The 72,089-nt window shown below is 35.6% G+C and overlaps 1 protein-coding gene across 1 annotated transcript; it reads right to left on the bottom strand.

The window, feature by feature from the left end:
- Positions 1–48,431: 48,431 nt before the first annotated feature.
- LOC108985672 (glutamic acid-rich protein-like) lies at positions 48,432–66,625 on the bottom strand. Its single transcript, XM_018958049.2, has 4 exons — positions 66,123–66,625; positions 65,087–65,988; positions 49,839–50,811; positions 48,432–49,555 (listed from the first exon to the last, which is right to left on the bottom strand). Exons 2-4 carry the CDS (start codon positions 65,162–65,164, stop codon positions 49,074–49,076), a joined length of 1,533 nt encoding a protein of 510 aa, XP_018813594.2. The 5' UTR covers positions 65,165–65,988; positions 66,123–66,625; the 3' UTR covers positions 48,432–49,073.
- Positions 66,626–72,089: the final 5,464 nt, after the last annotated feature.

Raw genomic sequence — 72,089 nt, 5'->3', positions numbered from 1 at the left:
GAGTCTCTTTCCCCTTTTTCACGGGGCTTGGCCTGGTTCCTTTCTTTCCGCGCACTTTATTTCCTTCCTTCACGGTTTGGTTAATGCTTGGAGAGTGTCTACCACGTTAATGAAGCTGTTGGCCTGGTCCTAGGAGTGCTGCCAAGGTGATCTTCTAGTCTTGGTCGTCGGCAGTCATGCGTTCGTTATTGAACCAGGACAGGTAGGATTTCAGGCTCTCGTCCTCTGTTTGTTTGATAGTCAGGAGGTATATAGCCGGTCCTCCAACTAGACATGAATTGGGTTAGGAATAGCTTGGCTAGTTCGCCGAAACTATCCACTGACTTGGGTGCTATTGACCCAAACCATGCACGTGTGGGCTCCTTTAGGGTTAGCATGAACGCCCTACAAGCAATTTTCCCAAGGAAGCCATGCAGTATCATGTGAGCCCTGAAGGTTTCTAGGTGCTCGTAAGGGTCCCTGTTCCCATCATACATCTCCATGACGGGGATTCTGAACTTCAGTGGCAAAGGGAATGCCATTACCTCTTCACTATAGGGTAGACCTATGCTTGTGAGTAGTTGGTCCACCGTTGATGATGTACCCACCTTCTGCGCTATCTCCTCGTACTTCCCCTTGAGGCTGCAGAGCTCGTCCTGCATGTGTTTTTGCTCCTCTTCTTTCTTGGGCCTCGCTTGTGTATTTCAGGACCCCATTTGCTCAATGTCATTGTTCTCCCCGCCTTCTTGGTCCTTTCGGGGATTCTTAAGTTCTGCATTCTCCTTGCGGAGTGTTTCCACCTCGCCAGTCAGTTTGTCACCCACTTTTCCATGGCTTTTAGCCTTGCTTCCATGACATCTCCCACGTTTCTTCTAAGTTGTTCAGAACGGGTTGTCGCAAGCATGACAAGGACACGCAAGATCTATTACAATATCACAGAAAACGCCACTGTTGATATCATGTTCCACACACCCTTGGGCCAGGCTCCAACAACTCAGGTCTTCACAATGGGCCCTATAAAGAGATGAATGTACGCAGCTTTGAGAGGGCGACCTAGGGGTCGAGGGAGCCTTCGATGCCAAAGTCAGTAAATGTTATTGGAGTGTAGTAAATAAGTAAGAAAGCTTAAAAGCCAAAGATAGTATCCTCGTACCGGGGATTAGCTATTTTTAATAGAAGCTCGGTGAGCAAATCAAACCTATCACTATGAAATCTGGAGTCCTTGTACTGTTCATTTTGTCAGAATTTTAAAATGTGGCATGATCCTGTGATGATTCCATTAATGTGGCGTGTCACCCGGGCGGCAGAGCCATTAAATGTGGCATGGTTCTCCAGCCTTCTTCCTTTGGTATGCTTTTCCCCTAGTCCGCTCATGCTTTCTCTGTCACCAGATCGACGATCCTCCACACGTTGCGGCTTCTATGAGGATGGGCACTCGATGACTGGACATTATCAGACGAACCTTAGACCAACGAGTCCCATCTTCTGCTACACCGTCCCTCCCACAGGTCGTGTACATGGGATCCTCTTAGTGGGCCAGATCTGTGTCCTTTCGTCTTGGGTCGGGCTTGACTGGGCCTCAGGTAGGGGGAGAATCCCCCACACACTGTTTTCGATACTTATTTTGATACTTTAAGCATCAAAATATAGGACATGTTTGGGTAACACCAAACATTTCTATAATTTCTTGTAACTTATTCTCAAACATTATTCAAACACAAAATATTTCTCTATTTAAAATTCTAAAATTTTCATCTAATCATTACTCTAATGCAAAAATCAATACAATATTTACAATATTTACAATATCAATACAACTTTTATTAATCTTAAAATAAAAATAATATTAAAAAAATATATTCAAATAACTTTTTAATTTTATTTGTTCATTTTTACAAACTTTAATACAATACTTATTTTAAAAAGTAAGTTTTTTCAATTTTTTCTTTCTCGTTTTTCTAAAACGAATAAAGCATATTTACTCAAACCACTCTAATACTATTTACAAAATGTTGGAAAGACTTTAATATGCAAAGATGTCTATAGTTTCCCCCAACACACTTTTACATTAGAGACAAAGCAGATGGCAGATTACGTACTACGTAGCAGCTATCCCAATCCTAATATCATAGACATTTACATTAATCTTTATTAATATTCGATATAACAAGTTTTGATACTTGCATCATATCAATAATTTCATGCGATTATTACTTTTAAATTCTCAGGAGTAGCATTATATATAATTATTCTAATAATTATAAGAATTTCACTAAAGGATTGATACCAAAAAACCTACAAATATAGCTGATCACCATATCTATTTTGGTGCTCTTTTTTACTTACTTGATCAATAAAATTAATCTAAACTAAACCTATTATTGATTTTTTTTAACTTTGCCCCGTATATAATATATATATATATATATATATATATCCCCCTTATACTTAAAAGTTGTTATAACGTGAACAGTAATAAACAGTAACATGAATAGTGATGAAGACTATCTTCCTCCTTACGTCCCTCTTTGCATCCGCGTCCTTCTCTATCCTCACAAGAAACCCACGGCAAAATCACCACAAAATCTCACAGCAAATCACCACACAAATACCACAAAATCAAAAAATCACCACACAAATTACCAAATCAACACACAAGTTTCCACACAAATCACAAATCATAAATCAACATACGGGGAGAAACCAAATCACCACAAAATCAAAAAATCACCAAATCAACACACAAGTTTCCACACAAATCACAAATCAACACACGGGGAGAAACTCGTGTGTGTAGAGGAAGAGAGAGGGCTACGGGCTTCGGCCTGTTGAGGCGGGAGAGAGAGAGGTCTGTGGGGACGAGTTCAGCGGGCTGCTGGTAGTGGGTGCGTGTAGAGGAAGAGAGAGGGCTACAGGCTTCAGCCTGTTGCGAAGGGAGAGAGAGAGGTCTGTGGGGACGAGCTCGGTGGGCTGGTAGTGGTGGTGCGGTGCTATAGGGGTGGCTAATAGCGGCACTATGGGGAGAAACCCATGCGTGTAGAGGAAGATAGAGGGCTACGAGCTTTGGCTTGTTGCGGAGGGAGAGAGAGAGAGGTCTGTGGGCACAAGATCGGCGTGGGGAAGGTCGCTGATAATTGGGTTTGGTGGTGTCGCGATAGCGACGGCCAGTTGCGCTGGGCGGAGCCGAGGAGAAGAGATCGAGAGGGAGAGGTGCGTGCAGCTGGAGGGAGGGAGGGAGGGAGGAGAGAGAGGGAAGAGGGAAAAATGAAAGAAAAAGTTAGGGTTTGAGATTTTACCCTTCATCTTGAATATCCAGAATTGATCCAACAGTGGGTGGAGATTAAAACATTAAAAATAAACTAACTTAAAATAGATAATTAAAATATAAATTCAACTTTAATTTATAAAATACTAATATTTCATCATTAAATAAATGATAGAGTTTTGTTAAATATTTTTAAAAGAGTAAAATCATATAAATAATTCAAATTTTTAATATAATTTAAATCTCATAATATTCTTAATTAACTAAAATCATTTAAATAAAATGATTTTCTACCATTATAATATTTTTGGAGTTTCCAAAATAGAAGAGACTTACTTTAATGATGAAAAAAATATGAGAACAATATAGAAATAAAAGACTATGTATTTTTTTAGTGCTCCCTAGGTCATTGAGTAGTATGGTTGAATTCTACAATTCATATATTTTGCTAAGAAAACTAATACTAGAATATCTAAAATCTTTAAATTTTCATATTACTCATATTACTGTAATATTTATTTTTGCAATTTCCGCAGGAGTTTTTGTGGCTTTACATATAGACTGCTACTTTGGAGGAATTGACTCAGAATTTTACGATTGGGTTCTTTTTCATTTCCTAACTGTAATGTGTTTTTCTCTATTGATACATATTCTTTTGCACTCCAATAAAATTGATTCACAATTTTCTATTCTGCGACCAAGACCATGCTTTGGTTTCGCTAATTTTAAATTTCATTTCACCACTTCTCATTTTTTATTTTCTTCGGTTGGATTACTTCGATTTATGCCGTGAAGTACTGTCATCATCACATAGATTCTCCACATCTATTTTCACTTGTTAGGTGCAAAAACTGAGTTCATAAATGATTCTCCATATACCACTTATTTTGTTTATGATTACATTTTTATTTTTTAAACACAAAGCAATCGGGATGAGGATCAGGCGGTCCGGATCGGAAAAACCGGCCAGACCGGCCAATTCGGTCTGGACCAGGAGTGGTTCCGGTCCAGTCCGGTCCGAAATTCAAAGGATCAAATGAATTCGGTTCGGTCCACGGTCCGGTGGTTTTTCGGACCTGACCGGACCGAATTAAATATATATATAATTTAATAATTTATATATATTAAGTATATAATTTTCATTTGACTAATTAACCTAATCCTATTACTAACTCATCATTAAGTAATTATTAACTAATACTAATATTTATAATTTTATTCTAATCGTAATATTTATAATTTTATAGTAATACTAAATTACTAATATTTATACTAATACAAGTATTATATTAATAGTCTATACTCTACTTCTAGACTCTAATATGGTATTAAAAAAAATATATACAAATAGTATATTAGTAATAGTCTAATATAGACTAAGACTATAGTTAATAGTTATAGTTATAGTAATATAGTTATAACTTATACTAAATCACTAAAACTAATATTAGTATGTTACTAACATATATCTATACTATATTACTAATAGTCTAGTACTAATACTATTAATCTATTATATAGTTATAACTTATATTAATCATTATTGATTATAACTAATCACTATAAGTCTATAGTATTAATGTATTATTATATAATATATAGTATTAGTATACTAATAGACTCTAATATGGAATTAAAAAAAATATACTAATAGTCTAATACTAATACTATAAATCTATTATATAGTTATAACTTATATTAATCATGATTGATAATAACTAATCACTATAAGTTTATAGTATTAATGTATTATTATATAATATATAGTATTAGTATCACTATATCATTATAATATATATATATATATATTATATACACACACTATAAGTCTATATAGTATTAGTATAGTAATAGACTCTAATATGATATTAAAACAAAATATACTAATCACTTATATTAATCATGATTGATAATAACTAATCACAATAAGTTTATAGTATTAAATTATTAATGTATTATTAAAATTAATGTATAAGTCTATAGTATTAAATTATTAATGTATTATTAAAATTATTGTATAACTCATCTGCCAACTGCCAACTGCCAAGAAGCCAAAACGGCACTGTTTAGTATAAAATAGGACCTAAACGGCGCCATTTAAGTCTAGGAGGGGCAAGATTTTAAAACGAAGTTGCGTGAAACGGCGTCATTTCACGCAACTCTGTTTTTTTTTTTAATAAACCGTCTATTGAAACGGCGTTGTTTGGATCCAATTTCAATCCAAACAGCGTCGTTTCAACATTAGTTTCCCCACCCCCCTCGGCCCTCACTTCCCCAATTCGCCCCCCGTCTCCCCCGAAAGGCTATTTTGCGATTGGGCGAAACGATAAACCCTAGCCGTCGCCTCCCCCTCTCCTCCAGCCCCTTGGTCGCCTCCCTCCGTCAAGTATTTTGGTACTCTCTCTCTCAATCTCTCTCTCTGGTATTTAATCTTCGCGTATTTTGATGGTGTTGACTCTCGTTGGGTGTTGATTTTGGTTTTTATAGCTGGACGCCGATTGTCAATTTGTCATGACCCAGTATAATTCGATGACTCTTGACTCTTATTGTGAACTTGTGTCATGTGTGGCAAAAAAGGGATTTATAGAAAACTTACGGGTCAAGGTCCAGGGACTCCGACATTTTTTATTTTTTTTTAGTTGAAGCACAATTTTTTTTTGTTGGTCGAACCACAATGGTAGTATTGGGAGATTTTTGGCACTCTTGCATTTTAGGCTTTCTTGGAATGAATATGAGCATATATATGTATGTATATATATATATATATATATAAATATATATATACATATATATATGAGTTGAGAATCTGAGATGCATATAATTTGTAGAAAAATATAACTCATATATATATATTATATATAGTTGAGAATCTGAGATGTATATAATTTGTAGAAAAATATAACTCATATATATGTATACATACATATATATGCTCATATATATTATATAACATATATATATATATATATATTATATTATATATATATATAGTTGAGAATCTGAGATGCATTACTTTGTAGAAAAATATAACTCATATATATATATATATACACATACATATATATGCTCATATATATATAGTTGAGAATCTGAGATGTATTACTTTGTAGAAAAATATAACTCATATATATATACATACTAGGGGTGTAAATTTAAACCGGAAAATCGGACCGGACTGGTTGGTCCAGTTTTGAACCAGTCCGGTTCGAAACAGAACCAGTTCCTATATTATGAAAATAGGCCGGAACCGGTCCGGTTTTGGTTCCGTAGTTTCCGGAACCGGACCGGACAGGTTGGAAAAAATATATATATAAATTAATTTTATATATTATACAAAATATTTATATATATAAGTTTTATATATAATATATAATAATATATTAAATTTTTATATATAATATATAATTATATATCATATATGAAATAATTTCATATTATAATTTATAAATTATAACATAAAATATTAATCTTAAATATGAACATTTGTAACTTGTTTGAGTATATGTTATTAATATAATTAAATATAAGATAATGTTATTATAATTTATAAAATAAAATTTTAATCTTAAAAATGAATTTAATTGATCATATGCTTTAAACATAATATATATATATATATATATTAAATTATTAATAATACTTTATCATAAGAAGTAAAATTTTATTATATGTTTTTTACATTTTAAAAAGCTCGGAAAACCGGACTAGACTTGAAACCAGTAAAACCGGATGTACCGGTTTAGGAAGGTAACTGATGCGTAATCGGTTTTGAAAAATGAAAAACTGGTACATACCGGTTCGGTCCTAAATTTTGTCCAAAACAGGACCGGACCGGACCGGACCGGTTACACCCGTAATACATACATATATATATATATATGCTCATATATATATTATATAACATATATATATTATATATAGTTGAGAATCTAAGATGCATTACTTTGTAGAAAAATATAACTCATATATATCTATACATAAATATATATGCTCATATATATTATATAGTTGAGATGCATGAATTTACAAGGCTTTAACACTCTATATTAATGCTTGTTTTCTAATTCTTTTGTTCTTTTGTCTTTTTGTCTTGTTTGTCATGACTCCATTTTATAGATAGAGTCTTCTACAAATGATGTGCAAGATTCAAGACCAAACATGCCTCCACCCCCACCCCCACCCAATGTAAGTGATCAATCAGTTGGTGGGTCACAAAGAGGTAGAGTTAGGTCTTTTGTTTGGGATCACTTTACAAAAATTTCAAAAGGTGATCTAAGTAAACCTAAGGCTACATGTAATTATTGTGGTGCTTCGTATGCATGTGATACGAAGACCAATGGTATGAAAAACATGAAGTATCACATTGAGCACCAATGTAAGAAATGTCTGTTTAAGAAGACGGATAAATCTCGGACGACTCTAGGTTGGAAGGTGAAGGAAGAAAGTGGTAGTGGTAGTGGGGGACTTGTCCCTATTGCATTTAGTGTTGAGGCTTGCCGACAAGCCTTAGCAGAGATGATTATTCTTGATGAGTTGCCCTTTAGGCATGCTAAAGGGGAGGGTTTTAGGAAGTTTATGCTTGTGGTTTGTCCTAAGTGGGTAAGGATTCTATCCCGTATGACGGTTGCCAAAGATTGTTTTAATTTGTTTTTAAAAGAAAAATAAAAGTTGAGAAATGCTCTTCTGGGTAGCGAGTTTCTAACACATGGACATTTGTGCAAAACCTAAACTATATGTGTCTCATAGCACACGTTATTGATGATGGTTGGAAGTTACACAAGAGGATTCTTTCCTTTTGTTTGGTTGAAAATCACAAGGGCGATACCCTTGGTAAGGGCATAGAGATGTGTTTGCATGATTGAGGGCGACCAAAAATACTTGCACTCACAGTTGATAATGCAAGTTCTAATAATGGAGTTGTTTCTTATTTGAAAAAAAAAATATATAGGAAAAGACACGATCTTGGAACATGAATTCTTACATGTCCGATGTTGTGCTCACATTTTGAACTTAATTGTTCGTGAGAGGTTAAAAGAATATGATGAGTCTATTGTGAAGGTGAGGGGTGTTGTGAAGTATGTTAAATCCTACCCTCAAAGGTATAGTACATATCAGAAATGTGTGGGGTTGGAAGATATTCAATCTAAAAGCCAAGTTTGCCTAGATGGAACTCCACCTATCTTATGTTGGAGAGGGCTTCAAAATTTAAAAGGGCTTTTGATCGGTTGGAGGAAGAAGATCCGTACTTCCTTAGTAGTATTAGAGATGATGATGACGATGGTATCAATGATGAAAATATAGACCATGTGGTGAATACGAGAAAGTCAAAGAAGTTAGGGCCTCCCAAAGCATCCGATTGAGCGAATGTACAGTTGTTTGTGAGGTTCCTTGCATTATTTCATGATGCAACTTTAAAATTCTCGGGGGGTGAATATGTAACTTGTAATGTTTTTTTTCCGAAGTTGGTTATTATTGAAGATGCCATTAATATGGAGTGTGAAGAACGAAACCCCGCGGTGGGATTAATGGCCACAAATATGAAGAGAAAGTTTGACAAGTATTGAGAGAACTTGGAAAATCAAAATATGTTGCTCTATGTTGGTGTTCTTCTTGATCCTCGCTACAAGATGCGATATCTTGATTTTGGGTTGGGAAAATGTATGCACATGATCATGCAAAAAAACTTGATTTTAGTTGGAAGGTGAAAAATGCATTTATCCGTATATATGATGCATACATGGAAAATGAAGAAGGGCATTATCCTCAGCGCACAAGTTCCCAACATGAAGATGTAGCTCCTTTAGCTGACAATGTGGCTAGTAGAAAGGTAAAAATGACGGTTGAATTTAAGCAACAGTTGTAGTCAGAAGATAATTTGGAAAGTAAGTCAGAGGTTGATAGATATTTAGCTGAAAGATGTGAGGATGAAGATGATAGTTTTGACCTTCTAATTTGGTGGAAGGTGAATTCAGTTAGATATCGCGTACTTTCAGAGGTTGCACGTGATGTTCTTGCAATACCGGTATCTACTGTGGCTTCTGAATCTACATTTAGCACTGCGGGTCGTGTACTTGACCCTTTCCGGAGTAGTTTAAATCCAATGAGTGTTGAGGGTCTCATATGTGCACAAAGCTGGCTTCGTTCTTCTTCTACTCCAATAAACCTTAGGACTTTAATGGATGAAGTTGAGGAATTTGAGAAGCAGCTGGATATAGGTATGTAATAAAATTACCTTTGATATCTTTTGTGGTTTATTTTGTTTTATCTTCTATGTTATGTAACTTTATTTAACTTGTTTTGTTTTAAATTTTTATGGATAGAACTTGTTGGGGACCCGAACTTTGCTGATTCTGTGGAGGGGTCAAATTCAATGCCTACTGGCCCTATACCCAATGTTGATTAAAGACTAAAGAGGTGAGAAGATTATAATCTTTAAATTCTACCGACGTTATTGATTATGCTAGTTTGAATGTAGCAGCTAGAATTTTGGTCCCTACTTAATACTTTTTTTTTTCTTTTTTTGTCGCAGCCCTACTTGATATACTGCAGTGTCTTAATTTCAGATAGAAATATAGGCCAGTCCTGACTCCTGAGTAACTGAGTTGGAGATTAGTAAGCTGGATGTAGCAGCTAGAATTTTGGTCTCGTTATATGTCAAGTGCTTAAGTTGTTAAGTTTTGGATTATAATTTGTAATTTATAATTTGTAACAACTTTTGTATTATTATTATTTTTTTGGTTTTTTTTTTGTTTTTTATATAGATTATTTTTTTTTATCATTGTATTTTTCAAAATCAAGTTTTTTTAATAGTTTTAGTTAAAAAAATGTACAAAATTTAAAATGGGCCAAAAATAATTGAAATTGGGTAAAAAAAAAAAAAAAAAAAAGATTTAGATGGGCTGAATGGCCCATCTTAGGCATGTCCAGACCGATTGGACTGACCCTGGACCGGACCGGACAGGACAGGACCTATATGTGACTCTGTCCGGTCCAGGGTGGATAAATCTTGGACCGAATAGGTCCGATCCGGTCTACAAAATAGCCCAAGACCGGACTGGACCGGACCGAGATCACTCCTACAAAGCATGTTTATATTTTACAAAACAACTTGTTTTTCATTCAACTAGGCAAATGTGCCACGAACATTGCCCCACTGCTAATATATATATATATATATATATAAAGTCCGCCGAAGAGGATATTTGAAAAAAAGAGGTTCTAGGGTAAACTTTTTCTCTCTCTCTAGTAAAAAGATCTGGTAGCCTCTAGATCTGACTTTTGCCAGAAGAGGAGGAGGCATCGGCTTCCTCCTCCTTCTCCATCTCGTTCCCTCATTTCTCCATCTACCCTCTTTATCTATCAAAGTAATTCTCTTTTCTTAATTTATTTTGTTTCCTTCAAGGTTGAAACAGACAGATCTACAGTTTTTTGGCAAATCTTGAGAGACACACGCATCACAAGAAGACTCACAGGCTGGCAAATCGTTTGGAGGATATTGGCAGTTTTGCAAAAATCACCGCGCGTGGTCCTCATGCATTGCTTACAACTGTGCATGGTCCTCACGTGCCACCCCTTCAGAAAGCTTTTCTCGCCACATGCTCTAGATCATCGGAATCTCCACCATTAGATCTTTTAGATTTGATTTTTGTAATTGAAAAGAGATTAGCGTGTTGCCTTCACATGCAGTAACAGAGTCTAAAATTTACAAGAAGTGGTCTAAACTGTAATACATCATTTTTTGCATCTATATTACTGTTTCCCTTATTGTTTAGTAAAAATAAAAAATGGAGTTCGTTTCTTGGACGTTTATCTATAAAGAGCATCAACAACAATAAAGGCTAGACTAGTCACAAAAAGAAATAGTGTATTGATAGAAATCCAAATGCATCAACTGGTTTATGGGGTAATGGTTGATATGAGGATATTCCTATATGTATTTGGTTATAGATGTAAGCTTGTCTGATTAATAAATGATGATACCATCTCTTAATATATATATATATATATATAAATAAATAAAGATCGGCCTTGATTTATCTTTTGATATAATTATTCATATATGATTTGCATATATTAAAAGACTTTGGCCCGCGGGTCTCTATTTACGGGTTTTGATAGACCAATGGTCCAACCGACAATCATAAATAGTGGCACTGTTTTCAAGCAATTAGACATCAATACATGTCAATACAATAAGTAAAGGTAGTGATAGGCTAACAAACTCAATAATTTAAATACATTAAATTAAAAATCAAAATCAAAATTAAATTTAAAATAATATTATTTTATTACATAAGTTTATATTGTTAATTTAATTGTTGTTTAATTTTGAATACTTTATGATTGATTATTATTATACTCATAATACTGGTTTTCGTGATTTGTATAAGTTAAAATGTACAGAATATAATTTAAGACTTAAATTAGAGATCTTAATAGATAACATAAAAGATCTTAAAAGACAACAACAATTGATGAGACAAGATTATACATTTATGATGACTATATATCAAAGTAGACAATCAACAATAGAATACCTAGAAGCTGACTGCACTTTTTTAAGAAACGAAATTAAAAGTGTAAGAAATCATTTAACTATTCTTGCTCTATAAAAAAAAAAAAAAAAATGGAGTAAGAAATCACTGATACAGATTTTTACAAAGGTAACCTATAACTAAAGAAGAAGAAGTATATTGAGAAGCTTGTGTTGGTAAGCCATGAAAAACCGATAGTCAGCCCATTTATTCAGAAGGCTTTAAGGGTGGTCCCGGTGGTGTTTCCTCAAGTTCTTAATCTACTTATTCCCCTTTGGATATAGGAAATCTTTGCTTAAAAACCTGTTTCAATGAAATCTGTATTCAAATCTAAGGAACCCACTAATATTATTCCCACAGAACCTAATAACATCAATCAAGAAGATTACAATATAATAAATATAGAAAGAAACTTATAAGACTGGACAATTCCTAATGTTCCAAATCATCAAATATACAAATAGTCTACTTTTTCTAAAATATCATTTCTTACAAATTACACAATTAAAACAGTAGAAAAGACTATTAGTTTAAATAATGATTATGAATCGTTACACCTATTAACAAAGGAAACAATTAATCGTCACAAAGAACAGAAATACTCTTTCATACATATTGGATTAGTACAAGTGGCTATAAAGTCACTTACTAGAAGTGGATTAAACACCTCAGTATTACTCTGTTTAAGAGATGGAAGATACTATAATTTTCATGATTCTTTATTTGGAATGGTAGAATCAAGTCTGTTTGAAGGATCAGTTTATTTTAATTATTATCCCAATTATTTCCTTTCATTATTTGATACCAATATCTTACATTCTTTAATATTAAATATTAAAACAAATGGTTATCATATGATGAAAGGATCACATCCTTTAACAGTAGTTTATAGGATCCACTATAAATTAATGAAAACAACATTAGAGCCACAAGCTCTTATTACCAGTCCAAAAGGATATACATTACTATTACAATTTAGTACACAAAACTCTAATATACAAATTCCTAAACAAATCAATTGGAATCAAATTACACTTCCAAATGAATGGCAATTAGAGAATATTATCCCATTACCTAAGATAGAAAATAATTCTAAAGATGATCTTGAATATATAGAATAAAAAACAGACGAAACGGTTCAAATAGCTTTTCAACCTTTTAGAAGATCATTTTCACATTATTCTTCTCCAGCACTCTCTAGTTATCAGACACCCAGATCTGCATTTACATCAATCTCTCAGAATAAATCTTAAAATTTTGATGCTAGATCCCAGAATCTTAACACACAGATTCGGAGAATTATTACTGGAAATATTATTGATACGCCAGTATATACTGTTAGTCATCCTGATAAAGTATCCACCTCTCATAATCCTGAAAAAGAACCTGAACTTTCTTCCCTAACGTACTCACAAGTAGTTAGAGATGATGCCCAAATATATACCCTGAATAAAGAAGACTTTAAAATCAACTAGGAATACCTTAAACAAGATTATATGAAAGAGGAAAATAGTTACAAAAGAATAATATTTTTCTCAACTTTTACAAAATTAGAAAGATATTATATTCAAGAAAAATATTATGAGGATTTAGAAAAAATACAGACTAATATACATTTCTTTACATGGTTTGAGATATATAAATCCAATCGATTATCTACTATAAACTGAACTACTAACCAATGGATTAAATGAGAAAATAACCAAACTATTTATAAGGAATACCCTCGTTTTGAAGTTATCAAGTTCAATCAAAGAAACACTCAAATTTTAGCCTCACCAATAAAAAAACATAATATTACAAATACTGATAAAAATCTTGATAATACAATTCAACAAAAAAATTATACCAATTTATATTTAAAAACTATGGGCAAACAATTAGAAAGAATTGAAACCCAAATATCTCCTATAAAACCCACTATTAAAGAAGGAAAAGAAACCCCTTTGTTTGTTCCCCACGAGATTCCATCTCATTTAAAAACTACTTTTTCTAAAAACAAAAATGATTTATTACAACAAATCTCTAGTAAATTAGAAAAATTAACTATTAGTAATTCTGCGTCTACCTCAAAACAACCCTATATTAATGTATTAAGTAAGACAGACTCACCTGTATTATCTGACTCTGAAATTAGTAATATTGAAAACCAATTTAAAAATCTAGATCTACAAATAAATAAGATTAGAGGAGATCATGTTAATAGCTTTTCAGCTAGAGATTCTAAACATCATGTTTCCGTTACTCAAAATTGGTATCTTAGGCCCACTCCGCCGAATATGCAATTCGAGGAAAGAGAACATATAGTAAGATCTGCTTTCACACCAGATATATTATATGAATGGAATATAGATAGATTATCTGAACTTGAAAATAATAGAAAGACTGATCATCAAGTAGCACACATTTTTGTCACAGGGTTTACTGGCTAATTAAAAGGCTGGTGGGATCACTATCTTTCATACGAACAAAGGTCACAGATATTAAATGCTTATAAATATGATGAAAACATGCAAATGATTAAAACTGAAAATGATTTACCTATAGAAGATGTTGTAAACACATTAATATATGCATTAACTAAACATTTTGTTGGTGATCCTGTTCAGTTCAAAGAAAGAACTAGTGATTTATTGATTAATTTAAAATGCCCCCAATTATCTAATTTCCGTTGGTAGAAAGATGTATTTCTAACTAAAGTTATGATCATAAATAATTGCCAACAGCCATACTGGAAGAAAAAGTTCATAGTCGGACTTCCATATTACTTTGCCTAAAATGTACGAGAATCATTATTAAGACCAGATGATACTATTGATTTTCATAATCTCACATATGGTGATATAATAAGTAAAATTAATAGGATTGCGTTAACTATGTGCAATGATTTAAGATTAAAAAAGCAAATGGAGAAAGAAAAGAAATTTGCTAGAAAAGAATTAGGTACCTTTTGTGAACAATTTGACTAGCCCATTCAAGAAGACATAAAAAATGGAAAAAAGTTTACAAGAATTATTCTAATAAAAGACGAAAATACAAAAAATCCTATAAAAAGATAAAAGAGAAACAAACATATAGTAAGCCACTAAAAAGTCCTAAAAAGACTAATAAAAAGAAAAAACAGATTGCTTGTTATAAATGCGAAAAAGTTGGACATTATAAATTAAATTGTAAACTCAAACAACAAATTAATGTATTAGATATATCCGAAGCATTAAAAGACAGATTATTATATATTTTTATAATACATTCGAGCGAAGAGGAAGTATAATTTCTGGAATAGAAAATAACATATAGTTGAATTACCCTACGAAAAAGATTTTTCTGAGAAAAATATTCCAACCAAGGCTAGACCTATCCAAATGAATAATGAATTATTAGAATACTGTAAAAAGAAATTAAGGATTTAATATCAAAAGGATTAATAAGAAAAAGTAAATCACCAAGGAGTTGTGCTGCTTTTTATGTTAAAAAACAGGCAGAATTAGAAAGAAGAGTTCCTCGCCTAGTCATCAATTATAAACCTCTAAATAAAGTATTACAATGGATTAGATATCAATTTTTCAATAAAAAAGATTTATTATCTAGACTTTATAATGCTACAGTATTTTCAAAATTTGATATGAAAAGTGGATTTTGGCAAATTCAAATTGCTGAAAAAGATCGATATAAAATAGCATTTACAGTTTCTTTTGGACATTTTGAATGGAACGTTATGCCATTTGGATTAAAAAATACCCCTAGTGAATTCCAAAATATTATGAATGAGATATTTACCCCTTTTACTCAATTTTCGATAGTTTATATAGATGATGTATTAATATTTTCTTCATCTATTGAACAACATTGGAAACATTTAAATACTTTTGTTCAAATCATCAAACAAAATGGATTAGTAGTTTCATCACCTAAAATAAAATTATTTCAAGATAAAATTAGATTCATTGGACATGAGATTTATAAAGGAACTATTACATCAATTAGCAGAGCTATAGAATTTGCTGATAAATTTCCAGACGAAATAAAAGATAAGAACCAATTACAGAGATTTTTAGGAAGTCTCAATTATGTCGCAGACTTCTATCAATCTCTCAGGCCATCATGTAAACCATTATTTAAAAGATTAAAAAAGAACTCACCTCCTTGGACAGATAAACATACTAATATTATAAAACAAATTAAGGCTCATGTTAAGAAATTACCATGCTTGGGAATTCCATCTTCACATACCTTTAAAATTGTTGAAACAGATGCCTCTGATCTTGGATATGGAGGAATTATGAAACAAAAATTATCAACTGATTTGGAACAAATTGTTCGATTCCATTCAGTTTGTTGGAATCCTGCCCAAAAGAATTATAGTACTATTAAAAAAGAAATTTTAGTTATTGTATTATGTATTTCTAAATTTCAAGATGATTTGTTGAATCAAAAGTTTTTATTTAGAATAGATTGTAAATCAGCCAAGGAAGTTTTGATTAAAGATGTTAAAAACCTGACTGCTAAGCAAATATTTGCCAGATGACAAGCTATATTAAGTATTTTTTATTTTGATATTAAACATATTAAAGGAGAATCTAATTCTCTCCCTGATTTTCTATCTAGAGAATTCTTACAGGGAAAATTATGTCATCTTCAAAGTCCATAGTAAAGTCCAAATCCTCATATGCGTGGCCACCATCTCCTCCTTATCCTTCATCTTGTCCCTATGCAACTCCAAGACCATATACGGTATTTGGGTCATTACCACAAAACATTAGACCCTCTTATAATTCATTTTCACCATTAGCTGCTTCAAAATTACCGACCTATTCCAAAGTTGTTTCTCCCTCTTCCTCTTCTCCTTCCCAAATTATTAATCTCTCATTATTATCTCAACCTTCTTCATCTCCTATTATCATCAAATCTCATTGGTACCCAGTCTTTCCTATTGAATTTGAAATTCAACACCTGTCTGACTCCCAGAAATTACTTGATTCCTTCCTTTTACCAGACTGGCATTATATTCCACAAAATATTAAGAAAACTCAGCATTTTTATGAATTCATATTAGTAGATACCGACTTAATTATTCTCTCTGAAATTCTTTATTCTCTACAAACCCAACCTTCTCCACCTGCATCACCAATTATTGATTTTCATAAAGTCACCATTAAACAGGTTCTCACTCTGGAACAATGGGGAAAAAATCCATATTTAAAAGTTCTCTCATCCTTATGATCCTCCTTATTATGATTACTATGATTACCAGCAAGTGTGGACAAAAATATTTCTAAAACAAAAAAAAAAAATCTGAGTCATTCATAGTTCCTTCATTTTGACAAATTACAAAAAATCATCACACTCCCGAAATGGTTCTCACTATGGTGGGAATATTACGGACCTGAACCTCTTCTCCTTCCTCTTCCCCTTCAAGAAAGTCTCCGAAATTTCATTTCACAAAATGACAATCTACCAGCATTAAACTATTGTTCTCAATTTCTGCTCTTCTTTCTAAAAAACAAAATTAAATTGGATTATGAAATGAGAATATGTTATCAAACCTCATCCCTCTCTCAAAACCATTATATTTCTAGCCCATCAAATTTCTGTCAAATGGTGGAAAAAATACAATTATGATTATGTATTAAAAATGTTTTCAAAAGTTACCAAAATTCCAGAAGTCTTAGTCCAACGAAGCAGATTTCAAGCACAATTAGCATCCATTACCAATAAGAAAGATTTGAAAAAATTAGCTGAAGCAATGTCACAAGTATCAGATAGTGACGATGAAGAAGAAGCACAACACCAAGCCAGATTATCTCCACTACAGCAATCCGCATTATTACCAGCTCATCAGGCATCTCCTTCTCAACAGGCCTCCCAAAGTAATTATCATTTTCCAATAGTAAATTGTACAAATTTCCGGTAAGAATGAAGCTACAGCCACGAATAAAATGGCGTGGATCCGACTGACATTGGTGCCATAGTCAACTCCATCCCAAGCTTTATTCATTAAGAGCATTCTCATTGACTTGTTTAAATTTATCTTTAAAATTTAGCCAATATCATATTTTTTTTATATTTATCTATTTTATTTAAATTCAACCCCCACGTTGGATTATCCATTTACTATCTATATAATAATAAAATATTATTAATTTAATAATTGTTTTATTTAATTTATTTTTATCACATTTTGTATCTCTACCAATTAAATGTGAATAATAATTATATTCTAATTAAATTAATATTAAAAAATCATATTTTCAAAAGTCATTTAATGCTAATAACAAAAAAATTTGATTAAACTCATTTAAAATTCTATCTAAATTTTTTAATTACAAACCAAATAGTATTTTTGCTTGGAGTGAGAAACTAATATTTTAATGTTTATTTAGAGTGAGAAATTAATATTTTAATGTTTGGTGAATCAATTGTGGTTCTTCATATTTGACCAACCACTGTAGCAAAAGTCTAAATTATTTTAGATTTGTCAAATTCAATGTAGGATGTTTTTGACATTAATTATATAAATTTTAGCCAACCTCCTCATTTGGCCAAACCAATGAGAATGCTCTAAGCCACTGTTGCCATCGTCGCCTCCATCTTTCGGATTTGTGGACCCATTTGTAAATTTGACTCCGAAAAATTTGGCATCGAATTTTTACTCTGTTCTAAAGTGTCTCATAATTTGCAGAAATGTCCAATGAAATTTTAGGGGTTTAGGAAGTCTGTGTTCGTTGGCTTGGATTTTAATGAGATTTTGGGGAACCAGATTGATTTCTGAAATCTTGATCGGATTTGTAGTTATGAAAAGAGTATTTACCCACATTGGCTCATTTTTATTGGTTGGAATGGAGTAGCAGTTCAGTAATAGGGTGAGATGTACAATTCCATCAAACTAACAATGATAGGAGTTTAAATGCAAAGCCAAAAGAAGAACTATCAAGACGTCTTGGATAGTTCTTAAGAGGTTAACAAAAGCTTATATTTCCTGTTGGGTAAATAACAAAATATGTGTGATTGAACAATACGTGCTGTGATCAGAATGAAAATCTACCATTTGAAAGACGGCATAGGAAGATAGATCTCTGCTGCCGCGCAAAGTGGATGCCGATGCCGGACGGAGGGAGAGCTTAGGACTAGATGCGATGGTACATGCTTAGGACTATTGCTGCATCGGTATGGATGTATGCTCCTTCAGATTGAGTTCCATTTCCTTTTCTTTTGTTTCTAGTACTTTTTTTTTTAGTAAAATGACATGCCACGTGGCATATCATGTCAATCGGGATTAGCCTCGCGAGATTTACTCGGTGGCCGTAGAAATATTCTTTCGTGTAATACTCATCTAAAATCTACTATTTAAAATAAAATTTTTTCATAAAATTTTAACTTTTTATCATTTTTTTTTAAATGAGTATATGAAATTTTCATCCTGTAAGACTGTAAATATTATCTTTCAACTCCATGTACATGTCAAAAAATTTTTCATATTATTCCTAAGGTCCTTCAAATGCCTACTGGAGAGGACATCTCGACCAGCTAGCACCATATGGGCCTAGGCCATCGTGTATTCCTAAATGTGAGCCCCACCACCGAAGAGGCCAATCAATACCGAGAGGGCCCAACCCACTGCCAACACCGACTGGGTAACCACCCAGTGGCGATAGAGGATAAGAACGATTACAATTCAAATTCATTAAAGGATGAACCCCTATCTCCAAGTTTGAATTTGAATAATAGATATGACTATTATTATTTAAACAACAAGAACGGTTCAAAGGGCTCTTATAAGATGAGAATCCAGGCACGTAAAAGGGATCTGATTCTTTGGTATTAGAAATTTATTTTCAGTCACTGACTTAGGCATCAGAGGTGTTCCCTTGAACCCCCAAGCCACCTTGCTCTTTGGTTGCAGGTGATCGTGCGGCGATGGCGGTGAAACACGGCCATAACTAGCCTAATACTTAAAGATAAAACAGTTGAGGAATCTCCCGTTAACACCTTCTTGTAAAAAATGTGTCGTGGTCGAGGAATTCTCTCACTAGCCTAATACTTAAAGGTAAAACGGTTGAGGGATCTCCCGTTAACACCTTCTTGCCAAAATGGTGACGTGGTCAAGAAACTCTTCCATTACCTAATACTTAAAGGTAAAACAGTCGAGGGATCTCGCGTTAAGACCTTCTCGCCAAAAAGGTAACGTGGTCGAGAAACTCTCCCACTAGCCTAATACTTAAGGGTAAAAAGGTCGAGGAATCTCCTCTTAACACATTCTTGCCCAAAAGGTGACATGGTCAAGGGACTCTCTCACTAGCCTAATACTTAAAATTAAAACGGTCGAGAGATTTCTCATTAACACCTTCTCGCGAAAAAGGTGACGAGGAACTCTCCCACTAGCCTAATACTTAAAGGTAAAATAGTTGAGGGATCTCTCATTAACACCTTCTCGCCAAATGGTGACGTGGTCAAGGAACTCTCCCACTAGCATAATATTAAAGGTAAAACGGTCGAGGGATCTCCCGTTAACACCTTCTCGCCAAAAGGTGATGTGGTCTAGGAACTCTCGCACAAGCCTAATATTTAAATGTAAAACGGTCAAGGGATCTCACGTTAACACCTTCTCGCCAAAAGGTAACGTGGTCAAGGAACTCTCTCATTAGCCTAATACTTAAAGGTAAAACGGTTGAGGGATCTCCAGTTAACACATTCTCGCCAAAAAGGCGACGTGGTCAAGGAACTCTCCCACTAGCCTAATAATTAAAGGTAAAACGGTTGAGAGATCTCCCGTTAACATCTTATCGCCAAAAGGTGACGTGGAACTCTCCCACAAGCATAATACTTAAAGGTAAAATGGTCGAGAGATCTCTCGTTAACACCTTCTTGCCAAAAAGGTGACATGGTTGTGCAACTCTCTCACTAGCCTAATACTTAAAGGTAAAACGGTTGAGTGATCTCCCGTTAACACCTTCTCGTCAAAAAGGTAATGTGGTCGTTGAACTCTCTCACTAGCCTAATACTTAAAGGTAAAACGGTCAAGGTAAAACGGTCAAGGGATCTCCCGTTAACACTTTCTCGCCAAAAGGTGATGTGGTCAAGGGACTTTCCCACTAACCTAATACTTAAAGGTAAAATGGTTGAGGGATCTCCCGCTAACACATTCTCGCCAAAAGGTGACGTGGTCGAGGAATTCTCCCACTAGTCTAATACTTAAAGGTAAAAAGGTCGAGGAATCTTCCATCAATACCTTCTCGCCAAAAAGGTGACGTGGTCAAGGGACTCTCTCACTAGCGTAATACTTAAAGGTACAACAGCCGAGGGATCTCCCGTTAACACCTTATCGCCAAAAGGTAACGTGGTCAAGGGACTCTCCCACTAGCCTAATATTCTCCTAGAATCGCCGTGGTCGGAAAACTCTCCCGCTAAGGCCACTAAAAGATCAGGTATGAAAAGCGTATCTTTAAGCAGATTACCAAGAAACAGCAAAGGGTGCTTAATATCAAGTAAACAAAATATCATGGGATCCATTAAGTTAAATTGTTCCCTTGCGGGTTACAAGGCTTTAAAAATAACAACACAAATATCATAACAGGCAAAGCGTTAGGAAAAGTTAAAAAGTTCCCTTACAGGGAACAAAGCCTTAATATATATATATATATATATATATATATATATATATATATACAAGTATTAGGAAGGGCGAGGGAAAGCATCTAGCACTTCTGCTTGACTAGTGGAGTCACAAACACGCAGAGTAACCTCACTAGCACGAATAGATTTCCAGTCCAACGTGTGCAAGTTTGTCTCTGGTTTGCAAAGGAGAAGCTCGCGAAGCTGTTTTATGCCAAGTTTGAAACCAACACCCCAGACTCACGCCCGAACTTTGGGAGCGGCTGCTTGTTTGGGAAGAACCCGATTAAGGTCATGTTTGGAATCCTCCAAGGCTAGAGTTAGCTCATACACCTTTTTCTCTAAAATAATGATTTTCTTTTTGGCAGAATTGACAATTGCACTAAGTTGAAGATACTCATTATCACTATTTTTGAGATTTTTCTTCCCTTCAGTCAAAGTCTTTTCAGGCTCAACTTTATGACTAGCTCTCGCCACTCATTTTCTAGGGACACTAGGCGAGAAGCGTAGTCAAACTTGGTCACCTTCACCTCTTCAAGCTCTACCTTTGCCTGAACATGGCTGGCAACCTAGTCATCTCGTTCTTTCAAAGCAAGCTCCACCTGAGTGACCAGTTCATCTCTCTCTTTGTTGAAGACCTCTACTTGGGCGGCCAAGTCATCCTCTCTCGCATGACCACTTTTGCTTGATGAAGGCGAGCGGCCAAATCATCTCATTCCTGCACATCCATCTCCACCTGGCAAAGATGAGCAGCAAAGTCATCTCGCTCTTGCTCAACGGTCTTCACCTAGTTTAGGTGAGTAGCAAGATCATCACACTCCTTCCCAAGTATAGCCACTTCTTGACGGTAGTAATCGGTATCCACAGCAGAACTTGTCAACTCTCCCCGAAGTGACTCAACCTGGGCATGGAGAGCAGCCAATTCATCATTAGCCGTGCGGGAACGAGCTTCCAGCTGGGTTAACTCATTTGCCATTTGATCATTTTCCTCCTCTAGACATAATCTGTCTTCCACCAAGTTGACAGCAAGGCAATCAACCCCCTAGATTAAAAAGAAAAAAAAATAATATAAAAAATATATCCTTTAAAAAATGATGAGAAAAATATACATAAAGTAAAAGTGGGTACAAAAAGATTACTGGCACAAAAATATTCCGGAGATGTTGAACAGCGACGTAAAGCCTCTTCATGGTAGGCATGTGAGGACGGCAAGGAGCTTGACAGATGAGGACTAGAAGATCCTCTCGGGTCAAGGGCCTAAAAAGGGGTATTAGCAAAACGTCCCCGAGGGGAAGCCCCATCGGCCTGACCAGACAGAATGATAGAAGGGATGCTAACAGGTGCCTCAACATGAGGACCCGAACACACTTCAGCCTCATCCCGATGAGATAGTCCCTGATTAACTTGAATAGATGGAGGCACCAGCAAGTTAGGATTCAAAAGGATGATGCCATCCTCCCCCAGAGGGTTTTCATCGCCTTTCTTTAGCAAATCATCCACCGATGTGCTTGAAGGCTGAGCAACAGCCGCAGTAGTAGCTTCCGTCACAATTATGGCTTCAAGGTCCTCTTCGGCTAGAGACATCACGTCGTCCAAGGAAAAAGTTGATGACGCTAGAAGAGTAATCAGTTTACCCAGTTTCTCCCGAGGAGCCACCAACTTCGTGCTTCCACTCACCTGAGATTTCGTTTCACTCTGTTTCGCCCAAGGAAGAGCCAATTTAATATCTCCACTCGCCTAGGGCATTGCTTTGCTCAGTTGCTCTTGAAAAGGAGCCAACTTACTACCTCCACTCGGCGTAGGAGGGAGCAAAGATTCACACTTCGATGAGATGGACTCATCTGAAAGAGGCGAGACCTGAGTCCTCTTGAGTTTTCTCTTCTTTGGTCCATTTGCACCAGGGCGGTTTCTCTTTTTTAAATCACCCGTAGGCGGGGGGGCACCCAAAAACTCACGTCTTGATATATAGGCTCGACTGGGAACCATCAAGAACTAATCAATGTTGTTAGGGGTCAAAAGCACATCCGAAAAGCATAAGTGGGAATGAGCCTGGGCCTAAGAATCTACTAACTTCACACGGGCCTCCTCACGTGGGGAAATAATAACATAGAAATCATCCCCATCAGGAACAAGAGACCAGCATGCCTTAACATGAAATTCCCGACTAGGAGCCTCATCAGTGGGAAATTCCCAACCCGAGCCAATGAGGAAGAAAAATTTATTGATCCAATCTTTTACATGTGAATACTTGCGCTCTAATTCAACCAGTGCCCTACGAGATCTAAAATCACAAAGATTCCCCTCCAAATGCCTAAACCCATTAAGGGACAAAAATTCACGGGCTGTTAAGCATGGGTACTCATCGCCCAAGGCTTCCAGTACCTTTTGCCACAAAACACAGCAAGCCGTCATAATTCTCCAGGCGTTAGGCACCAACTGAGCAGGGGCAAGCCCTAGGACATCTAGCACGTCGCGGACTGGTCGCACAAAGGGCAATCGAAGCCCTATAGTAAACATGGCATAGTAAAGGGCAACATAAACTACCATACATTTTGCATCAATAGCTTTCTGGTTTGGAGTGGGTACCTTCAAACCAACATAATCGAAAATGTTGAAGTTATTTCAAGCGTTCTCCAGTTTGCTATCAGAAACAGTTGAGGACTATCGAGAACTCGTGAATATGGATGCCGGAGGAGCAACAACGATTCAAGAGTTAAGGAGAGAGGTCGAGAGAGAAAGAAGGAAAAAATTTCCCAAAATAGGAGCGGGAACCCAAGAAACTAAGCAAGAAACATAAAAGAGGAGGGAAAACAAGACCCAATCAACATTAAATACGAGTTGAGATGACAATTGATGTGCAAAAGAGGTGAAGGCGAAACGGCACTTTGACACATGCCTCGATAAGTGAAACGGCGCCCGAATTCAAGTTGACGGTTGATGTGCATACAAGGTGAAGGCAAAGCGACACTCTGACACATGCCTCAATAAGTGAAGTGGAGCTCGAATTCAAGTCTCATCATGCCACGCATAATGAGACTTTAAGGGGTAACTGGAGAAGATGTCCTGACTCGCTAGCACCATATGGGCCTTGGCCATCGCCTATTCATGAATGTGAGCCCCACTACTGAAGAGGCCAATCAATACCAAGAGGGCCTAGCTCATTGCCAACACCGACTGGGTAACCACCCAACGGCGATAGAGGATAAGAATGGTTAAAATTCAAATTCATTAAAGGATGAACCCTCATCTCTAAGTTTGAATTTGAATAATAGATATATCTATTATCATTTAAACAACAAGAACGGTTCAAATGGCTTTATATAAGATGAGAACCCAGGTACGTAAAAGGGATCTGATTCTTTGGTATTAGAAATTTATTTCCAATCACTGACTTAGGCATCAGAGGCATTCCCTCGAACCCTCAAGCCGCCTTGCTCTTTGGTTGCAGGTGATCGTGTGGTAGTGGTGAAATACGTCCATAACACCTACTTTTATCATCTTTTCCCTTCCAGTTTTCAAAAAAATAATAGTAAAAAACTTATTTGTAAGTCGGTATATAAAACTATTTTCTATATTTCTGACATGGCAAAACTTAATTTATAATTCAAATCTCTTATAAATTAAATAATATTTATGTCAACAATATTGCACGCCAACTTATAACTAAAAGTACCTGTAATAGTATTATGGTCCTGTTTGGATAGTGAAAGTGTTTCATCTCATCTTATCTCATGTCGTCATTATAATGAGTAATGCTATACACCATATTCTCATCTTACTTTCGTCATATTAAGTAAGATGTGGCACATTCATTACCATTGGATCATAAAGAAGCATCCAATAAATGATTATTCAATAGTGATAAATGTGTCATATCTTACTTAGTGAGATGAAAGTGGGATGGTAGTATGGTGTATAGAATTTTTTTAAAAAATAATATTTTAATAAGATTTTATTAAATTTTTAACTTTCATTTAAAATCATTTTATTTTATCTCATTATTCAAACCGATGGAGGAAAAAAGTCAGAGATTACTTCTCACCTGTAGATATATATGTTGTGGACTATTTTTTGGCAAATATAAGTATTTTTATGAGACTTAAGAAGATAAATTTAATATAAAAGTGGGAAAGACTCTCGTATAAAAAATATATATATATAAAGAAAATATAAAGGAGCAAACCAAATGTACCAAAAGAAAAGACTTTTGGTTATGCGTTGGATCAAGTACATTCACGAGTTATGGAGCAAGTGAGACCCGTGATATGACGGGAGATAATAGTGTGGCAGAGTGGAGAGACAGATGATATATTTCTAAACTATACATAATATGTGTAGATAGTCATGAACAATAATTTTATCATATTCTATATAGCTGCCCATTTTCTTATGTGTTTTTTCCTTTTTATCCATCTGTTTTGGTGTTTTTGTCCATTTAATTAGGGATATTTTGGTATTTTGGTCTTTTGGGGTATTTTAATCTTTTTATTTTTTCTTTCCCGAGATATATACTTCAGTTTTAACTTAAAACCGTCTCTCTCTTTGCCTTTATTGTTTCACTTTAACTCTCTCTCTCTTTGTGCCTTTTCCCTTCCCGAAAACTCTCTCCTCCCTCTTCTCCGAAAGCGACGCTCTCTCTCTCAGGTTTATTTTTTTCAATTTTTTTTTTCCTTTCCGGAGCTGTTGGTTTGAGGATATTACAACGGTTTGCTAGGTTTTTTTTTGGGGTGCCGTTTGTTTGGGGATTTTACATGGTTTGCATGTTGGATGTTGTTTGTTTGCGAGGAAATAAAGTTTTCTCTTCGCATTTGCATGTTGTGAGTTTAGATGTTTTGGGTTTTTTGTATTTTTTACTAAAAAATTAACTTTTTTCTTCAGATTTGCATGTTGCGGGCTTGCATATTGTGGGTTGTTGTCTTTTTTGTGAAATAATATATTTTTTTGTGGGTTTGTTAGTTTTTTTTTTTAATGTTGTTTGCTCTTTATTTTTTCGTGTTTTTGGTTTCGTAGATTTTTTTTTTTTTTTTGTGATTTTGTTATTTACAGAGTTTTTAAGAGATAGAGTTTTTTTGTATACTATATATAATAAGTGTGGATAGCCATGAACAATGATTTTGTCATGCTCCGTGTAGCTGCCCCTTTTTTTGTTTGTTTTCTCATTTTTATCCCTCTGTTTTAGTGTTTTTGTCCATTTAACTAGGGGTATTTTGGTCTTTTGGGGTATTTTAAACTTTTTATCTTTTCCTTTCTCGAGATATATACATCGATTTTAACTTAAAACCGTCTCTCTCTCTCTGCCTTTATTGTTCCACTTTAACTCTCTCTGCATTTTCCCTTCTCGAAAGCTCTCTCTTTACTCTTATCCGAAAGCGACGCTCTGTCTTCTCTCTCTGTCTGCATCTAAATCATCTTGTCATGACTTATCTCTTCCCCGAAAGCGACGCTCTCTCTCTGGTTTGTTTTTTTCGATTTTTTTCCCTTTTCGGAGCTGCTGGTTTGGGGATTTTACAACAGTTTGCTGAGTTCTTTTCGGGGGTGTCATTCGTTTGGAGATTTTACATGGTTTGCATGTTGGGTGTTGTTTGTTTGCGAGGAAATAAAGTTTTCTCATCACATTTGCATGTTGTGGGTTTGGATGTTTTGAGTCTTTTGTATTTTTTTATTTTTTACGAAAAAATTAACTTTTTTCTTCAGATTTGCATGTTGCGGGCTTGCATGTTGTGGGTTTTTGTGTTTTTTGTGAAAAAATATATTTTTTCGTTGATTTGTTAGGTTTTTTTTTAATGTTGTTTGCTGTTTATTTTTTCGTGTTTTCGGTTTCGTTGCTGTTTTTTTTTTTTTTTGTGATTTTGTTATTTACAAATTTTTAAGAAATGGAGTTTTTTTAGTGGTTTGATTTTTTTTTCCTTCAGATTTGCATGTCGTGAGTTGTCCTGTGGGTTTGCATGTTGTTTGAGCTCGGTTTTTTTGCTTCTCATTTCGTTTTTTTAAATGATATAATTTTTTTGGTTGTTTGATGGATTTTTTTTCTTTTGTTGTGTATTTGCATGTTGTGAGTTCTCTGTTTTGGATTTTCTCTCTTCGGGTTTGTTATTTGTAGCATTGAGTTTGTCTTCATTGATTTTTTTTGTAGATGTGCATGTTGTGAGTTATTTTTTTCTCCTCATTGATGGTTTGTCTTCGATTTTTTGGTTGTTTAACGGTTTTTTGTTTTTTTTGTAGACTTGGATGTTGTGAGTTCTCTGAGTTTAGGTTTTCTCTCTTCGCATTTGTTATTTGCAGAATTGGGTTTGTCTTTGTTGTTTTTTTTCCCAGTAGATTTGCATGTTGTGAGTTATTTTCTATTCTTTGTTTTTGTTATTCAAATGTTTTTGAAAAAAATAATATATTTTTTTATGTTTGATGGGCCCTATAGATTTGCATGTTGTGTGTCATAGGTTTTTCTGGGTTGTGTAGTTAGATGGAAGTTAGTTTATATTTGATTATTTGCTTTCTTTTTGTATGTTATTTGCTTGCATGTTGTGATTTTTGTGGCTTTTTCTGCACTGCATGTGTGTTATTAATTTTCTATTTGCTTTCTTTTTGTATGTTATTTGCTTGCATGTTGTGGTTTTTCTGGCTTTTTCTGCACTGCATGTGCGTTATTAATTTTCTACACTTCATGTAAATTTCTTGGGCTATTTAGTTTGAGGATTGTGTTTTTAAGTTTTTTTCATTTCTGTATAAATCTTTAGTGATTTTTTGTTATAATTTTATAATTGCATTTATAAAATTAATACATAGTATGGAACTGATTTTAATAAATAGATTTCCTGTATATAAATGTTTTATATTATTTTTGTTTTATTAAATTGTTGTCTATGTCATTTGATGTTATGATGACTAACTGGTTTTGGTCTTTATTTCAGGTTGGTATCCTCTTTTTTACAACTTTTTGTAATTTGTTTGCATTATTTTATTATTTTTTATTGTGAATATATTCATTGTGTGACATTAACACTTTGTTTATTTTTTTGTAGAGGGTTTCTAACAATAGTATTCACATTAGAGTTTTACTTTAAGGTTTGCTTTTCTCAACTATTTCGTTATAACATGTGATTATTAATTTATCATACCATATATAATAAGTGTGGATAGCCATGAATGGTGATTTTTGTCGTCCGTGTAGCTGCCCTTTTTGTGTGTGTTTTCTCATTTTTATCCCTCTGTTTTAGCATTTTTGTCCGTTTAACTGGGGGTATTTTGGTCTTTTTGCCTTTTCCTTTCTCTAGATACATGCATTGGTTTTAACTAAAACCGTCTCTCTCTCTCTCTACCTTTATTCTTAGGTTTTAACTCTCTCTCTATGCCTTTTCCTTTCATGCATTTTTTAAGTTTTGCTTCATTTATTTTTTTATTCAACTGTTCATGCTTCTTTTTTTTTTCCCTTTTTGAATTTATGCACTTGATTGTTTAGTTTTTTGAAGGAATTTGGGTTGTGTGTTGTGGATTTGTATATTATGGGTTTATGTGTTTAGTTTTTTGTTTCACGCATTTTTTAACTTCTTCATTTTTGGAGGATTTACAAAGGATGGGAATAACGCAACAAAAAAAGCCATTGTTGGATGCTAACATGTACTCTAAATATATTTTTCTGTAGTAACTATAGAAAATATAATTGTTAACTATGGACTAGAAAAGACATTCTATATTTTTATTTGTTAATAAAAATACTTTTATAAATTGTGATTCTATTGTTGATTTTTGTTTCTCTTTGAATTTATGTACTTGATTGGTTTAATTCTTTGAAGGAATTTCTTTTCAACTTTGATTCATTTTGATTCATTTTGTTTTGTGGAGTTTGAGTTGTGTGAAGTTATTTTTTTTCAGATACAATGCAGTGTTGTGTTTTTCTATTTATATAGGGATAGTTTGGTCTTTTTAGGGGGCTGTAGGTTTTGCTTTAATGGAACCCCATCAATATGGCAGGGTAATCCTCACTTAGATGGTCATATTGCAGTCTGTGGTACTTTCTGCAGAATGCAATTGGGGTTTGGGTGGGGTTTTGCAGCCATTCGATGCGAAAGGTTCCTTGCAACTACAGAATACTTTTATTTAGCATTATTGTGATTTGGATTCTATTTGCCGTGTTTGAAGATTTGATTTGATTTGGTTTTTGTGATGGTTTTTTTTTTTATGGCATTTTTTATGTTGCTTTAAGACTTGCATTTTTTTATTTTTTTGTTACTTTTCCGTTGTCGATGATGCACTTCGTTCTTCTGAAAAGAGGTAAATTGATTTTTTTCCGGCCGTCCCATGTTTGTGGTGTTATTTTTTTTTTCTTTGTAGAAGTTTTGATGAAAGATATGATTTTTTGTTTTTACTTTAAAAGACTGTGATATTATATCATTTAATGGATAGTATTTGTTTGTTTGTGGAAGAAAAATATGGATTCTTTTTGTTTGCTATACCATGAAAGAAAATTTCACTTTATTTTTTTAAGATTTAAAGCTGTTTTTTATTTTTAAAGGCCGGTTTAAGTGAGTGTTTTGATGCACTTCATTTGTTGCAATTAACTGTAATGATAGCGTCATGTCTGAGACACTGGAATTTTTTTGTATTTCATTGCTCATTATTATTATATTAGTTATGTGGTGTCATTTTTTTTCCTGTTTGTATATTGTTTGTTGCAATGTTGATTTTTTTTTTTACCTGTGATTTTTTGCTGTCTTTCTTTTTGAAGTTTTTTTTTTTTTTGGTGTCATTTGTAGTTGTTCTGTTTTTTTGTCTCTTATGCTGCAATATTTTTTTAGTTATATTTAGCAATTTAAAGTTTTTATATCTTGACCTGTCATTTTGTTTGCTCCAAAAGAAAAGAATTTAAATGATGAAATGTTTTACCATAGTTGTATGTAGTAATGATCTTCAAATGAAAGAGGAAATTGTTATGGTGTTATTTCATGATCTGATGAAAATCCTCCGTATTTATGTTCTTTCTATTGGGATTAACAGTTTGATAAGATTGATGGTTCCTGGTGTATGCTTTGGTTTGTATGTTATGGTTGTTGTGTGATATATTCTTGCAATAGAATAAAGGACAACATTTGTTATTCTGTTTGTTCTAAAAAAAGGAATTTAGATGATGAAGGTTTTCATGAGAAGATGGAGTTTTTTAGTGAAATTGCCTGCAGTGATAATCTTCAAATGAAAGAAGAACAAATTGGTCTTATTCCATCATCTGACGAAAATCTTCTTCATTTGTGTTCTTTGTATTGGAATTAACAGTTTGATAAAAAAAAAAAAAACCCTTGATCATTGATTTGTTTGAATTTTTTATTTATTAACTATCAAATGCTGTTATATGAACATGAAAGTATCAAAATTGTGATGTTATGTAAATATGAAAGAATTAGAATTCTCTGTCATTTAGTTTTAAGGTTTTTTTTTAGCTTTCCATTGTTTTGTTTGATCTTTTTATTTTTTAACATCTTTTTGTCCTCCCTGTAATCGTTTATTTGTTCTTAACAATCATTTTGTGAAGTCTTATTTATCTTATGTAATATTTTTTTTTTTTTGGAAATTTTCAGATGTGTAAATATTTGATTTATTTTTTTGGTTTAGTATTGATTTGCAATTTTTTATTTGGAATTTATATGATATTGAAAGTTTAATATACACTCTAATTTTTTTAAATGTGTATATTTTCTTCTGCTTTAAAGTGCATGACTATTGGTTGAATTGCACAATTTGCTGTTTTGTTTGTTGCAAAAATTAAATATGCATGAATGAACTTACATGACCTTGAAAATAAGATTAATTTTCCTTATAATTAATACAACACATGTAATAAGATTAATTTTTGTTATGATTAATACAACAAAGGTTATTAGTGCTCAAGTTCTTGTCAACTTCTAGATTTTGTTTATATTTTCTTAAACACATTTTCCTTTAAACATCAAACCGTCAACGACTTCAAAAATAATGTTGAGTGTGAAAATAAAAAATTATTATAATTTCAATTTCTTAATAACATATAAAATATGTTATTATTTTTCTGCACAAATATTTCCTGTTCGGCTATATTATGGGCATACAACGATAAAATATAGTCTCCCAAAACGATGTTAACTTTCTATTTGCAAAGTTCTATCCAAAATATTTGATTTTTCAAGTGGTATTCAAAATGTTTTGGTTTAAAATATAATTTTTTATTGTTATATGATTTATAAATTTGTAAGAAAATATTTTTTTTTAATAATGCAATTATGTTATTTTTATTTCTATCTATATATATTTTATTGGGCATTTCATCACTACTATATATATATATATATATATATATATACACACACACACAGACACTAGTAAGGAGGATACGTCCAAGGCCCGTATGCCTTTTGCAGGTAGCGTTCGGTTGGAGGAAAAAAAATTCAATACAAAAATAAAATCTCTTTGAAAAAGCATACAATAGTTACAATTCATTAATTAAATAAAAGTTCTTTAAAAGTAGATTCTGAACAACGCCTAATTAAAAATACCATTATTTATATAAATGAGCTAACATACAAAATTACCATTCAATTGACAAGCTCATGAGAGTTGCATATCTAAAATCACCAAATTTATAAACACAATTTTTTACATAAATATTATCAAGTTTATAAGCAAAAATAATAATAATAATAATAATAATAATAATGCATGTTGAAGTTATAATCAAATATAATTATCCAATATATGCATGGCAACATGCGTATAATGTCGTACAGTATGTAGTAACTAAAAGTTGACGAATCCAAATTTGTTTATTTAATCAAAGAGTCGGATGGAAATAAGATTAGTGAGTCGTGTAGTATAGGTCGGATTAATAAACCAATCAACGCTGCAAATGGCGATCTATAGGGCAGAAAGGATAGAAACATAAATATGATAGATATCAAATAATAACGCAATATGAAATGAATAATTTGGTTTCACTCACCAATTATGTGCATGCTAGCTAGCTAGCTGCATGATTTGATCATCACCACACGATATACATAATTATATGCTAGCTAGCTAGCTGTTTCTAATTTAATTTTGACTCTTCTTCATAAATATATACATGATAACACAGCTAGCGTTATTCCTAACAAGACATACTATTCACTGACTGCAATTTTCCAAAAAAAAAAAGTGGCTCTATAGCCACCGCTGCTTTGTTGAGGGCTCCCCTAGTGTATTTCATGTGTGTGTGTATTTTTTTTCTTTTTCTTCACATACATTTTTTTAACATTTTTCAATATATTTTTTTAAAAAATAGACAATATCATTAAAAAAAATATTTCTTTAATTACCAAATAAAAATAAATATTAAAAAAATTCTAGCAAGAGCCAGCAGGAAGACTAACATTTTTCAAAAACAACTGTCTGCCTAGAATATATATACATATGAGCTTATGTGACTATGTCATACTGCATGCACGCCAACCCATCTAAAAATGTCAGGATCATTTTTGTCAATACACTAAAAGAGTTCAAAACTTTTAGAAGATACTACACGATAAAAGATTTTTAAAGGCAATCTTTGTAATTATAGTAAGTTATTTATGTACTTTTCTGTAAAATTGAAGACTTAAAATGGTACAATTGTAATAATAGTCAGTTACATAGGGATATATGCGGAATAAAAAATGTCAAATAAAAATACTATTCATTATTGTTCATACGAGGATAGGCACTTTTAATATATAGGAGATATATATATATACACGTAGGTTAAATTTATTTTATAAATTTATAATTTAATCCGTACTAACTCATATGATTGTTATTGAAATTCTAAGAAAGGGAAGAAAATAGGAGAATATAGACCGGTATGCTTAGAAAATCGTGGTTGGATGGGAGGGTGTGTGAGTTTCTTTTATAGTAATATAAAATACTCATATACTGAACCGTATATGTGAAGAGAAATTATATATACAAGGAGGACCGAAGAATTTTCAGTCCGGACCAGAAAAATTTGATCGGACGATTTGAGAATTTTTGTTATCAGTTTCGGTCTATCATTTGTGGGACGTCCAATCTTGGGATATGTGATTTTTGGACCAAATTAATATATATATTTTTAAAATATTTTTTTATATATAATATATTATTTTATATAATAATTTTATAAGTTAATTATGTAATTTTCATCTTATCTATTATTATTGACCATATAAAATATTAAATAATATATGTTATCAATTAATAATGTATCATAAATCATATCATAATATATGTAGATACATAATACATTCATACATACTTTACTATTTATACTTAATTAAAGTAATTAGGTAATTATTTTTAAATATTTAAGTTGCAAGTAAATATGAATAATTTATGTACAATGAAATTATTTAATATTCATTAATCATCTATAAAATATTAGAATTTAATTTTTTAATATAGGACATTATTAATAATTATACATACTAAAATCTAAGTTAGTAAGTAATAACTATCAACATCATAAATATAATTATAATTAAATATTTTTAATTAGTTAGTTACATAATCTATATTAATAATTCATTTAATTTTAATTTTAGTAATTTAAATAATTTTTTTATATATTATTTGCAAAACACAAAAGACGAAAAAAATTGGGTTGAACCGATAGATACCGGTCCGGTTCTTATGGGTGTTCGGTCTAATTCAAGGTGGGAAAATCCTAAACTGAAGGGGTTCGGTCTGGTCCCAAAAACTCCTTTCGGATCGACTGGACTGAACTGAACCGAATTCATCCCTTTATACAAGCCTCAAATGCACAATTTTTGTGCAAATTCTTTATAAAAAGAATAGAATTCACGATGAAAAAGTGTGAAAGATTCACTTTTTCTTGATGGGCTCATATTTTTATAAAAAAACTTATACAAAACTTATATATTTAAAATTTATACATAGCATCACTCATGTGAAAAATGCGATGAAATGGCAGCACAAGCGATAGGGAGCATGAATTTGGGACATGTGGTGGCCAACAATGCTGGATCGTAATAGTTCGGACCTTAAAAACAACACCTTTAAAACTCTGAAACTATAAGCATTAAGCTAAAAGTTATATTATCCATCGCAATCTCAAACATACACATAGTCGGCACGTCACGTACGTAGATACTACAGTATTTGTTCAAATTTAATATTTTCCTACAAATCCACACCAATAGAAATTGATAGGATTCGTACATAATTGTAATGAAGTTATGTCTGGTGCAAGTGATGATCATAAGATTATCACTATTTTACTATAAACGTACAGTTTGGCTTTTATATTTTAGATCGAGGGCAAATTATCAAGATTTATTAAAGTAATGTAAAATCATATATATTGGTTCTAATAATATAAATAACAATATAACTTCCATTAAGATTTATAATTTTCATTAGACGCATTATATATAGTACTTCAATAGTTTACGGATACATTGTCTGATGACTTCAATGTGATGGGAACCAAGATGAGCCTAGTCTTAAAGATCATTTGCAACTTCCAGATGGGCCAAGAAGATCAAAGAGACAATGTAAAGATTGATGCAATCCAACTGAGATAAGTTTAGCAAGAGGCCAACATTCAAGATGGGGCTTGAAGGATGAGGATCCTGTTTTAATTCATTTGATCAGCTACGGAAGAAGGCAACGACAAGACTTAAAGGCTTTGGGCTCTTGAAGGGTTTCAACTTATTTAATTCATTTAAAGAACTTATTTTATTAGTTTAGAATAATTGAGTTTATTATGGGAAGCACTTAAGGGGGCCTATGCAAGGGCATGTTGGGAAAGTTATTATTTTATTGAACTAGGGTTAGGGTTACTGTAGCCGAGTACTGTAGCACGGCACTGTAGCCGCGGCACTGTTCATCCAGGGGCACTTTTGGAAGATGGGGGGTTTATTTTGGCTAGGGTTTCATTAGGTTTTCCTTTAAATATTCTATGTAGCCTCATTCTAATCAGATTATGAAGTTTATGAAATTTGATGAATTTATTCATTGTGAGTTGAGTTTTACTCCTCTTGTTCTTAATTGAACTTTTGAACTTATCAAAGGTAAATCACAACCTTTGTGGCGTTCCTCCTTTGTAATCTGGGTTCTTGAGACGGGTTCTTCAACGGGTCTAGATTTTAATATAATCTAGGTTCTTGAAACAAGTTCTCATCGGGTCTAGGTTCTCCATCCTTTGACTTGATTTTGGCTTTCTTGGGAAGTTTTCAAATTGACTGTGGGTTCAAGGGATTTCATTCCCGCGGGTTCATATCATTTGGTATTCAGAGCAAGGTTTCCAATCAGGTCTAATTCTATCTTTTAATTTTAGTATCCTTAAATTTAATTCTAGGGCTTCATTGTTCTAGGGTTGCCAAAAAAAAAAAAAAATTGAAACAAAAAGTAGGCTGCCGAAATTCTTAGGGTTTTGGGTTTGGCTGAAATTTGCATCACCTAGGGTTTCAAAATTCTAGGGTTTCCTGCATCTCTAAGTTTGTCAATTGCTTGGAGTGTCGTTCCATTGATTCTTTTCTATTTCATTGTCCATGTTTGTGTGTTTGAATTCAATTGGTTGGTTTTCACAATTGAATATTGCTGTTTGTGGATGAATTAGAGAAAAGAAAAGAAAGGAAAAGAAAAGAAAAGAAAAGAAAAGAAAGGAAAGGAAAAGAAAAGAAAAGAAAATTCCAAAAAAAAAAAAAAAAAGAAGAAGTTGAAGAGAAGAGAAGGTAGCATATTCAAAGTTGCTACATAGTTACGACAATGAGAAAAAAAGAAATTTGTTGATTGAACCTTATCATCAAAGGGGCTGCTGCGTACATCACTCAAGTTGGTATCTTGTCTTATTGTTACTCTTTCATTCGTATAACTTCATTGATTCTCGTGTCATTTTTATTCCTTCATGTTTCTCTTGTTCTTGTTTCCTGAATCTAATTACTAGTTGGGATAAAACAAGGTTGCCTTGTCTTGATTGAGTTCATTTAGTTCTGAAAGAACTTGAGTGGAAAAACTATTGAGGTAAAAGGCAAGAGAGTGTGAGACTATTATCGAGAAAAAGCCATTAAGAGTGAAACACGAGTAGAGTGCCATTATTCGAGTTGAAACACGTAAGGGAGTGTGTGAGGTTTTCTTTTTTACCACTAACATCTGTGCAGCACCTTGTAATGTCTCATCGGAGTTGCTCATCACCAAGGGGGCGAGCAGATAACTCAACCTTTGTGTTGCATGCCATGCAACAAGAGTTTGAGCGGTTGAACTTGGTGTTAGGTGAAGTGAGGAATAGTATGGATAATCAAGAAGTAATGGTTAGAAATCTGCAAGGAGAGAAAGATAGGAGGCGACGTGAGCCTAATATTAAGAATGGGTATGAGAATGGAGAGTATGGTGAGAATGTGAAAGTGCTAACATCTGAAGTTGGATTCGGTAGACATAGAAGAGTTAGGCATGGAAGAGGCCTTAGGGCAAACTCAGGAGGTCGAGATAGAGTAGATGAGAACCTTGGAAGCATCAAAATGAAAATACCATCATTCCAAGGTAGAACTGACCCTGATGTTTATTTAGAGTGGGAGAAAAGAATAGAGTTGGTGTTTGATTGTCATAATTACTCTGAGGAGAAAAAGATGAAATTGGCTGTAATTGAGTTCACTGATTATGCGATTATTTGGTGGGATCAATTCGTATCCAATAGGAGGAGGAATTTTGAGAGGCCTGTAGAAACATGGAGAGAGTTGAAAGCTATCATGAGGCGGAGATTTGTACCTAGCTACTACTATAGAGACCTCTACCAAAATTTACAAAATCTTATACAGGGGTCTAGGAGTGTAGAGGACTACCATAAGGAGATGGAGGTGGCTATGATTCGGGCTAATGTTGTGGAGGATCAGGAGGCCATAATGAAAAGATTTTTGAGGGGGTTGAATAGGGAGATAGCCAATGTAGTTGAGTTGCAACATTATGAGGAGATAGAGGACATGGTGCACATGGCTATGAAGGTGGAGAGACGGCTAAAAGGAAATGATACATCAAGGTATACTTCGGTTTCTAGCACTTCTTGGAAACCAAAGTGGGACAAAAATGATCAAGTTGTAGCAAAGGAGAAGACCGAACCACCAAAGGGAAAATATTTGGGTGAGGCTGAAACCTCAAGAAAAAGTGAGAATGAGCTTAATAGTAAGAGTGAAGGTGAGAGTGAAAGTGAGATTGTGCTGAAAAGAAAGAGTGAATGTGAGATTGAGAAGAAAAGAAACAGTGAGACCGAAATGGAGAAAGACAGAAAAATGAGAGAGAAAAAAGAAGAGGGTGAGACTAAAACCTTAAGCAAAAGAGAGAATGAGTTGAAAAGTAATTATGAAAAAGAGAGTGAAAAAGAAAAACAGAGTGGAAAGAAAAGAGAGTGTGAAGAAAGTGAGAGAAAAACAAAGAGAAAAGTGAGTTTTTGTGCTAAGGCGAGTCTTAATCCTAACGGACTTGACGTATGTTTGCCTAGTATTGTTGTCTCTTTGTTGCAGGGATATGAGGTCATGTTTCCTAGTGGTGTCTTTTGTGGATTGCCACCTATTAGGGAGATAGAACACTACATTGATTTTATGCCAGGTGCGACAATTCTTAATCGACCTTTCTTGGAAAAACAAGAGTCATTGACACACTTAAAGGGACAAGGTAAGTTGTTGACTAGAATGCATGCTAAGCGGGAGGATTGTATTGAGACATTTCCTCATGTATTCAAATATATACAAGGTATGAAAAATTTTATGGTTGATGCTTTAGCAAGAAGGTATGTCCTTGTCTTCATTTTAGATGCGAAATTGTTGAGATTTGAATATGATAAGGAATTGCATGCTAATAATGATGACTTTGCTAGTGTGTATGGAACATGTGAGAATGCATCTTTTGGTAAGTTCTATAAACTAGATTGGTACTTGTTTAGAATGAATAGATTTTGTGTGCCTACTAGTTTTATGCGTAAGTTGCTTGTGTGTGATGACATGCTGGTTTGTTGGGTAACCATGGTGTAAGGAAGACTTTTGTTGTGTTGCATGAACGTTTATGGAAATATCATTTGCCTTTCAAAGACGTGTTACACGAACGTTTGCGGGAGTATCATTTGTATTTCATTGATTTTGCATATAATTGGAGTGGTCATTCTGGTGAAAATAAGATTTTAGAAATGTTGCATGAACGTTTATGGGAGTATCATTTGCTATTCATTGACTTGTTGCATGAACGTTTGCGGGAGTATTATTTGCCATTCATTGAGTTTGCATATTGGAGTGGTCATTTTGGTTTGAAGAAGACTTTAGATGTGCTTCATGAACATTTGTGGGAGTATTCTTTACCATTCATTGAGTTTACATATGATTGGAATGTTCATGCCACTACTAAATTTTCACAAATTGAAATTGTTTATAGACTTAATCAATTTCCTCCTTTAGATTTAAAGTCTTCACCAGTTGATGATATGGGTAGCTTGGATGGACAAGTCCAAATTTTTGAACAAATTAATGAAAATGCATATCTAATGGATCTTCCAGGTAAGTATCATGTTTCTACTATTTTCAATGGTACTAACCACTTTCCCTTTGATCCAGGTGGAGATTCGAGGTCGAATCCTTTTGAGGAGAGGGGGAATGATGGGAACCAAGATGAGCCTAGTCTTAAAGATCATTTGCAACTTCCAGATGGGCCAAGAAGATCAAAGAGACAATGCAAGGATTGATGCAATCCACCTGGGATAAGTTTAGCAAGAGGCCAACATTCAAGATGGGGCTTGAAGGATGAGGATCCTGTTTTAATTCATTTGATCAGCTACGGAAGAAGGCAACGACAAGACTTAAAGGCTTTGGGCTCTTGAAGGGTTTCAACTTATTTAATTCATTTAAAGAACTTATTTTATTAGTTTAGAATAATTGAGTTTATTATGGGAAGCACTTAAGGGGGCCTATGCAAGGGCATGTTGGGAAAGTTATTATTTTATTGAACTAGGGTTAGGGTTACTGTAGCCGAGTACTGTAGCACGGCACTGTAGCCGCGGCACTGTTCATCCAGGGGCACTTTTGGAAGATGGGGGTTTATTTTGGCTAGGGTTTCATTAGGTTTTCCTTTAAATATTCTATGTAGCCTCATTCTAATCAGATTATGAAGTTTATGAAATTTGATGAATTTATTCATTGTGAGTTGAGTTTTACTCCTCTTGTTCTTAATTGAACTTTTGAACTTATCAAAGGTAAATCACAACCTTTGTGGCGTTCCTCCTTTGTAATCTGGGTTCTTGAGACGGGTTCTTCAACGGGTCTAGATTTTAATATAATCTAGGTTCTTGAAACAAGTTCTCATCGGGTCTAGGTTCTCCATCCTTTGACTTGATTTTGGCTTTCTTGGGAAGTTTTCAAATTGACTGTGGGTTCAAGGGATTTCATTCCCGCGGGTTCATATCACAATGGCATGGTCAGCCGGATTGAAGTGTATGGACTTTTAATTTTACTATCATGATTCTTCATTATGGATATTGTAACACTTAATATGGGTGGCAATTCTTGTTTGCGGATTGTATTTGTGTCGTATCAAGTACTCATGAATACTAGATTATATAGGTCAATCTGAACACGACACGTTTGATGAAACGGATTAAATACTAAAACCTTAACATGGCCTATATAAATAACGGATGACTCAACACGACCCACGTAACCTGTTTAACAATTAAATTTTATTAAGTTAACCTAAACACAATGCGTTTAACCCATTTAACCTGTTTCAAGTAAATGGATTGATCTAACCGATATATTTATTTTAATCCAATTAATATAATTTCATATATAATACAATGATAACTATTTAAATAATTCACTATTACAAATAGATTCATAATAAATATTTTATGATCAATATTCAAACCAATAATAAATAAGAAAATTAATATTTTCATAAAATAAAATTACATATTAATAATAAAAGTTTGATAGTTTGAGATCTTAAGTAATCAAATACTAATTATATTAATATTACACCGCAACAATAATAAAGACATATAAAACTAAACAATTATATAATTTAATCTTATTATACGGGTTGATGCGGGTTGACTCACGATTGACTTAATCTCATTATATCTCAAATTCACTTATTTCGTATCGTGTTAATGTCGGGTTCATTGATCGTGTCATATATTGCCACCTTTAATTTCTTAATCACACCAACTGATATAACATATTTTAAGCGACTTTCTTTTTTAACAATTTAAATAAATATATATATATATTTTAAGTTACTGAAAAAGGTATCACAACAATTTATGTTATTGGGGAATGACAAATACATGAATTAAAAATAGCATTGCTTAATTATCTAGCAAGAATTAATTATAGTACTTTATTTTTGGAGATATTATATATATATATATTATAGTGTTTATTCCATGATATTATTAAATTTTGGAATCGGTATATAACAAAATGTCCTGATAATTAATCTCTTTAATCAGCTTAATGAGGTAAAGGAAGAGTAAACCCATGGACGGATTCCTTTGGCTTCAACCCCACATCCAATAATATTGTCCAACCAAAGAGTCAAAAACAAAAATGTAAAGTGAAACGATAGATTTACACATAAATTTTATACAAAAAAGTGTACATACTGATATGGTCTAATGTGATAAATATGTCGTATCTTTTTTATAATAATAAAAGATATTTTAAAATCTGATGGATAACATTACTATGTTTTAAGGATAAGAGTTTCACTCTCTTTAATTTAGCTGCTAATTTATAGAGACCCTTGATCTGTACTTGCTAAGACCAACTATCATGCACTACCTTCTTGAAATCATGACGTTGGCATCGCATTCTCTGAAACCAGCTGAAAGGATGCAGGCCATGAATGACATGACCCTGCCCTGATCAGGAGATGAACATAGGGCTATGGTACGAGCATACCCCCTAGCTATGTTTCAACAAGCTTTGGAGAAACTATAGAACTCTGTCTACTCTATAGTCTCCCCCATATTCTAGACACGCCCTCTCATCCCTTGCACCATATAAATTTAGATTGCTCAAAGGAAAGGCTCATATATATTGACATTTTTTATTGCCGAACTAACATAGTTTGAAAGAAGATGTGATTTTGATATACTAACCTAATCACATCGATCTCGTTAGATCTTTTCAACTCTCAAGATCAGTTTGAAGAAGAGCATTCAAATCTCTATGAGATCCATCATGATCAAGACCACTCATCTGGAGCTCTCCTCTTTCGTGGAAAGGTGGAGTTTTCTCTCTACTGTTCTCTAAACGTAGAGGCCCTCTCTTGGACTTTGTCTGAAGAGAGCTTCGGTCGTGGGATCCCTTGAAGTAAAGCATAGTGTTACGGTATGGCTGAAGATTTGTCTAACCTTTACGAAGGTTTGAGACTTACAGAAGAAGAGAAGGAGGAAGTCATCATTCCAAATGAGGAAGTCCTTAACTCTATAGCAAAAAGTAGGAATTATCTGGCTGCTCTCATTGTTGCAGAGAAGAATAGAGGTGCGTTTCGAAATACCATGAGTAAAGCTTGGAAAGTAGAAGGTCAGGTTTCCTTCAAACACCTTGGAACCAACAGGTTTTTAATTGAACTCCAAAATCATATGGAAAAGGAACGTATACTTTCCGGAAGACCCTGGTCGTTTGACAGGGCCTTGGTCTGCTTGTTTGATTGTGAAGGCTGTGTGGCTCCAAAGGACATAGAGTTTAAGGAGGAACCATTCTGGATTCAGCTTCACGACCTGCCTTTTGCAGGAATGAACAAAACCATGGGTGAAAAGGTTGGTGCAGCGGCTGGAACTGTTTTATCAGTTGATGTGGATGCTAATGGTATGGCCTGGGGCCATTGTCTTAGAGTTAGAGTCTTACTCGATATTTGTAAGCCTCTCATTCGGGGCAAGTTCATTAACATGGGAGGAAAACGCTTTTGGATTCCATTTAAGTATGAGAGACTCCCATTATTCTGCTTTCAGTGCGGAGCCATTAAACATACGGGTTTGTCTTGTCCTAATCCTTCTCGGGGGGATATTGCTAGTGAAGGCTCAATACCTCAATTTGGCTCTTGGTTGCGAGCTAGCACACAGATGAGGAACTCTCCATTATTCAGCAAGAGAGATGGTGAATGTGAAAACACAGGTAGTTGGCGCCAAAACAAGAGTGAAGGCAGCAGATATGAAGATGATGGGATGGGCCAAAACATCACCAGCAATCCCAGAGTAGGCGCTGACCAAGCTGACCTTGGGAGCTCTGACAACCACCAACCTTTGGGACCTCTACACGAAAAGGGCAACTGGGACAATACAAAAGTCCATTTTGTCCCTTCTATCCAGGTAAATTCTGATAGCTTTGAGAACACCCACTTGGCTAGTATGCTCCCTAAGGACACTTTGGCCTTAAAAGGTGTCATACCCATCCTGGATCCCTCCCTGTATCACACTGATCTAGATACATCGTTCCCTACTAGAGATTTGACTCAGGGTAGCACACACTCTCAGAACTCTACTATTAAAACTGCTACTGCTATTGGTATTAAAAGAAAGTGGAAAAGGAGGGCTAGAGAGTTGAGACCTAGAGGTAACCAAAGCCCAATTGATACGGTTATGGGTGAGTCTAGTGACCCTATAGTAAGAAAAAGGCCTGATGCAGGAACTCAGGGGATTATCATGACAAGAAAGAGAGCTAAACAAGCTCAGTTGGCAGTAGCTGGTTTCCAGCCCTGCCAAGCCCCATGAAACACTTAGCATGGAACTGCCGAGGGCTTGGGAACCCTCGGACAGTTCGTGAGCTCCACCTCATGGTGAAGGAAAAGTGCCCGGATGTTGTTTTCCTATGTGAAACAAAATGTAGAAGGAATAAAATAGAACTTATCCGAAACAGACTTAGATTCGACCATTGCTTTTCTGTTGACAGTATTGGAAGGAGTGGGGGTATTGCCATTTTTTGGAAAGGAGATATTGAAGCTGAATTAGATACATATTCTCATCATCATATCTCTATCTCTTCATCTTCTAACATCCAAGCAAGAAGTGGACTGTAACAGGCTTTTATGGACAGCCTTCTACTGCTAAAAGAAGTATTAGTTGGGATCTTCTCAGGCTGATCCATTCCAGAATTCATAACCCCTGGTTATGTATGGGGGACTTTAACGAGGTTTTGTTCCAAGAGGAGTACTTTGGCTCCAACATACACCCCTTTAAGCAAATGGAAGATTTTAGACTGGCCTTATCAGACTATGGACTTATGGATATTGGTTTTGAAGGATCAAAATTTACTTGGTGCAACAAAAGGGAGGGGATTGAATTCACTTAATGTCGATTGGATAGAGTCCTAGCCAATGTTGAATGGCTTAACCTTTTTGACTCTAATCAGGTCCTAGTTCTTCCAGTTCAATGCTCTGACCACAATCCTTTGTTTATTCATTGCTTAAACTCTGCTCAAGATGAGTCCTCTAATCACAGAATATTTAGATATGAAGTGGCATGGGTTAAAAAAGAATGGTGCACTGAACTTATTAAAGCTACCTGGATACAGAAACCACCTCAGGCTTCCAAGCTTGATGTTACTCAAGGTGGTTTGAAGGCATGCAGGGATAAGCTCAAGATTTGGAGCAAGGAGGCATTTAGACAGCAAAAGAGGCTTCTAAACTACAAGAGAGAACAGTTGAGAATTTTACAAGAATCCAACTCTGGCCAGTTTAATAGCCAAATCAATGGTCTTCAGAATGAGATAGATGGGTACCTCGAAGAAGAAGATCTGAAATGGAGGCAAAGAGCTAAACAAAAGTGGCTTAAGGATGGAGATAGGAATACTAAATACTTCCATAAGTGTGCATCTCAAAGGAAACAGGTGAACAAAATCAAACATATCAAAAATGGTAATGGAAGTGTGACTTTCAATAAGGATGAGATTGCAAGGACTTTTCAAGAATATTACCAAAGCCTCTTCTCTTCCTCTAAACCAAGCAACATCGAGGCAGCCTTGAATAATTTTCCTCCCTCAGTCACTACAGAAATGAATTGCTCCCTTGCTAGCCCTTTCTCTGAACAGGAAGTGGAATTTTCAATTAAGAACATGAATCCCCTCGGATCACCTGGTCCAGATGGATTTCCAGCTGCTTTTTACCATCAACACTGGTCCTCAATAGGCAAGGAAGTGACAGTTGCAGTCTTAGAAGTGCTACAAACCAGACAGGGCTTTAAAGATATTAATCAAACCTTTATATCCTTGATCCCCAAGAAGAAGTGCCCACAATCTGCTTTAGATTACAGACCAATCAGTCTCTGCAATGTATTCTACAAAATCATCTCTAAAGTAATTGCAAACAGACTCAAAATTATTTTACCTAATCTTATTTCCCTCACCCAAAGTGCATTTGTGTCAGAAAGATTGATCTCAGATAATGTAATTGTTGCATATGAGTTGCTGCATTCCATGCAATCAAGGCTAAAAGGGAAACATAATGGCTATATGGCCCTTAAACTCGATATGATCAAAGCATATGATCGAGTGGAATGGGACTTTTTGAGTAAAATTATGAGGAAAATGGGCTTTGAGAGTGAATGGGTAGACTTGGTGATGCAGTGTGTTACCACTGTCAACTACTCTATCCTTGTTAATGGTGTACCCCAAGCAAAATTTATTCCTTCCAGAGGCATTAGGCAGGGAGATCCTCTATCTCCCTACCTATTCATCATCTGTTCTGAGTTCCTCAGCCATAGCTTAAATCAAGCTGAGAGGCAGAGAATTATTTCTGGGATTCCAGCTGCTCGAGGATCCTTTCATGTGAACCACCTTTTATTTGCAGATGACAGCTTGGTATTCTGTAGATCTAATCCAGATGAATGGCGTAGACTACAATAGGTATTAAGCAGCTATGAAAAAGTTTCGGGTCAGAGGCTTAACCTTGAAAAAACCTCCATCTTTTTCAGCAGGAACACCAAAGTTGAGGTCCAACAAGCCATTCTGTAACAATCAGGAATCAAAGCTTCAGGATCCTTTGATAAATATTTGGGGTTACCATCTTATGTGGGAAGGAACAGAACAAAGGCCTTTCATTCAATTCTTGACAGGGTCAAAACCAAGATGACTAATTGGTAGAGTAATCTGCTGTCCCAAGCTGGAAAGGAGATCCTCCTTAAATCTGTGCTACAATCAATTCCAACATATAGTATGGGGATCTTCAAACTCCCTAAAACAATTCTTAGAAGACTCAATCAGCTCCTACAATCCTTCTGGTGGGGCCAAAGCAACCATAGGTCCAAAATACATTGGTTGAGCTGGCAGAAACTAGGGAAATCCAAGCAGAATGGGGGTTTGGGATTTAGGGACTTTGAACATTTTAATTTAGCTTTACTGGCTAAACAAGGTTGGAGGATCATTCAGAACCCTCAATCCCTTGCAGCTCAGGTTCTCAAAGCTAAATACTTCCCTACCTCGGATTTTCTTTCAGCCAAATCAAGACCTCAAGATTCCTATGTGTGGAAGAGCTTCCTTCTAGCCAGACCAGTAATTAAGGCAGGTTTGATTTGGAAAGTTGGTGATGGAAGAAAAATCAAAATTTGGCAGGATCAATGGCTGCCATGCCCATCTACTTTTAAAGTGCAATCTCCTGTCCATATTCTAGAGGCTGAAGCCCAAGTTGCTGAGCTCATTAACCCAGTTACCATGCAGTGGGATCTGTCTCTCATTTATAACATTTTCTCTGTCTCTGAAGCAAAACTAATTAGCCAGATCCCTATTAGCCCTTGCAGGAGTCAAGATATGCTGACATGGAGGTGCTCGAGCAATGGGAAATTTTCTGTAAGGAGTGCTTATCACCTTCAAGGCTCTTTGATAGAAGATAAAGTGGGGCAATCTTCAACTCAAAGTTCAAGCTCGAGATTTTGGAGCAAAGTTTGGGGTATCCAAGCACCTCAAGCAATAAAATCCTTCCTCTGGAGAGCTGCCTGTGAGTCCCTTCCCACTAAGCTGAATTTGCATAAAAGAAAGATAGTAGATTCACCTCTCTGTCCAATCTGCTTCTAGAACCCAGAATCAGTCTCTCATGCTTTATGGTCATGTGGTGCTTCAATGGATGTATGGTCTATGAGCTCAAAAGGAATTCAGAAATCAAGCCTGCAGGAAGGATCCTTTAAAGATATTCTAGCATTTTTAATGAATCACTTTTCTCCATTGGAAATCATAGAATTTGCTGTTACTGCAAAATCCATTTGGAGTAGGAGGAATAATTGGCTCTTTGAACAGCAATTCCAATCCCCTTATCAAGTGTCAAAGCTTATCCAAACAGAACTGAGTTCTATTAAGTTGTGGATTGAGAATGGAACTAAATAGAAAGTAACCCAAGCTGCTAAAGTTAATAGATGGATTGCTCCCCCATTAGATATGTTCAAAGCCAACTGGGATGCTGCCATTGATAAAGCCAATTCAAGGGTGGGGATTGGTGTAATTGTTAGGAACTCAGAAGGAGCTGTCATGGCATCCTTATGCTCTTCGATGGACCTAATCCCGGATCCACTTCTTGGTGAGGCCATAGCAGCTCGAAGAGTCTCTTCCTTCTGTGCAGATCTGGGTTTTCAGCATGTAATACTCGAAGGTGACTCCTTGTTGGTGGTGAAGGCAATCCAAAACAAGGAAGATAGTTGGAGTGATTCTGGCCTTGTTATTAGAGATATTAAGATTTTGCTTTCTAAGTTCCTCTCTTGGTCTGTCCTACATGTCCATAGGGAAGTTAATGTAATTGCACATCACTTGGCAAAGTTTGCTCTTAGCTGCCAAGAGGATTGCATAATGATTGAGGACTGTCCCCCTTGTATCAAGCAACTACTATGATGAATGAAATAGTTTATTTTTCAAAAAAAAAAGTTTGAAGAAGATCCAACCCAAGGAACTTGAACAAGGAAATTTTCCAAAAGTTTGTTTTGGTTTCCAATAAATTTTAACCAAATATCTTCAAATCTAAAAAACAATATACAATTTCAACTTTTCATCCAAATATTACCCAATCATTTATCCATACACAAAAATTAAATGGTGAAACTACCAGGCTGATGGGTGTAAAACTTTATTTTACACCACTAATAACAGTAAGGCACGTAGTAATTCTAGGAAAATATAAAATGGAGGTGCATGCAGAGTATGCCCCCATCCCCCAAACCTGATCTTTACTTTGTTCGAGACACCTAAGCGCTCTCTCTCTCTCTGCTCAAGCCTCTCGGCCTCTAAAAATACATAAAATGGTTAAAATTTTCATGTACTTTCCAATGCAAATGTGTGTATGTAAAGAAATGGGTTTCTTGTTATCCATTTCCTTGCAAATTAAGATCTGGGCATTTGACGGAAGGAGACAGGCAGTGTTTTTGGCTAATGGGTTTGTCAATGTAATGGCCTAATGAGATTGTAATTTAATCTCTTTGATTTTTATTGTGGATTTGGACGCTGTAAATTTGAGTTTTCACTGCAAATTATTGTGGGTTTGGACCGCTATAGATTCAGCTTCGAGGGGCTTTGATGGTCAACACAATGGAATGAGTCTTCAGAGAGAGGGTCACGATAATGGCAGAATGGGTCTTCGAAGAACAATGAGTTTGAGGGTGTTGAAGGAGATGAAATTTGAAGATAAAAATGACCTCTGTTGAAGGAGACGAAGATGAGTTCGAGAGAGAGCTTTAGGGAGAAGAGGGAAGAGAGGGTAGAATGGATGTGATTTTACTGTAATTTCATTAAGTCTACTACATGTTACAACTTTACTGGCAGGTGTAAAAGTTGAATCCACACTCAACCGGTTTGAAATTTTTCCCAAAATTAAAACCACTTTTACTTGTACTAAAAAAAAAAACATTTTTAAATTAGATATTCAAACATCTTTTTAATTTCATTAATCCACTTTCACAAACCTCAATATAGAACTTATTTTCAAAAAAAAATTAAAATTAAAATTTGGTCTGCTTTTTCAAAACCCAATAAACAATAAATCTCAAAAAAAATTTCAGACATTCTCAAAAGTTTTATAACCACTCATGGCCAAAATTTAAGTTAAAGATTACAAATTGTAATAGAACATTTTATTTACAGGAATTATATTTCCTACCTGAAAAATTGGGTCCCCTCAGATTAAGAATATTAGGAGACCGAAAATGAATGAATGCCACTACTTTCTTTTCCTCTATTTTACATTTCTTGTAAATAAGAGTTGTATGTTACAAATCAAAATTGTGGCCGGGTTGTAGAGACCACATCTAGTTTCCCTTACATTCTGATTAGACAACTTCTAAGCTCAGCTCTTACATAAATATAATAAAATCGCACGAGCTTATACATCTCCTTTCTCAAATCCAAAGCAACCTTCCGCAGTTGCCTTGTATGAAATATGCCATTTTGAATGAGTTAATGATCTGATGCCATGAGGCAAAAATCCCCCCTCCCGTCCGCAATCTAGTCCCAATGCTGCACTGGAGCATGCAAACGTTCAACGAACCGAGTCGAAGAACAAGGCATGCACTGACCCACATGACCCTGTGGAACAGCGTGCAATACAAAAGAATGCATCAAGAAAATCCGAAAATCCAACTCCACGGGCCAGATGATGCTGTACCTTCTCTGGTTGGGTTCCTGATGAAGGGTTTCTTTCCCAGCTCAAGAGCAGGAGGGTGAAGCATGCCCATTTTCAATGATTAGTGCCCATTTGTATCATTAAAATCAGTAAGGAATAACATACGGCAGGGCACAAACATCAGCAGACTCTATTCTCAGAGCTTCATCCCATACCTGTGGTGTGTCCTCAACCCCTAAAGATTCCACCTTGGACTTCTCTGATTGAAAATCACCGCTGCTAAACAACCATTCTTGGCCATCATAATCTGACCATTCGCCCATTTTCGGTACCATATACACCTCGCTTAGATATTTAGAATCTGGGTGGGGTGGCTTGGCAGAGACTCGAGCAATCTGATCAGCTTGTGCAGTGACAAACGTAGACTTCTTTGAGTCAGAAGATGACTGATCTATAATGCCATTTATCTTGCGTTCCATATCATCCGCCTTAGGATTACTGGCTGCACCATGCCTATCTGAAGCATTCAGGACAGAAGTTTGACAAGGTTCCAATATCCTTCCATTTTCCGAAAATAGATGGGAGGAAGACGTGGTTCTTGCCAACTTATAGGGCCTAAGATCACTGGCTGTAAGAAAATTCAGAAATGAAGTATCACTTGTCAGCAAAAGGAAATTATCAGAGTTCGAAACCGCTTGAAAAAATTAATTTAATGTGATTTTAAGAATCACTGGCAATTAATTCGGAGCAAATTTTAACCCACAAAAAAGAAAGGAGAAGAAAAACACGAGACCTACCAAAGTCTTAAAAGGATAATAGTTACAACAATCCTAGAAAGGGTTAAAGGCTATGTAACTTGAAAGCAAAGGTTGGGCAGCAACAATTCATGATTCATTGTGAAAATAACTCACCATGTAAAACCCCATTCGTCTCAACTTCCTTCCGTTTCTTGAGATTTTTCTCAGAAGCAGCACTCTTGTTGCTGTCCTTGGGAAGTTGTAAGGTTTTAGCATTATGGCTACTGATAAGATCACTCTTGTTGACATCTTTTAATTTATCGTGTTCTGTACTCTTATGGTCAATTTTCCCCTTTGTTTTCTCCTCCTTTTTCTTCTCTTTGTCCCTGTCCTTATCCTTCCCATGGCTCTTTTTCTCTCGATCTTTATCCTTGCGTTTATCCCCCCGTTTATGATCACCTTCCTTTTCTTTGGCCTTTTCCGTCTCTTCCACACTTCTCTCAACATTTTTCTCGAACGGCCTAGAAATCCCTCCAATTCTAGTTTGAAAAACCACAGCAGGACTCGGAACCATTGAATTCCCACTAAATCTTCCTTCACCTTTAATTCCTTGACCATCCACCTTTCTATCATCAACCCTCTTGTTCTTCTCCTTGCCTTCAGCCCAAATGCCAGTACCTTTAGCCAGCAATTTGGCTGTCCCCTCATCCTTTCTTTGATCCATTTTTGCAAACTTCTCAACCAACTTGCTCTCAGTTGCTCTGTCATCATCTTTAATCCTCCTGCCCAACTCCTCCACAAATTTAGAATCCTTCTTCTCCTCTGCCATATGGCGGCTCTCGCTGAGTTTCTTTGCATTGTAACCTGCAAACTGCCCAGAAAATCTTTTCTCATCAGAAATATTATTTTTAATTTTGTTTTCATCTTTTTGAACGAGTTTTTCTCCAGTTTGACCCGGTAGTCTCTTCTCATCTGGGGTACTGTTTTTCTCCTTATCTTTATCTCTGTCCTTCTCCTTCTCCTTCTTTTTATCTCTATGCTTGTCCTTCTTGTCTTTCTTTTCTCTATGCTTACCATCACTTTTATCAGTCTCTCTTTTCTCTTTGTCCCTTTTCTCCTTTTTATGCTTCTTCTCTCTCTGCTTTTCCTGTGAAGCATGAGAAAGCAATAGTAAGAAAATGCTTTTCTAAAATACTAGGAGAATATATTACGGAATTACAAAGAATCCATCAAGGCTGCAGAAAGTAACAGATAGTTTTCCATTATATGATCTATTTTTCCCCAATGAAGTAAATATATCATCAGCAACAATTTACACAAGGCTCTAGATAAAATGAATGCTGAGAAGATTCCAAACTGCAGTATAGCGACAAACAACAGCAAAGGAAGACATGGCAAACAATAACCACCACAACAAATGAAGGCTGGAGAGAACTCTTATGGCCAATACATAACATTGTCCTACAATGCCCTCTAGCTTATTTGAGACAAGGAAATCCATACATTTAAACCAATTAATAATTATCTATACTATGGAAAGGCCCATAAAGCATTAAAGTGAAGAACAAATCTAATTGTAAGCCTATAGTTATTGACACACCAAGCATAGCTTTGATGCGGAATCCTTCCACTTTATCTAGCATAAAAAAGTATCGGTGTTTTGATCTTTTCTATAACAATTCCTCTTCGGGCCGGTGGCACCTATAAACGGCATTTATTGGAGACAAATTATGAGCTGCCACGTAGGTGTTCCATCTTATACCGTGTAACACACAAAGCATGGGATCACTGCTCTCTCCCCTTCCCGCTCGAGCTGAATGGCTCTCTCTCTCTCTCTCTCTCTCTCTCTCCTTCGATCTGTCTCCTTCCCTCTCCCTCACGAAAACCCTGAACCTGTCTTTAGAATCTCTCTCTCCTTCCCTCTCTCTCCTTCGATCTCCTCGAAAACCCTAAGACGAAGTTCAGAATCTCTCTCTCTCTCTCTCTCATTCTCTCTCTCTACTTCGAGAAAAAATAAACCACCAAAAATTAGGGATTAGAAAAAATAAAACCCTAATCTACTGTCAAGAGAAGAAAAATTTCAATCCAAATCCAAATGGCACTACATCAACGTCTTTCTTGCAGGTTTCGTGGCGGCACTACCTCGGAGGTCATTCCCGGGTCACAAGGGAAGGAGAGTGACGAAGATGGGAGTGAGAGTTCAGAGCATAACCTTCAAAATCAGAGATTCCGAGAGAGTGAGGTTCCATCGTGCAAAGGAGGGTTTTCGCCTTTCGGGATCGAGAGAGCTCGAGAGCACAGAGAGAGGGAGTGTTTTCGTCGAGCAAGGGAGGGTTATCGCCTTTTGGGATCGAGAGAGCAGAGATAGCAGAGAGAGGGAGTGTTTTCGTTCGAGAGAGCTTACTCCCTGTTTGCGCATCTCTATCGTGTCTTCATGTACCGCACACGTGGCAACTTGCCATTGGGTTCCGATATATGCAGGTTGTAGGAGACACCTACAGGAAGGTTTTCTCTTTCTATAACTCTAATAGATCCCACAACAAGCGGTGTGTTTACACACCGGCTAGAAGATAGCACAACTCTAACCTGAGAGCTTCTATTGTTTGGCTTCCACATTGGAACCAACAACTGCTCGGCATTAATGACATCTATGTTGAAAATATACAAGTAGAGCCCCATAAAGAAATGAAGATAAGAAAAGAAAGGAAAAGAAAAAGAAGCCTTAAAATAGGAAAGAAAGCCAATTGGAAGTAGACCAATACGATATGCAAATCCTCCTAAACAACAATCATCTTCAATTTGCTGGCAAGTTAGAACATTCCTGAATACCATATTTCAATAAACAAAACTGTAACCTATCATCTTGAACTAAGGAAGATGCTGTTGTCAAATGCCTCTGAAATGCTGATCCATCAATATATATAGCCAATGCCTTCCCTAAATCTTGAAATTATACCTTTTCTAGCTCCTAACTTTGTACCTAGGTGTATGCTGGTTGTATACCTCCAGTGTACTTGGGCTATGCCTACTTACTACTTTCAATAAAATGTTATTTTACTTATCAAAAAATAAAATCTTGAAATTATACCCTAAAGAAAAACAAGGAGATAATAATGATATACCATTTCCAGTAGTCTTTGGAAGGACATTTCGCATGAGTTCTCTGATTCATACAAGCTAAATGTTTTAGATTTTGGTCAACTAATGCATCATAAAAATTACCCACCATGCTTGATCGTGCTGATTAACTTTTCTCAGAGGCATTGTTATCCCTCCATATAGGCTATAAAAAGAAACAAGCAGCGACATTAAAAACCCTCTTAAGTGGGGATGAAAAGATTTCCACATAATGTAGTGCTCCTTCCTACTGGAGGGTAAATTTCGTAATTCACTCGGCATGCCCAATTAAGACAGTTGTGGAAGTAAAAACACTATCTTCTATCACAAAAATCTATCCAACAAGAACATAAATAGAACTCCACCTATACTGGAAGCTGTATTTCATTCTAACTAGGAAAAAACTAGAAAATGTCACTAATTAAAATGGTCCAGAAATCAAGTCTCTTGGCCGTCAAAAGACACAAAACAAAGAAAAGAATGAGGAATCCAAGAAAGTATAGCTTCTGAGATGGGAACAATTAAAAAAATTGCAAGATCGCACCTAATATTTTCAACTTTAATGAAAAAATTGTGGGCCATCTAGCCCATAAAATTCTCTTCAGCCATCAAAAGATCTTCTCAAAAGTAGCAGTTCTGCACAACTGGTGGGCATCTTATACTTGTTCTTCGGCTACAAAGGAGGTAACAATCTAAAGGACCTTTGATTCCTTCAACCATCAAAACAGACTATCCCACTCGGCTAGTTGTATCCCAGCTTTTTTAGTTAATGATCGTCTCCTGGTCCTATATTTCTCAGAAACTCCTTGGTACGGAACCCGACAAATTATATTTCCCCTGAAAGTTATTACAGACTTCCATAACATAAACAAGATATTATCTCAGAGGTTTTGTTTTACAATTATATCTCACAGATAAAAATGCTATCAGGCCTGTAGAACAATGAAGCCACTTCCCACGAACCTATATGTATCCTACTGCTCCACAGTAAATCACATCCTACAAAAACAAAAAAATAAGGGATATAAATTGGTTGCATAGAAAACAACCACTGAATCTTGCTTATAGCATCATTTCATGGTTATAGCACCAGTTCATTGCAACCTCACGGGATGGTAATAGAAGTTACATATCTTAAAGATGTTCCATTGCTCAAGGTCGATGTATGGCGCTAGTGGAATATGGCGGTGGTGGCAGACGGAACTTTGTTTTCATACCTGAAGAAATGGAGGGGGAAAAGGATGGAAAAGATGGTGGTTGCAATGCAGGAAGCTTATGGCAGCTTAGAAAAGGGGAGAAAAGTTGGTTTGTCAAGGTTTCAAAACACACCCAGAAAGTGCCGATCTTGATGAAAGTTGAGCGTAAGTCCTTACGCAGAGGTGGTTCGGTCACCGGGTCTTGTTGCCAGCAGTGATGAACTAGAAATAAGTGGGCTAGGATTTGCAGCAGCACCAGTACTCAGGGTGAAGGGCAATTCTGGGTTTTCGAAGGCAAAGGAGGTAGCTGTTGTGGAGAAAGCACGGAGACATGCGCCACCTGCTCAAGCCTGCAGAAGTAATATCAAAATGGTAAGAGGCTCCTTGACCAAGAGAGGAGATGCAGAGAAGGCTGAAGATCTTTCCTTTCATAAACAAGACTTGTTAAAGTTAAGACGGTCGGTTAATTCCATGATCCAGCGGGTGGATAAGGCAATGGGCTTGGGCTTGGGTCCGAAATCTTCAGGCTTGGGCAAAAGCGGGCCGAATAAAGATACAATATAAAACTGGGCCAACAAAGGAGTATACTCGGGCTGAGAAAGGTAAATCAACAGCCCAGCCCATAAAAACTTGTTTGACCCAAAGCTAGCAGGTCAAACTGTTGGAAAGTTTCCAAATTTATCCAGTCAACTCTCCCTGGATTATAGGAGAAATTTCTGTAATTATGTAAATATTCTTAGGAGAGATTCTAGGAGATTTGTTAGCAATTGTCATTCTTTCCTTTTGTTATTCTTTCCTTTTAGCTTATCCTTGTAGCCTATAAGACATACGGATTGTACCTTATTTTAAAAAAATAAGAAATAAAAAATAAGAAATACTATTCCAATTCTTCTCCACTTCTAGATGGTATCAAGAGCCTGGTTTTCTTTTCCTTTCGGCAGTCATAGCCTCTAAACCTAGGCATTATTGCCTTAACCCTGTTCAGCCTCCATTATGGCCAGACCTGAACCAATGGTCAACACCAAAACTGAAACCAAAGTAGCCCATACCAAACCCCATTCAGTCCAAATCACAAATATACGTCTCAATGAAGCCAACTTCTTGATATGGTCTCAGTCAGTTCGAATGCATATCCGTGGGAGAGGTGATTACCTTACTGTTGAAACTAAGGCCCCTGACAGAGCAGACCCCGTCATATGCTATATGGGATGCTGAAAATTCCATGATTATGGCTTGGCTTATGAATGCAATGGATGAAGATATTAGCGCTAATTATATGTGCTATCCTACTGCAAAAGAACTCTGGTATAATGTTAGTCGGATGTATTCTGACCTTGGAAATTATTATCAGATTTATGAATTGCAGCAAAAAATCGGCAAGACCCAACAAGGGGAAGACAGTGTGACTAAGTATTTTAATGTCCTTAAGGGACTGTGGCAGGACTTGCATCTATTAAATGATTATGAATGGAAGAGCCCTGATGATTGCAACTACAACAAGAAGATGGTGGAAAATACAAGAATTTTTTAATTCTTGGTTGGACTTGATGATGAGTTTGATGAAGTCAGGGGGAGGACTCTGGTAGACAACCTCTGCCTCCAATCGGAGAGGTATTTTCTGAAGTGAGACATGAAGATTGTCGTTGGAATGTTATGCTAAAGAAAAAAGGGGCTGAAGGAACAGTGGAGAACTCGGCTTTGGTTGCTGCTATTCTTACTGTTTTGGCTGCTGCTAATGCCTCTATACAGCGGTCATATCCCAATAAAAAAAATCTCGAGTATGGTGTGACTATTGCAATAAGCCACGCCATACCTGAGAAACCTGCCAGAAACTACACGGAAAACCAGCAAATTGGAAGAGCAGCAAGCCTGGACCTGGAAACAACCAAGTGATTACTAGAGCAAATGAAGCCCAGATCAATGTTCTAAGTTCAGAGCAGATGGATCAACTTCTTCACCCAAGCCACCTGAAACGAGTCCTGCATATGTTAACGGCAAAGACACGCTGACGTCATCTAATCATTGTCCGGGGACCACATAGAACCCATTGCCAGGAGTAGGCGATCTGGTGGGTGGGACCTAGTCAAATGGGTTGCCAGAGTTAGAAGCCGAGAATGGCTGTTTCGGATGTAGGAAGGTTCTTGGGCAGTGGAAAAGGGCCAAAATGAGCTGGGGAGCATCTCTGCCAGATTTGGAAGTCATATAGCTGGTGTGTCTGAACAAGATGAACTTGAAATGAATACTGAGATGCTGATGGTGGACAGTACTGAGACACTGGGTGCAACGGACATCCAAATCAATGCTGGTACCTTGATAATTTTCATGCCCATAGCCTCGTAACACAATAAGGCTGTGGAGGTAGCCAGATGGTATGGACATTGGTGTTGATGATCCTTGGGATGAGCCTACCCCTTTGAATTCACTGCTCCCGCTGAATGATCAGATACTAGCACCAGATTGGGTATTACTTAAAGCCAAGGAGATTCAACTGTGTAGGACACCCCTGTATTGGTTTTGAAGATCAATTCCTGGCCTTACTTGCAGCTATTGAAGCTGGACATTCCAATTCAAACACGGAAAGCCATTCAGCCAAGAAAAGGGAAAGGGAATTAAAGAGACTTACTTGTTTGGTGAATTATGAAGGAAGTGCGACTCGTGGTAGGATGGCAGGGCAACATTGGTGGTAGGGGTGCAAATGGTCCAGTTCGATTGGTCTTGGAGGAAAATTTTGGACATGACCGATTTTTTTGGTCCACCAAAAATCCAAACCGGACCGATAAGGACTTTGGACTAGACCAAACCGCTTTGGTTTGGTCCGGTAGGTCTTATCTGGGTATTTCGGTCCAGGCCATTTTTCTTCTTTTTTTTTCAAGTTTTTGACGATAAACTCTATATAATGATAAAAAAAAAAATCAAGTGAATGATATAATCTAAGTTATCTAAGTTAAGTATATACTTAACTAAATAAGTATTTTAATCAAGTATAATAAATTAATAATGCTAATAGTATGTGCACTATCAATAATTAATAATTAATACTTTGTCTTAAAATTCTTAACCTTTAATTTTTATATAATCTAAGCATAAATAATTAGGTTAGAAGAGAATTAAATAATTACTTAAAATTAGTAAGAAAAAAATTACATAACTACTTGGTTTTAATTTATATAACTGCTTAAAAAAATTATAAATATCATATAAAAAATTATTTAAAAATTTATATATTAAATTTGGTCCAGTTCGGTGTGAAAAAACCCTAAACCAAGACCGGACCGAAAATTCAAATTCTTTATTTTCTTGGACCGAGACCGACCAATCTCTTAATTGGTCCGATTGGTTTTCTCGGTCCAAAAGAAAAATTTTCACCCCTAATTGGTGGTTTTATGAAGCTCAAGATTGTCTCGTGTAATGTAAAGGGGCTGAACGAGTAGAGAAGTGCACCAAGTAAGAAATCAGCTTCATGGCTGGAAAATAGATGTTGTATGTTTACAAGAGACAATATTGAAGCTCATCTCCCCTACCATAATACGGAGTTTGTGGAATTGTTGTCAAGTGGGGGTGGTTGTATTTGCCGACTAAAGAGGCATCGGGAGGCATCTTGGTTATGTGGGATAAAAGGGTGGTGGAAAAGACGAATGAGTGTGTTGGGGAATATGCGGGGGGCATTTCTTTCAAGAATGTGGAAGATAGTTATCAATTGTCCTTTGCCAGTGTTTATGGTCCTAGTTCTAATATTGCGAGAAAAGGCCTGTGGGATGAATTGGCTAGTCATTGTAGCTTATGGAGCCTTGGTGTATTGGGGATGATTTTAATGTCAACCACTTCCCAAGCGAATGATTAGGAGGTCCTATCTCTAGTTCAGCAACGGTGGATTTTTCTGAATTTATTTATGAGCAAGATCTTAAGGACATTCCTCTAGTTAGTAGCACTTTCACGTGATCTAGTAAAAGATAGCATCCAGCTTGGTCAAGACTTGATAGATTCCTCATCTTGCACGATTGGGAAGCACATTTTCCAGATCTAATCCAGAATCAACTTCCAAAGTTGTGCTCGAATCACTTCCCCATTCTCATTGATTGTGGAGGCATCCAGGGAGGTAAAGATATTTTAAGTTTGAGAACGTGGCTGAAATTAGAAGGATTCGTTGAGAGAGTTAGACAATGGTAGTCATCCTATGTCATACAAGGCAATCCTAGTTACGTGCTGGCTTGTAAGCTGAAGGCTTTAAAGGAGGACCTGAAGAAGTGGAATGAGCAGATTTTTGGGAATGTGGAACACCGAGAAAAGTCCCTCCTTGACGGATTATAGGGTTTGGAGGATGTGGCGGAGGAGATGGGTCTTTCAGAAGAAGAAAAGGCTCACAAAAAGCTTGTGACCTCGGATATTGAAAGGATGGCTTTAATGGAAGAGATTTCTTGAAGACAAAAATCAAGAGCTTTATGGTTAAAATAAGGGGACAAATGCACCAAGTTCTTCCATCGCTTGGCTAATTCACATAGAAGGCACAATGTAATTAAGTCATTGTTAGCAGACGGGAGGATTACATCGAACCCGTTTGAGATCACAGATCACATCACCAACTTCTATGCTCAACTACTTTCGGAATAGGTTTCTTGGAGACCGCGTCTGGATGGTCTTGTATTTGATTCGCTCAACCATCAAGAAGCAAGTTGTCTAGAGAAGCCATTCGAGGATGTGGAGATTTACAAGGTGGTGAAAAGTATAGGAAGCGACAAAACTCCGGGTCTGAATGGGTTCACCATGGCTTTCTTTCAGGCATGCTAGGAAGTAGTTAAAGATGACATCATAAGCTTCTTCCATGAGTTTCATGAAAGAGGTAATTTTGAAAAAAAACCTTAATGCTACTTTCATTGCTCTCATTCCAAAGAAGCCGAGGGTAGTAGAGATTAAGGATTTTCGTCCTATCAGCTTGGTGAGCGGAATGTACAAAATCCTTTCGAAGGTATTGACTAATAGATTGAGTATGGTATCGGAGAAGATTATTTCCACGCCCCAAAATGCCTTTGCACAGGGTCGACAAATTCTTGACCCGGTTCTCGTTGCCAATGAATGTTTGGATAATCAAATCAAGTAGGGTGAACTAGGGTTATTATGCAAATTTGATATGGAGAAGGTATATGATAGAGTTAACCGGAACTTTTTGTTACAAACGCTCAAGAGGTGTGGCCTTGGAGTGAAATGGTGCTCTTGGATTAAATTTTGTATATCCACCGTACATCTCTCCATATTGGTGAACGGTACTCCAATGGGCTTCTTTGGAAGCTCGAGGGGCTTGAGGCAAGATGATCCCCTATCTCCATTACTTTTTGTTTTCTTAATGGAATCTTTTAATAAAATGATCATAGGTCTTGTGGAGGGTGGATTTCTATTTGGATATGTAGTAGGGGAAGCAAGAACCGGCACTGAATTGTGAGATGAATTATCTTTTATTTGCGGATGATACTCGTCTTCTGTGGTGCTAGCCATAATCAAATTCAAGTTTTACGGGCTCTCTTACTTTGCTTTGAAGCGGCATTGGGTTTGAAAGTGAATCTCGCCAAGTCAGAATTAGTTCTAGTTGGAAATGTTCCAAGTGTTTTGAGCTTGGCCAATATTATGGGGTGCAAAGTCTCCACCTTTCCAATGAAGTATCTCGATTTTCCATTGGGTGCTTCCTTTAAGTCGAAGTCTATTTCGGATGGGGTGTTGGAAAAAATGGAGCTTAAACTAACTTTTTTTTTTTATAAGTAATCAAAGATATTGTATTCATAGAACTAGGCAAGGCCCAGGTACACAGGAAGTATACATGAAAAAGCCTAGCTAGAGGTTACAATAGAAAGGAGAAGATCATGGACACTAGATCCGTTACAAACTATAGCCCCCGCCCATAGGAACAATGACTTAAACTAACTAGTAGGAAGATGATATATTTTCCAAAGATAGTAGAGTTACATTGATAAAAAGTACTCTATCCAACCTGCCCACTTACTTTTTATCATTATTTCCACTACCATGCAAGGTGGCTCACCAGTTAGAGAAATTGCAGCGAGACTTCCTATGGGGGGGGAATGGATGAAGAATTCAAGCTTCATTTAGTGAATTGGGCTATGGTTTGTACTCCAATACATGAAGGTGGGTTGGGAATTCGGAACTTGTTGATTTTCAATAAGGGCTTATTGGGTAAGTGGGTGTGGAGATACCAAGAAGAGAGGGGAGCTTTGTGGAGGGTTATCATAGATCTAAAATATCGTGGATTGTGAGGTGAGCGGATGACATGGGGTGGGGCATTGGAAATATATCAGAATAGGCTGGAAAAACTTCCTTCGATACACGCTTTGCAGTTGGGGATGGTTCCAAAATCAAATTCTGGAATGATTTATGTTGTGGAGATCAAATCCTAAAGGAAGCATACTCAACAATATACGGCATTGCACGAAGACAGGAGGCTTTAGTAGCAGAGCTCATGGATCTATCTATCTAGTGGCTCTCCTTAATGGAATATCATTTTCCTTAGAGCTGCCCAATATTGGGAAATTGACACATTTACAAATTTCTTCAATCTTGTGTAGAATTGTAGAGTGAATGGAGGAGCTGATAAGATCTTGTTGTCATTGTACAGTCATACTATAAGTCCCTTATGATACACTTTACAAGTCCATTCCCATGGAAGAACATATGGAAGACTAAGGCCCACTTAAAAGCTTCTTTTTTTGTATGGACAGCTTCAATCTTTGCTAGAATGGTGCTCCATTGGTGATGCCACGAAGGGTAGTTAAATTTCTGTCCAGCTGGCGAGGCATCCGAGGTAACTATCAAATAGTAGCTATGTGGAAAATGATTCCAATCTGTTTATGGTGGTGCATATGGATGAAGAGGAATGGTCAGAATTTTGAGGATCGTGAACGGACAATGGATGACCTTAGAACATTTTTTCTTAATACTTTATTCCATTGGTCAATTGTAATAGACTTTAATGGCATGAACGTACATGATTTCCTTGTATCTTTAGACACTTATGCATAAGTGTTGCTTTTGTATATGTCCTGTGTACTTAGCTATGCCTATTTTAATAAAATTCTTATTTACTTATCAAAACAATAATTTGCAATTGCTAGAGCTTGAAATCTTTATCACTGCCAGCTCATTCCTAGAACCAGAAATCTGAGATTTTCTCTTTCAGAAACACAACAATATATACAAAGGCTAGGCAATTGCTAAATAGTATACACCTGAATTATTAAACTAAGACTCCCTTATCTATACCAACTAAGAATTCTGTTAAAATAGATATTGTATCTCCTCTCCAAATACAAAAATTGAAATCATGGCTAAACCCAACAAGTATTCCTTTTTGGAAATGTATTCTTTACGGGCACATCTCCCTATATATTATGGCATGATTATCATATAACATAAATTGACTCATACGTACGCAATTAAATATATCTATCAGACTTTCGAGGCTTAATCCAATCATCAGATATGTCACAAGCTATTTCTTGGCACTTGGCAAGATCAACTCCTTTTTCTCTTACAAAGTACTCACAACAATGGAGATAACAGCATCTTTCCTAGTATTGACAGGAAAAAGTGAAGAACACTTCTCCATGCATGCTTGTGGTTCTAACAATCAACATGATCCTCCTGCAAAAACTCACAGGAGTATGTACTCTTATTTAATTTATGGGGAAAAAAGGCAAAAGATTTCTTTTGGGTAAAGGATTTTTTTTTTTTTTTTTGGCTGAATGAGTAAGGGAGTTGTTAATAAATAATTAGTCTCCCAGTTTAGTTTACCCTATGGTCTTGACACATGCATAAACACAAACTTGCATACAAAGACGTGCTTTCTTAAGGTTTCAGAATAAGCAAATACAAAGCAATTCCCTCCTGTCTGAATTTAGGGTTCCCATCTATAATAATCTATAATAACATAACACAGGACATTTGAAGAGGGGACAAATATTATTTGTGTTCTATTGGTAATGGGTCGAAAACTATTGCTTAAAGCCATCGCTTGGAAGTAGGGTGACTAAATTTTCAATCACCCATATGATCTTTGTGCTTTGAAAACAAATTGGAATGGTAAAAAAGGATATAATTTGTAGCACGAAACTTGTAAGAGATGCAACAAAGGCACAAATAATCAAGAAAATGCAGTAACAAATAAGCTTCTCTTTTTTTTTTGTAAATAGTTACTACTTATCAAAACAAGTTGAGTCCAAAAACATCAGTGAATACCATGATCATTATTGTTGTACACAATGTGACCTAAATTTTTATAACAAATAAAGTACCATCAGGATTGAATCACATAATGCATCCTTACAATTGCCCAAAAATCCAAGGAATCTAACTTGTAAGACTGGTTGAACCCCAGTTTCTATCATAAACAATGGGCAACTATTGACAGAGGTTTAAATTGAAACTTTATAAAGATTCATGTAAAAACTATGACCAAAGCTCCATATATGCTATAGCCTTAAGCACTTACCACTTCCAAATGCCATCAAACTTGAGTTACAACTTCACAGAAATGTAAGATCATCTTTCTTTCTTTCTTTTTAACAAACAGAAGTCCTAAGTGCAGTTCTCCAGGAATTGCTTCATGAAGCACAAAACAAGTGGTAATTTTCAGAAATAATCACGGCATAATAGCAACAGCCTCCCTCTCAAATCAAGGCATAAGCACTCATTCACAAACTCAATGACGCCACTTGTACAGCAGTGTTAGATATGAAGTGTCTTCTCTCCTTTTTTTTTTGATAAGTGATGAAGCATCTTCTTTAAAAGCCTAAGACTAAGGCAAAACCAAATAGGAAGCCTCATAGATAAAAGAACAAGTGTCCATGGCTGTTAATTAGGTCAATATTAGTTTATTTTAGCTATATCAATCTCAACTTCTTTGCACGACTTTTGCAACCCCAAATCAAACCCTTTCCTTTACCCCATCAAAACCCTATACATAGATACATACATATATACATACATACATATATATAAATATTCCCAAGCCTTCAGACACCAATTAACCAAAACAAAACCCTAAAATACCGTCTTTTTTTTTATTGACATCGGGTGTCCGAGAACAAAATCCCGACTAATCCCGGGGGTGCACAGGCCTCGGCAAGGAGTTTCCCGCAAGTGCACCTCAAGTAATTCAAGGGGAAGTTCCCCAAGTCCGATGGCCCTTAGAAATTGTTTGCACCCAAGAAGATTTGAACCTTAGACTTGTAGGGGAGCATACCACCAAGACCAAGGCTTTAACCACTTGAGCCAACCCCAGGGGTTAATAAAATAACCTAAAATACCTAATTCTAATGCTGCTCATAATTCATGCAGCCTTTGCTCTTTGTTTCAGTCCCTCTTCACCCTTTCAAACCCAATCTTTTCCAATCTGTATTCAGACCACAAACACTACTCACATCCTTATCTAATTCTAAGCCCTTAACCCACTAATTTTGCTGACCTGAATCCCACCCAAGCACATGAAGACGGGTTCTCCAACTTTATCCTACGTCAGGCAGTAAGATTTAGCTATCTGAGTACTAGGAAACCATCTTTCTAGTTTACTCATGCGTTTTACCATCAGCAGCAGTTTTTTGCAATGCAAATAATAATACTAAGAATGAATATATAAAACTGAAATATGTTAAAAAAAAGGATATCCAACACTTTCATACATTTGAAACAAGAAGTTTAGCACACAGGAAAACTTCTGGAAAAAGATGACCACTAGTTTTGAATGAAGAAAACTGAAGTCTCACATACGCATATATTTTCAGATTAGAGATAAGAACTTCAATTAGTTAAGCTCCATGACTAAAATGACTGATCCATAATGAAAAAGGGTAAAGAAAACTTGGAAAATTATAGCAACACTCCCCGTAACATCTATAAAACAACACTCCATATGGAAACAGGAAGTCATCCACGAATATCATGAAAAGCGTGACACTGAAGATTGCCTCCTCTAAAGAGGATAACACCATTGCATAGTAGCAAGAAAATAGATCTGGTGTTCAAGTATGCACATAAATATGACCATACTAATCATATTATTCAACATAGTGACGACATAATTTACAATTCTTCATGGGTTTTTCTAATTAGTACATTTACGATTCTTCGTGGATTACAATACAAATTATGAATTAGTGGCAGGAAAAATAAACACTGGTACTTTTAATTATCCTAAGAAGTATCTTATTGGCACAACCATTTCTCAGATTAAAAGCACCTCATCAATACAAACCGATTAAATTATCTGAAACCCAAAATGGATTGTAATGCCATTATATGATATAGCGTGAACTTTCATGAATGGCATGAACTTGGTCAATCGTAATTGATTTTAATGGAATAAACTTTCATGAATTTCTTGTATGACTAGACTAGCACACATAAGCTATGCTCTTATATTGTCCCGTGTACTTAGGTTATTGCCTATTCATATGATCAAGAAAATTTTGCTTACCTATCAAAAAGAATATGATTTAACATAAGCTTGAGGAAACATGGCGCATAGAAACCTCATTGTCCAAAATACAGTCTTAATACCTAAAAAACCCAAACAATCATAGAAAATGTTGAAAAATGATTAACAGAGTTAGTCCATCATACTTGAAAAAAAAAAAAAAAAAAAAGAGTCAGTCCATCATTCTATCAATCAACCAAAAGTCCCAATCTCAACCATCAAAAGTAGGCAGTAGGAATACCCCCACCATTTCACCCTTTGAATATCTTCAATAGCACCCAAACTTCCACAAGTTCCACAAGTAATCTAGTCTTTAATTTCAAATTTTATTTGCTCTTAAAATACATCCTAACACGTCAATCTATTACTTACCCCCCAAAAGCAGAATTAAATCTATTAAATACTAAAGCTCTTCAGTTAGATGTGGATAACTCACCCATACTTATTTAAGGAATTACAGAAAGCTATGTAGTGAATCCAGTCTAGCTATAGCACAGAAACAAAAATCTTCTGAAAATATGAATGTATCGGCAAAATTAAGTGCTTGTGCAACTCAAAATAATACTGATTTCCACGCCCCTAATGAATATCACACCATCTATGGACTATTATTGGACAAAAGAAAGAAAATTAACCTGTTTTAGCAAGTCCACATCCTCCGTCCTAGCCTTCTTTTCATATCCTGGTGGTGGGAATGGAAAGCAGCGCGACATTGCAGGAAATCCAGGAACACAATATTCTAGCACCTTCTACAAACAAAAATGCTCTGATTACTTTCCAGAAGTGATGTTCCAGAAAGGAAACGAACCAGCAACTATGCTCCTGTCCATGCACCATGTCCCCGCATTCATTTCCAGCTTCAATATCCCTCCATAAGCTTACCACTCACTCCAACAAACACCAATTCCAAAACCCACCAACACTTCTTCCCCACTGGCACAAATGCACACAACGGTCAAGCAGATATCAACGAAAGAAACTTCAAAACTTAACCATCAACACGGCACCCACTCCTTACACTAAACTAGCTCAATAAACACAAATGACAAAACTTAAAAACCACTTTGGTCAATAATTTAGCTCAATCTATGTTAACCCGAACGGTTCCTTGAGAAACAAAAACAGTGAACTGCAATCAGACCCTCTGTGTAGTCTTCCCGACCAAAAAAAAACCATCACCTCCTTATAAGCAAATCTCAACAACAAAATCATTCCCTAGTGAAAGATCAAATGAGCAAAAACCAAGAACGGCCCAGAAGCCCTCCCAAGTTCTCGGATCACTGTCTACACAAAATTAATACGTGCAATCCTCTTCCATGCTCGGAGCACCAATGGGTAACCATCGTTCCTAAGCAATCTCCGAACTTGATAACTGAACCCTAGTGCTGTCAAATCCACAATTTTGATTCCGTGGAAGATCGGAGCTCGTGCCCATCGCCGAGCACGCTCCGTCAATCTTCAATCTGTGCTCTGATCAAACCTAATTAAGTCTGGAATCGAGGTATTCAACAAGTGCTCGATTATGATCCACAAAACCCTAGAAATCCAACAGCAAAAGAAACACGTTTCTCAGCAAAAACGGCCAGAACAAAAAAGAACCCTAATTTCAATACTCAAATAAATTTAGAGAGAGAGAGAGAGAGAGAGAGAATCAAGGACTTTATTGGGTACCTAGGCAATTGTAGGGTACCGATCAAAAGCAGAAGAAAGGAAGCACGATTCGAATCGTAAACGACAAATTAAGGAATTTTTGAGCAGGAGAAAAAGGTATGGAATTGAGGGATTGAAATTAGTTTGTCTGCTACAAAGTTGGAAATGTAGGAGGACGAGATCTCTGTCTGTGTCTCTGTCCGTCTTTTTTTTCTTTCTTACTGATAAAGGAGGAGGAGAAGAAGAAGAAGAAGAAGATAACAAGCAATATTTCGGGGAAAGGACCTTTATCAGGGTTTTGGTTTCTTTGTCCAGTGGGTTCTCTTCTGTCTCTGTTTTTTCGAGTACTTGTGTTACAGAGTCTCCCGTCTCTCTGAGAGACTCTTTTCTTCCTTCCAGTAGGTAATGTATTGTTCGGAAGTAACACGCAAGAGTCAGTGGCGAAGGGCTAATATATTTGCTTTTGATTTGTGAGAGAGAAAAAGAGACGCCAATCTAGACAGAGAAACTCTAGAGAGAGAGAGAGAGAGAGAGCGAGCGGCTCCAGCCTCCACCGATCAAGTCCCATGCATGTTTTTCGTACTCCCCCACTTTGTTGTCTTCTTTTCTGATTTTTTTTAATATTTTAACAAGTTTTCGTTTAAGAAAGAAGTCTCCCATCAGAATCGTATTATACAAAAATCTCATATTTAATATATCATTTAAAAAATATATAATTTTATTTTTTTATCTTCGTATTCATATTTTTTTTATTCCTTTTAACAAGTTTTAGTTTAAAAAAGAAGCCCCCAATCAGAATCATCCTATACAAAAATCTCATACTTTATATATCATTTAGAAAATTTATGATTTTATTTTATTTTTTTATCTTCATATTTTATAATATGAGGATAAAAAAATAAAATTACATATTTTTAAATAGTGTGCAGAGAGTAGAGCTTATATCTAAAAAATTCTCCTTAACAAATAATACTATTTATGAAAAATACATTTCTTAATAAATACAATGCTTGAAAAAACAGCTAGATTTAGGCCGATGCAAATTGAATTGATAAGAAATCGATTCGATTTAATGAATTTTTTGAATCATTTATTAAATCACTTCAATCCATTATTCAAACCGAATTTATTTTTATATTGTCTAACAACTTAATTTTATTTTTCTTGTACAAAAATATAATAGAACTAAATATAAATTAACTTTTTCATCATTGTATTTAATAAGAATTGCAAAAAAATTAAAAGATTAGACATATTTTTCTTTTTATTTAGTTGAACAAAAATATTAAGAGATGAATAGATATTTTATACATATTAGACTGACATACCATATTGGGAATAGGACGTGAAGCATAATTATTAAAATATCTTATGCATTGACATTTATTAACGATGCTAATTTTATTTCAGGACATTAATGTACACATCGATCGCGACATCAACTCAAATACAAAAGAAGATAATCATAAATCTGAGGCTCCATCCAATAGGAGAAGAAGCAAGAAAAAAAAATGTGTAGATTGATGTAATATTTTCAAATATAATTTTTATATATATAAATTAAAAATAAACAATCGTGTCTCAAACTAATTGCCTCTATTTTATATTGGTTTAAGTTGAACAATTGAGGTTAAATATATAAATTATATATTTATTAAAACTATTTAGATTCATATCATATTTTTATTGAAACTAATTATTGAATTTATATTTTGTACTTTTTATACATAATATAAAATGTATGAATTGTATTATATTTAGTTTTTAATACTTTTTTATCAATATTAAAATTACCGATTCAAAATTATCATAAATCATCCGATTCATTGAATTGGTCTTTATCTAATTTTGAGCCCGATTCTAATTTTTCGAACCTTAATCAAATATACTTTTGAGAAGTTTCCAAACTATAACAAGGTTCAAATTAGCTTGGGTAGCTTGAGTATCTCACAATCAAGATAGCCGCACGAGCTATCTTCTACAAGGTGAGAAATGCCCTAAGGACTAGAATAACACATCTAGGAGTTGTGCTCCAACCATATGCAACGAACAGAAGCAATAAGTGTAAGGCACATGATGGTACCAAGAAGATATTTACCTTTGGCCGATGAGTTAACTAAGAAATCAAATCACTCTAAGTTTAGTAAGAGCGGATATTTTATAATAAAATTAGTTTTATAATAAAATTAATTTTACAATCTAATATACGATACCAATTTATGTTAATTTATGAATTTATTTTTATAAAAAAAATTATAATTAAAATATTTTTTTATTATAAAATAAACCGAAAATGCAATTGAAAAAACCTTGGCCTAGGCCCAGGATTGTGTTCCAAAGCTTTGTAAAATCCTAGGCCTCGGCCTCCTTCCTTAAAATTGAGGGCCCTCCGACTAAAATCAAAGCCCTTCCATAGAGATACAGGGATTAGCCCACCTACTCACAACGAGTGGAATGCCTAGAAATGGGAGCCAAGTTGTCCAACTCTTGGACCTAGCAAACCATCTATCCACCAAGTCACAACGAGTCGAACGCCTAGGTAACAAACTCGAAGCCCAAATCTTGATAAGCCACGAATATGTTGCTTCATTCCAAGCCACATGTGAAAATGCTGCTTTTGAGCATGATAAAAGAAGATCATTAACAAAATAAAAAATGAGACATCTCTTTTTTTTTTAAATAGCCTCATTCATTGATAACATGATCAATTACAAGGACTGAAAACAGTTTGAAGTTTCCTTTAAGTCAACTATGTAACCAGTCTTTCCTAGTTCATGAGCAATTGAATTATACCCACACGATTTATGTGACAGATTTTCCATTCTTCATATTGAGCCAATGTTTCTTTGAGATATGAAATTATTATTTAAAAGTAGCTCTCTTGTTGTTTCATCTGTTGTACTTCTTTAACAACTGTTTGGGAATCTCCTTCCAAAATTTCTCTGTACATACCCAGTTCCAATCCAAATTTTGCTGCTTTACGTGCAACTATGGCCTCTGCTAGCAAAGGTTTTGGAATTGAGTCTTGATTCTCTCTCAAGGTAGCTAAAAAATTGTCATGTTCATCTTTGACAATAGCACCAATTCCCATTTTACAAACATTCTTATCAACTGCCACATCCTAGTTGATTTTGCAAAAGTCTTGAGGTGGAAATTTTCACATTATTCTTCTTGAGTTAACAAGTGAAGTTTGAGTAGCTTCTCTTGTATGTACTGATGAGATCCCATCTTGTAGGTGTCTAACTCTTTTGATTACAGAGTTTGGGTCAATGTAAATATTCTTGAACACTAGTTGATTTATTCTCCACCATAAGGTTCGGAATATTAAAGTTAGCTCCTGCATTTCATCCTTATTCAATTTCTTGAACATAAGCTTTGACTTTTCTGTATTTTCCTGATACATAAACTGAGAACATCATTTGTTGAGACACATTCCCACAGTATATTTTCTATGCTTTCTGGTTTCATTAAACACATAGGGCAGGTAGGATCATCCAATACTTTCCTTTTGCATAGGTTAAGCCTGGTGGGCAGTATGTTTTTACAAGCTCTCCCCAAGAACTTTTTTTGCTGCAGGAGGTATGTCAATCTTCCAAATTCTGGTCCATTCTTCTCTAATTTTAGGATTGTGAGATTGTTGGCCCCTTGTTCTCTCCATGTGCTCCCCTTGTAAAATGGTAGGCACTTCTAACTGTAAAGTTACCGTCTGCATTGCCTCTCCAAATTATCTTGTTTGGCTGGCTGCACTAACTAATTGGGATTTGAGCAATGAGATCAACTTCCTTCCTATTGAACATAGTTTGGATTAGAGGAAGATTTCACCTCTTTGTATCAGCTATTAATAGTCTTTCCACTTTAGCATTATTCCCTAATAATCTATCTCCACTTTGAGGTTTGTATAGCATAGGTTGAGGTAGCCATGGATCTGACCATATTTTCACTATTTTTCCATTGCCTATATGCCATATAAGTCCTTCTTTGAGAAGTGGTCTTGTTGATAAAATACTTTTCCATATATATGAAGGGTTGCTTCCCAACTTGGCACTTAAGAATTTGGACTTTGGGAAGTACTATAGCTTCAAAATTGTAGCTGCTAGAGAGTTAGGATTGGTTACTAGCTTCCATCCTTGCTTTGCAAGCAAAGCATTATTAAAATTCTCAAATTATCTGAATCCTAACCCTCATTTGCTTTTGGACTGGCCACTTGAGACCAACTCAACCAATTAATCTTTCTTTCTTGATTTGCTTACCCCCACTAGTAGCCTCTCATCATTTTGTTTAATTGCATCAACAAACCTTTTAGCATTTTAAAAACACCCATCGAGTAGGTGGGAATGGCCTGAATAATAGATTTTAGTAAAACTTCTTTCCCTGCCTGTGATAGAAACTTTACCTTCCAATTGTTCATCTTGCTACTGACCTTGTCAAGTATGCCTTTGAATTCTTCTGCTCTTGATCTACCTATTAAAGAAGGAAGTCCGAAATACTTTTCATATGAGGTAGTAACTCTGGTGCCTGCATTTCTGGTTATTCTTTCTCTTGTAGCAATTTGTGTATTCTTACTAACGAATAAGGCAGACTTTTCTTTATTCACCCTCTATCCTGATGCCATTTCATATTGACTGATTAATTGCATCATCGTGGTCCATTGTAAGTTAGTAGCTTGGCAAAACAACATATAGTCATCTGCAAAAAATAGATGACATATATGCAATTTACCTCTGGCCAATGGAAGACCTGTTATCATCTTTGTCTTCTCAGCTTTGTTGAGCATCTGACTAAGAGCCTCTGAACATAGAATAAATAGATAGGGTGATAAATGATCACCCTGTCTAATTCCTCTTTATGGTGAAAAGACAGGTTGTGGATTTCCATTGATCAACAAAGAGTAGGAAATTGTTTTCACACAGGTCAAAATGGTGTCAATCCATTTCCTGTTAAAACCCATCATTTCCATGACATTTTCAAGAAATTTTCACTCTAATCTATCATATGCTTTGCTCATATCCATCTTCAGTATCATATATCCCTTGAACCCTTTCAGTTTGTTATGCAATGCCTATGAGGAGTTTTGGGTCCAACCGAGAGCTTGAGAGGAACTAAAAAGGTGCTGAAAATAATTCACTACCTCTTCCTTAACATCCTTAGGTTCCATAATCCTGCAAGATCGAAACACTAGTTTTGCTTTAATATCATATATTCTTACATCTTTGAAGAAGAATCCTTAGTGTTACGATCCCCAAGTTGTCGCCATTGAATTTGGGACTTTTGTCTCAAGGAACTTTCTTTAACTCTACAAAGCATGACGACCTCTTGAGCTTTATCACCCTCTTGCTCTTGCTTATGCAAGATAGTGTCCTTAATTCCTTAAAAATGAGAAAAACAATAGTGGCATCTAGATTGGAGATGAGCATATTCGTGACAACCTAAAAAAAGATCAAGCCACATAGACCTATATTCCAAAGGGTTAGTCAAAGTAAAAATCAAAATTGTTTGGAATCATTATAAATGAAAAAACTTCTCTCTTTTAAGTAATGTAGGGATCTTATTCATTACATTCCTATTGATGACGTGTTTCATAACTAGGGCAACTTAGCAATTCCTTTATTCAACCTGCAAGATCCAAGGAGATGAAGGCTCGGGGTGGTGAAGGACACATCCGATGCCTAAATTAGAATTATCTCTCTGTGTGGTGATGTAAAGAGAAAAGTGCTCAGAGAGCCCACTACTAGCAGATCGTGCAAGGGTGTACGAGATACTATACTGGTGGAAGGTTTCCCCCTTATTATGTTAGTCATCACCCTGCCGCATTATGCATGGGTCTCCAGTCTGTCCCCTGTGGCAGGTAAGGGGTGGGAGGTGAGCACACTACCTTGGGCACAGAGGTGAGTGGATGTCTGGCTCTGTCATTGTCATTGTGTGCTGGCTTTCTAGATCATTTAATGCGGCGTGCTTGTTGTTCGGCGTTGTGGCTGTGGTTTGATCAAG

The sequence above is a fragment of the Juglans regia genome, chromosome 12, assembly GCF_001411555.2.
Source record: "Juglans regia cultivar Chandler chromosome 12, Walnut 2.0, whole genome shotgun sequence".
Classification (NCBI taxonomy): Eukaryota; Viridiplantae; Streptophyta; class Magnoliopsida; order Fagales; family Juglandaceae; genus Juglans; species Juglans regia.
This window is presented reverse-complemented; position numbering and strand designations above follow the sequence as displayed.

What these genes read in the sequence shown, in the direction of transcription:
- LOC108985672 (XM_018958049.2), bottom strand. Translation starts at nt 65,164, where the DNA reads ATGTCGCGCTGCTTTCCATTCCCACCACCAGGATATGAAAAGAAGGCT. An exon ending in ATGTGGACTTGCTAAAACAG is followed by an intron (nt 50,812 to 65,086) that starts GTTAATTTTCTT and finishes CATGCTTCACAG; the next exon opens with GAAAAGCAGAGAGAGAAGAA. An exon ending in GACGAATGGGGTTTTACATG is followed by an intron (nt 49,556 to 49,838) that starts GTGAGTTATTTT and finishes ATTTTCTTACAG; the next exon opens with CCAGTGATCTTAGGCCCTAT.